This window comes from Ostrinia nubilalis, chromosome 24 (genome assembly GCF_963855985.1).
Source record: "Ostrinia nubilalis chromosome 24, ilOstNubi1.1, whole genome shotgun sequence".
Lineage (NCBI taxonomy): Eukaryota > Metazoa > Arthropoda > Insecta > Lepidoptera > Crambidae > Ostrinia > Ostrinia nubilalis.
Window position 1 is genome coordinate 9092988 of NC_087111.1, and position 52924 is coordinate 9145911.

The following is a 52924-nucleotide window of genomic DNA, read 5'->3' on the forward strand; positions in this document are numbered from 1 at the left end:
AGCTCAGGAGCGATCTTAGAGACAGCTGTACAGTTCTTCAGCTACCTGTCAGCGGTAGTCGGGCCTGTGCCGAGTAGGGCGGAGCAATTACAGCTTGTTTTTGACTGTTGGGGGTGCTGTAAGTTACCTGTTCAGTTGGGCTTTAGAGAGATAGGAGGAGGGGATATACATCCTATAGCGACTGCATAAGCTATCAGCTACCTGTCAGCGGTGGTGTGTAGTAGTCTCGAGCCTTTCGCCTTGGGAGTGCGGCACCTAGAGAAGCTCCTACCTGTCAGCGGTGGTCGGGGCGCTTGGCGGGCGCGGGCGGCGCGTGGTGGCCCAGCGTGACGAGCGCGGAGGCCACGGCCAGCCCGCCCAGCGGCGGCGCGCGCCCGCTGCCGCCCGTCGGCAGGCGCACCAGCAGCGACAGCACCGGCTCGGGGCGGCGCGTGACTATGTGCTTTAAAGTGAGGGACCTAGTGTCTAAAATGGTCTGGCTGCTTGCTACTAGGGCGTGCGCTTACGAGTCACAAAGCCAGGCGAGTTATGGGCTGTAGAGTGAGGTATCCTTAGTGTCTAAAATGCTCCAGCCGCTTGCTACTAGGACGCGATGCTGCGTATAAAAGGCAACAAGGCCAGGCTGTAGAGTGAGGTACTTTTAGTGTCTAAAATGGTCGCTTGCTACTTGGGCGTGTGTTTATGAGTCAGATGGCCAGGCGTCCTTAGAGGTACCTATATGTCAGTGGTGGCCTTCTAGGGGGAGAGCACGCGAGCCACAAGGCTAGGCCGTCTATAATGTCTTCATTAAGGAAGCGCTTGGTATCTTGCTATAGCAAGATACTATTGTGGTCGGTTGTGGGCGGCTCTCGTCAAGGGGCGGGGCTATGTTAGCACACGCTACGTGCGCGCGAGCGCAAGCGAGCCACAGATGTTTTGCTATAGAGTATCAGTGGCGGTATTCGTTTATAGACGCTGTGGGCGGGGTTTGTCAAGGGGGCGGGGCTTTAAGAGCGTGGAACTAATCTTTAAGTTACCTGCGTGGTAGTCTTGAGCCTTTCACCTTGGGAGCGCCGCTTGGAGACTGGGCCGCACCTGGCCAGCCTGATTTAGAGAGATAGGAAGGGGGATATACATCCTATAGCGACTGCATAAGCTATCTAGCTACCTGTCAGCGGTGGTCGGGGCGCTTGGCGGGCGCGGGCGGCGCGTGGTGGCCCAGCGTGACGAGCGCGGAGGCCACGGCCAGCCCGCCCAGCGGCGGCGCGCGCCCGCTGCCGCCCGTCGGCAGGCGCACCAGCAGCGACAGCACCGCCGCGCGCCCGCCGCGGCACGGTTCGAGAGCGACCGGCGCGGGCACGCCTGTGCCTGGTGGAAATAACATTACCGTTTATCAATACGATATGTAAACATAAATTAGCTTTTAGTGCTAAGACAAATTCATATTGATGTGGGCTGTTTGTTACTACACAAACAAAAACTTCCTTTCGCCTGTTCGCGATAAGCAACTGAACAGTTTTCACAAATGAAAAAATGGTTTATGAAAAAGATTTAGATTATTTCATTAAGGGTGGATTTGACCAAACAAAAGTAAATATTAATCGTCAGTTATTCGACATTTTGATATATTTTCCATACTGAAACTGTCAATGTGCCAGTTATACCAGTTTTAGAAAGTGGCACGCTTACGTTGACGTTTATAACGGACCGACAAGCCGTGGACATAAACTGATTGACTTGAAAGACAATATTTATGGAATCATCATACATAACTACATTGCTATCGTATTAGTTGATAACATCATCGACAATACTGAATTTCGATCATTATTTGTCATATTAGCGCTTACAATAACAACTCGGTTTTCTCCACATCTTTAACCGACTAAATATTGTAAGCTTACCTCCTCCAACCCATCCGCGTTCTAACTCGACGCAGACTTGACTGAATGGCCTGGAGGCCATCTGTTCCATTTCCACGAACAACCGCTGTCTTCTTCTGTATAAGTCGTATTTCTGGAAACAAAAGTATACTCTATGATCAATCAGACAAAAATTCAAAGAATTCGTGCCGCAAACGAATGAGCACATTGGAAATAAATCTACGGAATTTGAAAAAATATTGTCGCTGAGCGACGAGAAAATCTGGATAAATTTAACTTTTTAAAAAAAAGTTAAGCTACAAAGCAAACTCTTAACCCGATCGTCTTTGTTTTAGACGGAAATTGTAGCTGATTAAATTGTCCAGGAATTTTTCTCCCTTTTTTTGTATCATACTTCGTTTTCAAAATATCTAACGCAAAAAATTATTTGTTTTTCGCTATTTCAGGCGTAACTTTTTCGTTTTCGACTTTCTCGAATAATTTGAATTGAATCCACAGGCTGGATGCAGGCCGCTACCAACCGTGCGATAAGGAAGTCATTGGGGGAGGCCTATGTTCAGCAGTGGACGTCCTATGGCTGAAATGATGATGATGAATCCACAGGCGTTTAATCCTTAATTAGGTGGAAGATGAGTTACTAAAAAACTTGTAACACCTACTAATTGTAAGCCCATGTTCGCAAATAAAAACGATTTGATTTGAATAACTTAAAACCACTCACTTGCTTAATCTTCCACAGCGCAGCCGCCACAAGCAACAGCAGCAAGAAACACGACGAGAACGTTATGAAGAACTGCTGCAGGTTCAATTTGGGATACTGCGAGAACGAGATTTGTATCCAGAGTGGCGGCCGAAAGTCATACACGTAGACGAAGAACGTGGTCAAAGTGACGTTGTCTTCCACGCCGAAGGAGTGCTCCGACTTGGCGAACCTGTAGTGGAACGTTCTGCGATTCATTACAAAGAAATAGAGAACGTTATTGATGTATAGTCTGGTCTGCGAGCACGTAGAATTTTGTCCAATGACCCCAAGCTACCCATCCTTATCGGTCGCGCATAATTATGTTGCTGTCGCGCTCGCACACTCACTGCTGCCGCCCGTCGCACAGTCGCGACAGCAATATAATTACTCGCGAGCGATAAGGATGGGTAGCTTGGGGTCATTGGACAAAATTCTACGTGCTCACAGACCGGGCTTTAGTAGGATAAAGAAATACAAATTTTCTCAAAAGTGAATTATAAAGCGTTTTTTTTTTTGTCTGATTTCAGCATGGTTTTCTAATAAAGGTAGGGGCAAAGTTATAATTTGTAGTTACTTCGCATCGTGAACAATATACAAAGAACGTGGTCAGAGTGACATTGTCTTCCACGCCGAAGGAGTGCTCCGACTTGGCGAACCTGTAGTGGAACGTTCTGCGATTCATTACAAAGAAATAGAGAATGTTTTTGATGTATAGTCTGGTCTGCGAGCACGTAGAATTTTGTCCAATGACTCCAAGCTACCCATCCTTATCGGTCGCGCATAATTATGTTGCTGTCGCGCTCGCACACTCACTGCTGCTGCCCGTCGCACAGTCGCGACAGCAATATAATTACTCGCGAGCGATAAGGATGGGTAGCTTAGAGTCATTGGACAAAATTCTACGTGCTCACAGACCGGGCTTTAGTAGGATAAATAAATACAAATTTTCTCAAAAGTTAATTAAAAAAAGCGTTTTTTTTTCTGATTTCAGCATGGATTTCCAATGAAGGTAGGGGCAAAGTTATAATTTGTAGTTACTTCGCATCGTGAACAATATACAAAGAATGTGGTCAGAGTGACGTTGTCTTCCACGCAGAAGGAGTGCTCCGACTTGGCAAACCTGTAGTGGGACGTTCTGCGATTCATTACAAAGAAATAGAGAACGTTATTGATGTAAAGTCTGGTCGCAGAACAGATAGAATTTCGTCCAATGACCCCAAGCTACCCATCTTTATCGCTCGTGCGTAATTATATTGCTGTCGCGCCTGTGCGACGGGCGGCCGCGAGTGATAAGGATGGGTAGCTTGGGGTCATTGGACGAAATTCTATGTGCTCGGCGACCGGACTTTAGTAGGATATAGAAATACACAAAATTCCTCTCTCGTAAACTCTCAAAAGGTAAAAAAATGACCGATTTCAGCGTCGATTTCGATGAAGGTAGGGGGATTGGACAAAGAGGCAATGTTATAATTTGTAGTTACTTCGCAGCATCGTGACGGATTCGATTTTCGGAGCTATCAAAAGGTGCCACTTGTCTAGGGGGCTTGTCTATACAGATAGGATTTTCTATCTGATAAAATTCAAGCGAGATCATTAAATTATCGGGAACGAATAGCGTTAGCCTCTCTTTTCAAGGTAATAGTAGTTTTAAAATAATCCGTGCAAAATTATCAAAATTTAGGTTTGGGAGGAGCACTAGAGGGGTGATATGACGTGACTGAGCATACAAGTCTGTATAGTTCCAAAATACTGAACTGTCCTATGCATGACATTGACAGTGGGGCGCCACCGTCAATACCGGATCGCTGGTTCCGATTTTTGCCATGTTGGAAACCATATAGTAGAACGATGGTAGCGCCCCCCTGTCATTGAGTTTGGTGGGACAGTTCAGCGTGGGAAGACACTTCCACTTTTACAATTAATATAATTAGGTTAAATAATAATGCTCACTTGTATCGGAAGTTGGTGCAGTTGACGTCACTGAACAACGTTCGCTCGGCGGGCTCGGCTCGCGTGCGCACTGTGAGATTCATTCGCGCGTGCGCCGAACATGTTATGCTGAAGTCCGCGTCAACGTCCGGTTTGACCGGCGCGTTCCGGAAATTAATGGCAGTCAAATGACGGTCTTCTTTCTTTGACAGGTTGAATGTGAATTGGTAGTCTACTGCTAGGTCATCTGTGAACATAGAAATTAATTTGAACTAAGTTTATGTTGCAAAATAGCTCTTTGATACACCGCAGACTAGACTTTCAGTCGGTTGATAGTTTGGTCGGCTCCAATTTGTATAAGGAATCGGCCGACTAAGTTTGTAGTCTGCGGGGTGTCTTCTTTAACTTCATAAGAAGACAAAATCAATGTCGCTTTCGCCCCAGCAGCCCTTTAGCAGTCATATTGCAAACTAGCACCTATCACAGGAGCATAAGGTACTCACAATAGCAAGCGCCTTTGTTGTAGATACCAACGTGGAAATGATTAAAGTCCGGTCGCCGAGCAGATAGAATTTCTCTCACAGTGAGTGTGCAAGCGCGACAGCAATATAATTACTTGCGAGCGATAAGGATGGGTAGCTTGGGGTCATTGTACGAAATTCTACCTGCTCGGCGACCGGACTGTAGACTATTATCGCAGCAGTCGCCCGCCAGTCCCTTAGTGATGTTATTTTAAACTCACACTTATTAAAAGAGCATAAGGTACTCACAGTAGCAAGCGCCCTTGTTGTAGATATCGGCGTGGTAGTGGTTAGTATTAGCACACTTGTCGCAGCGGTCACTCGCCAGCCCCTTAGTAGTGTTATTGCAAACTAGCTCCTATCCCAAAGTCATAAGGTACTCAGTAGCAAGCGCCCTTGTTGAGATGTCATCCTGGTATTGGTACATGTTTGTCGCAAATTAGCTCCTATCCTAAGGGTTTATGGTAGGTACTCAGTAGCAAGTGCCCTTGTTGTAGATGTCATTCTGGTATTGGTACATGTTTGTCGCAAATTAGCTCCTATCACAGCGGCATAAGGTACTCACAGTAGCAAGCGCCCTTGTTGTAGATATCGGCGTGGTAGTGGTTAGTATTAGCACACTTGTCGCAGCGGTCACTCGCCAGCCCCTTAGTAGTGTTATTGCAAACTAGCTCCTATCCCAAAGTCATAAGGTACTCAGTAGCAAGCGCCCTTGTTGAGATGTCATCCTGGTATTGGTACATGTTTGTCGCAAATTAGCTCCTATCCTAAGGGTTTATGGTAGGTACTCAGTAGCAAGTGCCCTTGTTGTAGATGTCATTCTGGTATTGGTACATGTTTGTCGCAAATTAGCTCCTATCACAGCGGCATAAGGTACTCACAGTAGCAAGCGCCCTTGTTGTAGATATCGGCGTGGTAGTGGTTAGTATTAGCACACTTGTCGCAGCGGTCGCCCGCTAATCCCTTGGTAGTAATATTGTAAACTCGCTCCTATCACGACAGTATAAGGTAGGTACCACAGATCACAGAAACTAAAGGGCGATGTGACAAGGGGGTGGGGCCGGTGTCGCAGCAATATGCCCAAAAACAGAACACATTGCTCGTAACAGCAATGATGACAGCAGCGACGTCATAATACTTGATTAATGAAAACTTGCAGGTCGTATCCGTCCGGAAACACCACAGACGACAGTCCATTCCACAGTTCGGTTGTACGGGGCTTTCTAGAGAAACGTACTGTTGTGGACTGCCAACCATCTACCGTACTCACACTCACTCTAAGGTACTCACAGTAGCAAGCGCCCTTGTTGTAGATATCGGCATGGTAGTGATTAGTGTTATCACACTTGTCGCAGCGATCGCCTGCTAATCCCTTGGTAGTGCAGTAACACCGGCCAGAGTCGGGCGCACACGACACAGCTTGCGAGTTGCAGTCACACGCTGCAAGGAAAAATTACGCATTATGAGGGTAGTAGTGAATTACAAAAGTCATGGTTTAGAGTGGACATTAAATTAATAACCTGCAGATGACGTTTTTTTTATACAAGACAAGGCAGTTATTTGACCGCAATCGCACCTGATGTTAATGCAGTCTAGGATGGTACATATCTGCCCTGTAAGTGCCTATTCACTCTCATTCATTTCAATTTATAAACAGAATCGTTTGTGGCAACCCATACGGGTGTTACAAGTTAAGCTATAGCTACCGGGTGAGATTAGGTTTATTGAATAACTGCCTAGGTTGCAACTCTAAAAAATACTTGCCAAGTTTCTTGCGCCGTTCCCTTTGACCAATGGGAATCAGTGCTAGAGTTACGTAAATAATTATATGACTTTTATTATTCTAAGATAAGTATATCGACAATTTTATAAACTCACGCTGACAAGAACCACCGTTCAATGGGTGGCCCCAATGGCCGGGCGCGCACGTGTCGCAGTGATCACCGATGGCTCGGCCACTGCATGGCTGGATGCATCGCGCTGAGCTATCGCATATCGCATGTCCGTTACACTGGCACGCAGGACAGCGGGTGAAGTGCCATCTGGGGAAGGAATAAGATCGATGAAAAAAGATATTTTTTAATCTGGTAACATCGGTGTGATCGGCAGACATATTGATAATTTATTGATGGCAACTAACAGAAGAGGTTACCAGCTACTCAGCAGAAACAGTATTTTTGTTGCAGCACTGCTGTAGGCTTTTTTGCCCTGGTAAATGGCCTGTCTTAATACCTGCTGCCAGGGGGAAGCAGGTTATGTGAGCTCCTAACAAGCTCGAACCCACTAGAGGTGTCCTTCTGCCGCATAGTGGTCGGCGCTTTGTCAAATAGAAACGAGGAAGTTCAGCTTGATTTCACTAAGTTTTAAATCCAGCTGCATCAGCGTCATCAGCTAACATTTTGATGATTTAATAATTGAAACAAACAGAAGACGATACCAGCTACTCAGCAGAACCTTTATTTTTGTTTCAATCCTGACGCAGCATCTGCTAAGGACTTCATTACGAAGTATGCGGTCGCTCGTTCCTCCCACGTTTTAAATCCAGTTGCATCAGCGTCATCAGCAGACATTTTAACGATTTTGTCATCGAAACTAGCAGAAAAAAAAACCAGCTACTCAGCAGAACCATTATTTTAGTTGTAGCTTTGCTGCAAGTTTGCAAAATACTCACCGATCATCATCATTTCAGCTACAGGACGTCCACTGCTGAACATAGGCCTCCCCCAATGATTTCCACATCGCACGGTTGGTAGCGGCCTGCATCCAGCGCCTTCCTGCTCCCTTTATCAGGTCGTCGGTCCACCTTGTGGGTGGAAAATACTCACCGATGCTGAGCACACACTCTCAGTGCATGCGGCCGCCTCGCTCCTTCCGGCAAGCCGACCCCCCGGCCACCGACAGCGCCATCAATGTAACTTATCACGTGACAGTATGAACCGAAGAAAGTTCGGGTCCATTTCCTGCATCGGCGTCATCCGCAGACATTTTGACAATTTAATCATTGTACCAAACAGAAGACGATACCAGCTACTCAGCAGAACCTTTATTTTTGTTTCAAGCCCGACGCAGCATCTGCTAAGACTTCATTATCAACTCACCGATGCTGAGCTCAGACTCTCGGCGCATGCGGTCACCTCGCTCCTCTCACGTTTTAAATCCAGCTGCATCAGCGTCATCAGCAGACATTTTGATGATTTAATCAATGAAACTAGCTGAAGAAGATACCAGCTACTCAGCAGAACCTTTATTTTTGTTCCAGGCCTGCCTTATCACCAGTAATTTCAACTCACCGATGCTGAGCGCAGACTCTCGGCGCATGAGGCCTCCTCGCTCCTCCCGGCAAGCAGACCCCTCGGCCACCGCCAGCGCCATCGTCGCACCAGCCGCAAGCGGGCTCAAACAGAGTCAAAGTAACTCTCCATTTTACCACGTTTCTAAATCCAGCTGCATCAGCGTCATCAGCAGACATTTTAGCGATTTTGTCATCGAAACTAACTGAAGAAAAAACCAGCTACTCAGCAGAACCTTTATTTTTGTTCCAGGGCTAATCTATCACCAGTAAAATCAACTCACCGATGCTGTGCACAGACTCTCGGTGCATGAGGCCTCCTCGCTCCTCCCGGCAAGCAGACCCCGCGGCCACCGCCAGCGCCATCGTCGCACCAGCCGCAAGCGGGCTCAGCGCGGCACGAGCTGCAGGATACATGGGCGGCGCAGCCGTGGGCGCCGCCGCTGGTCGACCATAGACGACAGCCGCCGAGAGGAAATGAGGCGCCGTATGCGTATGATAGTATGAGCCGAAGGAAGTTCAACTCCAACTCCCCATTATTAAATCCAGCTGCATCAGCGTCATCAGCAGACATTTTGACAATTTAACCACAGCAACTAACAGAAGACACTACCAGCTACTCAGCAGAACCTTAATTTTTGTTCCAGGGCTAATCTATCACTAGTAAAATCAACTCACCGATGCTGTGCGCAAACTCTCGGCGCATGAGGTCTCCTAGCTCCTCCCGGCAAGCAGACCCCGCGGCCACCGCCAGCGCCATCGTCGCACCAGCCGCAAGCGGGCTCAGCGCGGCACGAGCTGCAGGATACATGGGCGGCGCAGCCGTGGGCGTCGCCGCATGTACTGACCATAGACGACAGCCGCCGAGGGGAAATGAGGCGCCGTATGCGTATGATAGTATGAGCCGAAGGAAGTTCAACTCCATCTCCCCATTATTAAATCCAGCTGCATCAGCGTCATCCGCAGACATTTTGACAATTTAATCATTGTACCAAACAGAAGACGATACCAGCTACTCAGCAGAACCTTTATTTTTGTTTCAAGCCCGACGTAGCATCTGCAAAGGACTCCATTACGAACTCACCGATGCTGATCGCAGAATCTCGGCGCATGTGTTCGCCTTGCTCCTCCCACGTTCGTTTTAAATCCAGCTGCATCAGCGTCATCCTCAGACATTTTGATAATTTAACCATAGCAACTAATAGAAGACACTACCAGCTACTCAGCAGAACCATTATTTTCGTTGTAGCTTTGCTGCAAGTTTGCAAAATATTCACCGATCATCATTATCATCATTTCAGCCACTGCTGTACATAGGCCTTCCCCAATGACTTCCACATCGCACGGTTGGCAGCGGCCTGCATCCAGCGCTTTCCTGCTACCTTAATCAGGTCGTCGGTCCACCTTGTGGGTGGAAAATACTCACCGATGCTGAGCGCAGACTCTCGGCGCATGAGGCCTCCTCGCTCCTCCCGGCAAGCAGACCCCCCGGCCACCGCCAGCGCCATCGTCGCACCAGCCGCAAGCGGGCTCAGCGCGGCACGAGCTGCAGGATACATGGGCGGCGCAGCCGTGGGCGTCGCCGCATGTACTGACGCCGCCGCTGGTCGACCATAGGCGGCAGCCGCCGAGGGGAAACGAGGCGCCGTATGCGTTCTGAGGAAAAAAAATTGGTTAGAACTGATTTGAACTGATCGTCATCATCACTAAGTCATTGAGTATGTAGTGGAGGACTAGGTACTAAGTAACCAGAGGCAAAGGAAGGTTTAGTCAAGGTAGCCAGACAGGTACGTTTTTGTTTTGTGGCCGTTATGGCCAATTCCTGCTCCCTGCCAGAAGGGCGGGGCCTTCCCAATAAAACATGACGGTTTCCTCTAAAGCGAAATGAAACGGAGCTGCGAGTTATTGTCTAGACATTAGTCCGCGGCTCCGTCTCAGGCACTCGCACTAGTCGAGTAATTTAGTCCAGTGGCGAGTAGTTTTGGAACTAAACGTGAACAGAACACCAAAAATCGATTATGTTAGCAAATCGTTTAGTCCAGCCAATCCAAATTTTACAGGCGAGTAGCATCCTTCATCACTCACTCACCGGCTATACGAGTCCGAATTGGGCGGGTCAGTCGAGTTCATATAAAACCGAAAGATTTATTAATCAGTAGCGAGTAGTTTAGTTACTTAAAAGGCACACTTCTGGAACTAGTCTCACCTTATCCACGCATCTGCCAGCAGACGCGCACCAGATGCACTCTTCAGCGGTGCAGTTTGCGCAAGTCTGGAAAGTTGAACACGGAGCGCTGCACGGGCCAGCCGATGCTACGCTCCTGGAATATACGATAATATTTAAATACTTCATTAATTGTAGACCTGTATGTATAGGACTCAGTCGCCATGACAAAGGCCACTGAGTCCACCATGGTCCAGTGTACTCGCGACGCCTCACGGTGGTCCCGATTTAATAAAACATGGACATTGATGCTAGAAGCACGAAATTTTTTTTGATGGTTACTGCTATGATAACTAATAAGGCAAAAAAATATTACAATCCTACGACGTCTATTTCGTAGTAAAAAAAAATATATACATATTTTTTGTATGGAAGAAATTACGTTTCTGTCAATTTTTCGAAATTGTTTAACGATGTCAAGATGCCGATCACACATGTTATAAAACAAGTGATTCTGAGTATTTCATGCGAAGATACTTGTCACTTATCTCTGCGTACTTTTGAGTTATCGAGGGTTGAAAAATCGATTTTTTTATATTAAATATTTCCACGAAAAATTGCCAAAATTACAATATGGTGTATAAGGGACACCTTTGATGACACATAACAACGACTCGCACTCGCGCGCGCTCGTATGCATCAGCTTTTAATAAAATAAAATAAAAAATTAAGGGAAATACTTAATACAACGTTGTATGTATAGGTCCGCTGGCCGTCAAAAAGTAGCTTATACGAGAGGTTGCCCAATTTACAATATGTCCATCATTGATAACTCACACAAATATCATCTCTCTCTGAAGGATAACAAGTTTTTTTTGTTTCCAGATGCTTTTGATAGGATGGAAGCTCATAAATACTCTGTGAAGTGAGAATGAATCTCAAATTGCGATATTGCCATTTTGTCAAATTACATGATGTAACTAGCGCTAACGTTTATCTTCAGGTAGACACAGTTTTAAGTTAAAAGATTGTCTACTATTTCACACTGTTTTTTGTTTTGGAACAGTTCTTTGATTATAGGTAGTCGCTAATTTCGTTTTGTAAGACTCTTTCAGTTTAGCACATAAAGCGTAAACTAATTCCTCCTCAGAATGATCTAAAAGTGTTAGAGAGCGCCTCTTCTTCTGCAGAAGAAGAATTTTGCATAAATCTTCAAAAGGTTTTTTATTTATACCAGAAGTCGATGGTTGCAGATCTACTTCCGCAGTCTCATCAACTGGAGCGTCTTCCTCGGTGTTAACGTTGTCTATGCGTTGTGTTAACTCGGTAAAAAACATTTTTTAAATCTATATTTTTACATTTCGGCCAGACCATTTCAGACTAAAATGACGAACGTATTGGCATTGAATTGTCTTCCGAAGATTTGAGTAATTATCAAATCATTAAGTCGTAATTTTACAAAAAATATATCAAAGAAGATATGGTCTGCTTCCAGCAGAGCCCAAAAGACATTTTTGCACCAGAATTCGCATTGGCTAGACTCTGAAATTGTCTGGCCAAATTGTAAAAATATAGATTTAAACAATGTTTTTTACCGAGTTATCACAACGCATAGACAACGTTAACACCGAGGAAGACGCTCCAGTTGATGAGACTGCGGAAGTAGATGTGCAACCATCGACTTCTGGTATAAATAAAAAACCTTTTGAAGATTTATGCAAAATTCTTCTTCTGCAGAAGAAGAGACGCTCTCTAACACTTTTAGATCATTCTGAGGAGGAATTAGTTTACGCTTTATGTGCTAAACTGAAAGAGTCTAACAAAACGAAATTAGCGACTACCTATAATCAAAGAACTGTTCCAAAACGAAAAACAGTGTGAAATAGTAGACAATCTTTTAACTTAAAACTGTGTCTACCTGAAGATAAACGTTAGCGCTAGTTATATCATGTAATTTGTCAAAATGGCAATATCGCAATTTGAGATTCATTCTCACTTCAGAGAGTATTTATGAGCTTCCATCCTATCAAAAGCTTCTGGAAACAAAAAAAACTTGTTATCCTTCAGAGAGAGATGATATTTGTGTGAGTTATCAATGATGGACATATTGTAAATTGGGCAACCTCTCGTATAAGGTACTTTTTGACGGCCAGCGGACCTATACATACAACGTTGTATTAAGTATTTCCCTTATTTTTTTATTTTATTTTATTAAAAGCTGATGCATACGAGCGCGCGCGAGTGCGAGTCGTTGTTATCTGTCATCAAAGGTGTCCCTTATACACCATATTGTAATTTTAGCAATTTTTCGTGGAAATATTTAATATAAAAAAATCGATTTTTCAACCCTCGATAACTCAAAAGTACGCAGAGATAAGTGACAAGTATCTTCGCATGAAATACTCAGAATCACTTGTTTTATAACATGTGTGATCGGCATCTTGACATCGTTAAACAATTTCGAAAAATTGACAGAAACGTAATTTCTTCCATAGAAAAAATATGTATATATTTTTTTTTACTACGAAATAGACGTCGTAGGATTGTAATATTTTTTTGCCTTATTAGTTATCATAGCAGTAACCATCAAAAAAATTTTCGTGCCTCTAGCATCGATGTCCATGTTTTATTAAATCGGGACCACTGTGCGCCTCTAAGGCCTCAGCCTCGAATTTAGCGGGCAGCGGCGCGGGAGCGGGGCGGACAACGCAGACCCGTTCTCGAAACAAGCGGCGAAGTGTTGTGTTCGGGGTTGTGTTGTCGAGATATTTGTTTTTATTCGCAAACGAAATGTCTGAACAACGGCGACAATTTTATTTCGATTCAAATTTATTCCTAACGCTCGATTTATTGTGGGCAAAAGAAGGAGTGCGCTGCCCGCTCGTTGCCCGCTCCCGCGCCGTTGTTTTCGAGAACCGGTCTATTTGATTTTACGCATAAGATCCTGCCGCTGCCGCGCCGCTACCGCCGACGCCCCGCTGCCCGCTAAATTCGAGGCTGAGGCCTAACCGTCAGAAATGGAAGCTCATCGCCAGGAGAGCTACCCTCGGAGATGACATCACCCCACCATTTACCTCGTCAGCGCAACCACGACCACTCTGACAAGAGTGCCCGACTAAGAAGAGAAGAGAAGAGATGTATAGGTTACTACAACCACTTCGGGACAACATAATAGATATGCATTTTATGATGTCGCGGACATAGCAATACCACACAAATCTTTTAACCGTGTGACATTTAAACTGTAAGGGAATGAAATTCAAAATGGCACACGGCAAATAGACATAATATGCGGCATAACTTTAGTTCTGTGTCAAAAACTATCTCTACGGCCATGAGTTCTTTTTATTACTTACCTAATATCATCAGAAGAATTGGCAGGTTTACATTTTATCGTGTCGTAGTCCCAGTAACATAACCGCTGGGTTAATTCTTCAGAACCCTGAAAGAAGAAATCTATATACAGGGTGGAAACGATAAGTGATCTCATTCGATTATTTCTAAACTATACAAGATATCGAAAAACTGATTACTGATCCTGAAAGTGCTTCACGAGCTCTATCCAACGGTACCAATAATAGGTTACAGAATTAACTGGATCTATCCGAAAATTAAATGTTTTCAGCCTCCATATTAAATGTACGCCAGCCAAACAAAATTAGAAGTATTTTTTTTAATTAAACAATAAACTTATAAAATGAACTAGTAAATTGCATTCTTATTTAAAATTATTCATGGAAAACATTGGTTTTAGGCTTTATTTGCTATAATATTATCAAGACATGAGTGCCATGACTGTGGCTGTACTAAATGTATGGAAGCTGGAAACACTGAATTTTAGGATAGATCCAGTTAATTTTGTTACCTATTATTGGTACCGTTGGATAGAGCTCGTAAAGCACTTTCAGGATCAGTCATCAGTTTTTTAATATCTTGTATAGTTTTTAATATTATGTGGTTTTACTAAATGTATGGAAGCTGGAAACACTGAATTTTTGGATAGATCCAGTTTATTATGTAACCTATTATTGGTACCGTTTGAAAGAACTTGTGAAGCACTTTCAGAATCAGTAATCAGTTTTTCGATATCTTGTATAGTTTAGAAGTAATCGAGTGAGATCACTTAACGTTTCCACCCTGTATATAAAAGAAAGTCGTGTTAGTTACACCACTTATAACTCAAGAACGGCTGAACCGATTTAGCTGAAAATTGTCAGGGAGGTAGTTTAGAGCCAGGAGAAGGACATAGGATACTTTTTATCCCGTTCGAAATTTTAAAAAAAGTCTGCTTATTTATTGCCATTAAGGCGGAACAAAGTTCGCCGGGTCAGCTAGTATATTATAATCACAAATATATCTATCTGCCTGGATTAATTAAATTATAGTCTAACAATTTTTTTTTATTTTTGGACTATTTCACACAGTGCCATCTATAATATTTTAAACTATTATGTTGCATTTTTACTATAAAATTATCACTTCACGGGATTTATTGCAACAATATCTATTTTGTACCTATTTCTATCTATTTAGTGCCATCTAGCTCCAAAAAGTAAGCAACTGATATGCTTGTGTAACGGATATACTACTTATTTCCTTTTTTTAATAAAATTTTTGTAACTTAATAGTATTGACTTACGTGTGTATGGTGATGTTGGTGCGCATAGCAAGCTGCGCAAGAGTGGAAGCGTCCGCACGCCTCCCGCGGCGATTCGCTCGTGGCGCCGCACTCTTCTAGCGAGAGCGCCATCTGTGAAAGATTGTTTTAATATAAATAAATAAATATAAAATAATATCCTTGGACATTTTACACTGCGCTTCTAGTCCCAAACTAAGCAAAGCTTGTACTATGGGTACTAGACAACGGATATAAACATAATTAAATACTTTTTTTTTGTAAAAACATACATATTATACATAGAAAACACCCATTCCAATACAAACAAATATGTTCATGCACACAAATGTTTGTACTGTGCGGGAATCGAACTCGCAACCTTCGGAATAGTAGTCCGTTTCGGACCACTACACCAAACGGGCGATGTTTTATTTACATAATATGGTTTTTAGTAACAGTTTTGTAAACGACACACTACGGTATAGTTCGGTTTATCCACGAAGACGCGCCCCACCAATTTTAGGTCTCGGTCGCGCGGGGTGCGGGGAGTTTGATCCGAGCAATCCGAGCGTCATTGTTGTAGTGTGCGTGTGCATTCATGGATATTTAGCGTGTACCGATAACACTCAAACATTAGCGGAAGAATGGTGGGGCGCGTCTTCGTGGATGAAACGAACTATGACAATGTTTGGCTGAAATATAACTTCACTGTAATGAATTGGGTCTACAAGCATAAATTACCAATTTTTTACGCAATAAAGTGCATTTATTTTTCGAATTTAGAGATTTTCTCGCAATAAAATATGTAGTAGCTAAACGATTACCGGTTTTCTATAGTTACAAATATGTGTAAATAACAACAGCTAAACAATCACTAGCCAAGTATGAATGCTTATCTTTATACAGGATGTTTGGTAAATGGGTATATGAGCCGACACTAGCCCATGTTAACATGGGCATATAAATGGTATGGTGAAGTCAGAAATTTGATATCATCATTTTATTTTTTTAATTTTCATACAAAATAAATTTTATAAATTCCGATTTGTATAAAAATTAAAATAATTAAAATGAAGATACCAATTTTTTGACTTCACCATACCATTTATATGCCCATGTTAACATGGGCTAGTCTCGGCTCATATACCCATTTACCAAACACCCTGTATATGTAGATACGATTATTTGTGTCACACTGCTGTTTATACCATGTGATTGTCTTTAAAAATAACTCACGATTATAGGGCTTCTCCGACGGGGAGCGAACCATCTCTGGCAAGAAAACAAGTGCATTCATTTTATCTTCAGTTACGACTAATTTTATTTTCCGATTTTTAGTAGAACCAGGCCTGTTCATCTCCGCGAGTTTGCATCGAAAACAAAACACGCGCGACTACCCCTCCTGAGATACCAAATCGACAGGACAATCACGAGCGAGTATTGACGCACGCACGTATTCTTCACCCATTTGCATTGTAAAGACAATAAACCATATGTAAAAACGGTGGTGCAATTAATACTCTACAGTATTTTTTAACTGCCTGAATAATATTAGAAACACAAAATATAATTCATGCTTATTCATGTATTTCCTCCGCCATTTTTCGCAGTTTGGCACCTCACGTCACACATCATTTTACCGAAGTTAGCCCTATGTCTTCGGCGCAGTACCGATCACTGACGTTTGTCAACAAAATGGTGCTCGACTCTTGAGACAAGCTAAATTACACCATATTGTTAACGACATTGAGCATACATTTTTTTAAATACCTCCGCGAAGAAAATCTTCTGTACGAAGTACTTATTATTATTCTGTGGTAGAACTTTTAGTACCATGGAGGACCAAAATTGAATGAAATATTTTTGATTGGATTTTGATCAGTTTTTTCGACAAGACCACTGTGCGTACTGCGTGTGGCACATTACCTAGCGCATGTAGCGCGTTACCTAGCGCGTGTAGCGTGTTACCTAGCGGGTGTAGTCTGTTACCTAGCGCGTGTAGCGCGTTACCTAGTGGATGTAGCGCGTTACCTAGCGGGTGTAGCGTGTTACCCAGCGGGTGTAGCATGTTACATAGCGGGTGTAGCGTGTTACCTAGTGGGTGTAGCGCGTTACCTAGCGCGTGTAGCGTGTTACCTAGCGGGTGTAGCGCGTTACCTAGCGCGTGTAGCGTGTTACCTAACGGGTGTAGCGCGTTACCTAGCAGGCGTAGCGCGTTACCTAGCGGGTGTAGCGTGTTACCTGGTGCGTGTGCCGCGTGCAGTACAGAGCAGACGCGAGACAGGCGCCGCACCACGCGCAGCCCGCCGCCGTGCAAGCGCCGCAGCTTTCCGCCGACGCGCATAGTCGCTCGTCTGTAGAATACAGCACAAATATTTATGTTACAATATGGTATAAACACCACGTTACTTTTAGAGTAAGCGCACACCGTTGATTTTTCTTTGGCCGATAGTTTAGTCGGGCTGTTGATCAGTATGGGCATGTATGGGAGTGCGCACACTAAGCCGATTCGATTTGGCCGATTCTTCATACAATTTAAAATCGGACACAACTATCGGCCAACTAAAAATCAACGGTGTGCGCCTACTCTTACACTTGACAATTTCGACGGGATCATCCAGTGTCTAAGTAGCTCAGTTGGAAGAGCAGTCGCCCGGCAATCGGAAGGTCGTGGGTTCAATTCCCGCCTTAGGCAGTTCGATTTTTTCAAGTTATTTATAATTTTTAAAGTGGCATGCCCTAATTTAGGTCCCTACTTGAGCCACTGATCTTATCAAGGCAAAACATTGATTGAGTAAGAAGTATTCACACTTTTCCTCTTTGCATAAATTAAACAACGAGATTGTTTCACACAATCACAAACTCGTATGTACAACAACTAAGAAGTAAGTAAATGTATGAACATGCTGAAAGTAACTTTTGTATCTTACCAAAAGTAGGTTCTGTGACGCACGCTTTCACATCACCCTCGAATGATTCTTTCCATCCAACTTCTTCTAACTGAAACAGACAAAAATGTGGATAAATAAGCGTTTTAATTTTCACGATTCTAACGCGATTTTCGTAAGAAAGAAAGACCTTTTAGTCTCAGCTTAGTAGAGACCTACTGAAACCTTCTCTAGAGGTTCCTAGATTTGCCTCACATAAGAAAATCAAGACTGAAAGAGGCGGAGTTTAGTTTTTGTGTGTTTTAATGTCAATCTGAAAATATTTCAGTTCAAGTTTTCAGTGTGCCAATAAGTGCTAACAAACTGTCAAATAGTTGCAAAAACGATTCTGTTTGACGTGACGGCGACGGCATCTCAGCCAAATGACGTCCACTGCAGGACAAACCCTCCCCCAAGGATTTCCATAACGACCGGTCCTGCGCCGCCCGCATCCAGGCTCTTTATGCGACCTTCACCAGATCGTCGGTGCACCTAGTATAGTATATAGTATAGGCTTTTCCACGTCTACAAACTCACCGGCATACATATCCTTTTGTGCACGTGCCACGCGCACGCGCGCGCCGCGTGATTCGCAGCAGCAACACATGCTACTTCGTCATTGTACGAGGAACACTTGTCGCCCGTCTCGAAGAGAAGCGCGTCGGATCGCAGGCGGCCGTCGAAACTGCGAATATACAATTAAAACGTTGCAGTAATTGCTAAAACACTTCATTCTAGCCCTGAAAAACTAATTGATTTTCAATTTGCCGCGCGAGTCTGTGCACCCGGTGTGGACGCACCATAATATAGGATGGACCGAAAATTTTTGAAAATAGCAATGCTCGTATCATGTATCGAAAACTGTTCGAGGAAGGGGCATGTGGGTGGCAGGAAATCATGCATAGTTTCATACAATATTAGTAACGGTGGAGCGTTTCACGAAACTACATTTTTTTACTAAATTATCGATATTTGTGACTGTGGTCTGTACGACGCCTATTTAGAACTGATTACGGATAACGCCGTATACAAATGTTCGAAAAATCGAGCGTTCCAACCTACAAAATTTTTCGCCCAGTAGCGCGTCTCCTCTGCCACTCTAAGGACTGCAGTAATTGCCAGTTTCTATAGGCACGTAAAAATGGAGGTAAATTATTATCCACATACCCTCCATGTATGATAGCAGCGCGCCGGCTCTGTTGCGAAGACTGCAGCTGAGGCAACGACGCCGCCGCGTGCGCCGCTCTCGCTGCCCCGGTAGGACTTGAACTGGTTATCCAGGTTTTACACCTGGAAATAAAGGAAAATATATACAGGGTGTTAGGTAAATGGGTATATGAGCCGACACTAGCCCATGTTAATATGGGCATATAAATGGTATAGTGAAGTCAGAAATTTGATATCATCATTTTAATTATTTTAATTTTCATACAAATCGGATTTTATAAAATTTATTTTGTATGAAAATAAAAAAAATTAAAATGATATTATCAAATTTCTGACTTCACCATACCATTTATATGCCCATGTTAACATGGGCTAGTATCGGCTCATATACCCATTTACCTAACACCCTGTATATTTTTTAGTCCCGTTAGCCTCTCGTGTTAAGCTAAATAAGCTTGTGTTACGAGTGGGCGCACCACAATTTATAGTCAGGCGGCGGTGGGAATCAAACCCGCGTTTCTCGGATCTCGAGTCGGCCAGTTTGACCCCTTCACAGTTGGGCTATCGTGGCTTAATAATGGTCACCAAAGGTTAATATTGTCACTTGGTTTTTTTTATCATCATCATGTCAGCCACATGACGTCCACTGCTGAACATAGGCCTCCCCCAATAAGTTCCACAATGGCCAGTTGGAGGCGGCCTGCATCCAACGCCTTCCTGCTACCTTTATGAGGTGGTACACCTTGTGGGTGGACGCGTAAATATTTCACAATCATATCTCTCACATTACAGGTTATCCCAATGCGATTAATATTAGAGAAATAAACAATTTTGATAGTCCAGTAAAATGAATAGCTGTGTGTGTGCATGCTGTTTGTTTCCTTAATAAAGAAAAATAAAAATAAAACGTAAATGATTCCTCCTTGAATTCCCACTTTCTTCCCTCTGTACATAAAAACAGCATACCAAGCTAAACAATTTGGCATCTTATGCAATCTTATTTTAATAAAAAGAGAAGTGTTGGTTATATTACCTGACGTTGTAGAGTAAAGCGCCGGCGGAGTAGCAACGCGACGCGGCTGCGACTGACAAGCTATCGTTGTGTGCGTTGCCGCCGAACACTAACATTATACCTGGAACGAGAACACAACATGTAGTTGAATTAGTTCATCAATAGAAAGAAAGAATAATGAGGGCTATCGTTTTTATATTTAACAGTTGGCACCCCTGGCGATTGACAGGACCTTACTCTACAGTGGCGCCATCTTGACGAGTGCAAATGCGATAGTCCTCCTACCACTTTAGCGCTCACCAGTTGGTGCCACTGTCTTCGCTACTAGCAATTGACAGGACCTTACTCTACAGTGGCGCTAACTGGTGAGCGCTAAAACGATAGCCCTCATTGCAGTGGGATATCACACAAATATAGATTGTTTCATCAACGAAGACGCGCCCCACCTTTATGGTCGAGGAAAGCGCGTGCGGGGAGTTTGATCCGAGCGATCCGAGCGGCATTATTGTAGTGTGCTTGTGCACTCGTGGATCATTTAGCGTGTACCGATAACACTCAAACATTAGCGGAAGAATGGTGGGGCGCGTCTTCGTGGATGAAACGATCTATAGCTTGGTGGTTTCATTTCGCGAGCGAGTAAGCCCCAGAACAGACGGTGAAACGCAACTGCAACGAAACTGCAACTGCTAGTTACTTTTGAGTTGCATCTAAGTTTCTGCCATAGCGTCCGTTGAGAGACCGCACATGACGCGACCAGTTTGAAACTTTCAGTTTCAGTTTCATTCACCAGAATCATCAGAAAGTTGCAATTTCGTTGCAGTTGCGTTTCACCGTCTGTTCTGGGCCTAAGAGACAGAAATAGGATTCTCTCTGTCGCAGTGCAAACCAGGGTTCGAAATTATCAAGATAATTACGCTTCGTGATAATTATTAGATAATTATCGGATAATTATCAGATAATTATCGGATAATTATCAACAGTGTAAGATACATTTGTCATATTGTTTCATAAGAAATTCTGATGTTACATTGAGAATGTTGCTTTATGTTATTGGTTACTGATTGTTGTCAAGTTATCCATCGCTAGTCGCATAAAGCGTTGTGGAAAATAGATAAATATTTTGACGCTAGTTAACGAGTGATCCTTATGGAGCTAAATAGATAGGTTTTAGAACTATCTATGTTAAATAACGTCCACCACAGTCACACGAGTTTGAAAACTTCGAATACAGTTCACTTTTCCGAGCGCATTTTTTTTGTTATTATCAACTGATAATTATCAATCTGTTATTATCAAGATAATTATCATGATAATAACAGACCTTTCGAACCCTGGTGCAAACTTTATGATGAATGTTTAGATAAATGTCGTTACCTGGCGATACAAAAGTAGCGGTGTGCAGGTATCTGGGCGACGGCGCGGAAGGAAGCGGCTTCCATATCTTCTTGTTCACATCGTACTCGTACAGCGCCGCTGACGGACCCTGAAAGCAACGATTAATATTTGTAACTTAAGTATAATGGTCACAGTGCGTTAAATTGTAAGTAGTATCAGGCCTGTTCATCTCGACAAGGCCTCACATACGAGCGAACATTGACTCACACACACGTATTCTTGTGTATGATGGAAGAAAATAAAGAAAATGGTGTACTAAATACTGTGCAGTATTTAACTGCCTAAATAATAATAAAAACACAGAATGTACTTTTTTAAGTTGCCTCAAGACACTGAGAGGTAAATAAGTAGTTAATATTATTCATGATAATTCATGCTAAATCATGTATTTCCTCCGGCATTTTCCGCAGTTTGGCACCTCACGTCACATCATTTTACCGAAGTCAGCCCTATAGCTTCGGCGCAGTGCCGATCACTGACGTTTGTCAACAAAATGGTGCTTGACTCTTGAGACAGGCTAAATTACACCATATTGTTAATGACATTGAGCATACATTTTTTTAAATACCTTCGCGAAGTAAAACTTCTGAAAGAAAGAAAGAAAGAAAGAAACATTTATTGCCATGGACATCACAAAAGACAAAAGAGGTAAAATGAAAAAAAAAAAAGCAAATAAGACAGAGGTGACATAAAAAATACAATGAATGAATGAATAAACTAAGCAGTGCCACCCTGTCGCACAGCGATGCCCATCGCAATGGGACCCCACTCAGTATATGCCGTGGCCCCCGGTGAGGGAAGCCACGACGCTGGTTTTCAGTGTGCCCCATGCCGAGTGAGAGTCACGGACACTAACCTATACTGCATAAAATATACATACATAAATAATAATAATAGTGCGCGTATAAATTATTCTTCTGTACGTAGTACTTATTATTATTCTGTGGTAGTATGTTCTTGTCCAAAATCTTTTGATAGTTTACAATCTCGCGAGTTAAGGAATCAAAATGTGTGCTCATTATCCACTGCGGTATCAGTACTCAACGTTCGAACAATCTTTAGTACTACGCAAGCAATGTAAACTGTTTACATTATGACGTCGCTGCTGTCTTCATTGCTGTCACGAGCAATGTGTTCTGTTTTTGGGCATATTGCTGCGACACCGGCCCCGCCCCCTTGTCACATCTCCCTTTAGTTTCTGTGATCTGTGATATATCTTTCTCTCTCTTACCTGTGTTGCTTCGGACTCAGACACGAGCCTATGAGTGGCATGATCCTATGAATAAAGTGTTTCTCTCTCTCTCGCACGTACCTGCATGGCCTCAGACTAGGTGTATATCTCTCTCTTTCTCATGTGTACCTTTTATTATTCTTACCTGTGTAGCTTCGGACTCGGACACAAGCCCGCCGTGTACATAAACTCGCTCCGAGCGCGGGTCCCACGCCGCCGAGTGACATGATCCTATGAATAAAGTGTTTCTCTCTCTCTCACCCCTACCTGCGTGGCCTCAGACTAAAGCCTGGTCCGTGAGCACGTAGAATTTTGTCCAATGACCCCAAGCTACCCATCCTTATCGCTCGCGCGTAATTATGTTGCTGTCGCGCTCGCACACTCACTGCGGGCGCCCGTCGCACAGTCGCGACAGCAATATAATTACGCGCGAGCGATAAGGATGGGTAGCTTGGGGTCATTGGACAAAATTCTATGTGCTCACGGACCAGGCTTTAGGTGTATACAGTATATCTCTCTCTCTTACCTGTGTAGCTTCGGACTCGGACACAAGCCCGCCGTGCACGTAGACTCGTCCCGAGAGCGGGTCCCACGCCGCCGAGTGGCCGAAGCCGGCGCGCGCCGCCCAGCCGTGGGTCTCTACTGCCCACGCCTTCTTCAAACATGGATCAAACAATATGGACAGATTCTACGGCTCAATGAGATTTTCGCGAATGAAATCCGCCAGATGGCAATACGTAGACGCGAGGTCCAAATGCTGCATGATTGGTTATTTTTGACATGACATTGACAGATATGTCAAAACCCACCAATCACGCAGCAGTCAGACCCCACATCCACGTCCCGCCATCTAGCGGATCTTTTATTCGCGAAAACCCTCATTGCAACAACTTTCCTCAAGAGAAGGAAGTTAAAATCTTCCAAAAAAAAAAGGTCTCTGCATTGTGATTAATAAATCAGCCAGTTAGTGCGTTTTTTGGACATTGTTTCGGTATGAAAGTTGAATTTGAGCAAAGCAATCAATCTTTTTGTTTGATCCATGTTTAGAACGCCAAAAATTTCATACTATGTGACAGCGGATGCATGCCTTCACATTATAAAAACGCCGCATTCGCGCTGCAGTCGCGCTACTAACGCCCTAATGTGAAAGCGCTCTTAAAGGGACACAGTATATCTTCATCTCTCTCTCTCTCTCTTACCTGGATGGCCTCGGACTCGCACACGCGGCCCGAGAGCGGGTCCCACGCCGCCGAGTGACATGATCCTATGAATAAAGTGTTTCTCTCTCTCTCGCCCCTACCTGCATGGCCTCAGACTAGGTGTATCTCTCTCTTTCTCGTTCGTTCGTTCGTTTCAGCCGAAAGACGTCCACTGCTGGACAAACTCTCTTTCTCATGTGTACCTTATTATTATTATTATTCTTACCTGTGTAGCTTCGGATTCGGACACAAGCCCGCCGTGCACGTAGACTCGTCCCGAGAGCGGGTCCCACGCCGCCGAGTGACCGAAGCCGGCGCGCGCCGCCCAGCCGTGGGTCTCGGCTGCTGCCCACACTCCTTCTTCTATGTAGTACTCCTGGGGAATAAAAGGGATGGTAGCTCAGTGATTGAATGTTGGTAGCTTAGTGCAGCGGTTCCCGAATGGTGGTCCGCGGAACCCTGGGGTTTCGTGGAAAGGCCGCAAGGGTTCCGTAAAAAATATTATCCCACGTTTCGTGACCGACGTTGTTCGCTCGCACCGACTTGTTTACGCACAAGGGAGGGGCAGGGCGTGCGGGCGGAGTAGTACGGGGGTTCCGCTAGGAAAAGTATAATCAATTAGGGTTCCTTGGCAAAAAAAAATTGGGAAACCCTGGCTTAGTGGTTAAGATGTTAGTAAATCAGTAGTTATATGTGGATAGCTCAGTGGTTAACACGTTAATAGCTCATTGGTTATGACGTGGTTGACCAGTGGTTAAACCGACGACACACCAGTGGCATATTACGGAACTAACATTGTTGGTAGATCATTAGTTAGCACGTTGGTAGCTCAGAGGTTAATACGACGACACCAAACACCGCCAATTTATTGGCTTAAGATGGCATGATGGCTACGATACTAACTGTCACATTTTCTATTTATTTTGTAAAGATTTATTAGTTCTCTCGTTAGCCCCTCGTACTAAGCTAAATATGGAAAGCATTTGAAATCTTTCGAGCTTCACTCCACGGCACATTTTAGGCGTTAGGTATTGAATTACTATTTTATATTTTTAATGGGATGCAACATACTGAGTATTGCCTTTTCAATTTTGCAAAGAACATACCTGTACTGTGTGCAAGTATCCGTAGTGCGGCGAGTGTCCGAAGAACACCAACATGACTGGTTTCCTCGTAGGGCCTAATCTCACCACTACAGCCGAATGGCCAGATACGTGTAGACCGCCTGAAAATGAAAAGTTTGTTTATAGATTTGTGTTAAAACTTTCGATGAATATACCCAAGATAAGTCCAGGATCGCCTGAAATTCCCCGCAGACTGCAGACTTTTTGTCGGCCAATATTTCAGTTAGCTTCTAATTTGTATGAGAAATCGACCGACACTACATTGGTGAATAGGGATGATGACTGGGTAATGAAATCGAAATTCTATTGAGTCCGTCAGACAGATAATAAAAAAAATTGGACACATATTTTTTAATTTTTTTCATAATCGAATAATTACAGTATTACATTGAGTTTAAATGTCGCGTCACGTCACTTTTGAGTAAAAAATCTACTCAAGCGTGACGTAACGCGCCATTTCAACTCGATGTAGCACTGTTATTATTTAATTATCGGCCGTTTGGTGTAGTGGTTCGGAACGGACTACTATTCCGGAGGTAGCGGGTTCGATTCCCGCACAGTACAAACATTTTTGTCATGAACATATTTGTTTGTATTGGACTGGGGTTTTCTATGTATAATAAGTAAGTATTTACAAAAAATTCTTATGTCTCGACATAACAATGAAATTACTCTAACTCACCACAATGCTTTAAAGGCGCCGGCCTATGCGGCGAACAGTTAACCGGAGTAGCGTTCCTCCACTGTGGTCGAGGCGTATTTAAAGCTATACGCCATAGTTCATTCGTGACTTCGCCCGCTCTGCCTTCTAAGCCTGCTAGGCCTCCACTGAAAAATAAACATGGCGTGATTTAGTCATCATCAAAATCAAAGATTTTCTTCAGTACTTAGGTGCTTTCCAAGGCGTTTATACACGTCCCAAACATAGCTTCCATTTCGGGACATCATATGGGCTGGTGCTGGGAAGAAGTGGCGGAAGAAACTCAGTTTCCTTTGTCAGCTTCTTTTTCAATCAGATACACAATATCATCATTTCAGCCACAGGACGTCCACTACTGAACATAGGCACTTCGGGACAACATATGTGCTAGTGCTGGGAAGAAGTGGCGGAAGAAACTCAAGTCACCTTTGTCCGCCTCTTTTGCAATAAGATACACATCATCATTTTAGCCACAGGTGTCCACTACTGAACATAGGCACTTCGAGACAACATATGGGCTGGTGCTGGGAAGAAGTGGCGGAAGAAACTCAGTCACCTTTGTCAGCTTCTTTTTCAATCAGATACACAATATCATTTCAGCCACAGGACGTCCACTACTGAACATAGGCACTTCGAGACAACATATGGGCTGGTTCTGGGAAGAAGTGGCGGAAGAAACTCAGTCTCCTTTGTCAGCTTCTTTTTCAATCAGATACACAATATCATCATTTCAGCCACAGGACGTCCACTACTGAACATAGGCACTTCGGGACAACATATGGGCTGATGCTGGGAAGAAGTGGCGGAAGAAACTCAGTCACCTTTGTTAGCTTATTTTTCAATCAGATACACAATATCATCATTTCAGCCACAGGACAACCACTTAACATAGGCCTCCACCAAGTATATCCACAACGACTGGCCTTGCACTGCCTTTATCCAGGTGCTTTCCGCGACCATCACCATATTCTTCTTCTTGTCGTGGCGACAACAAACCATACAATGCCAGCCCAAAATTCCGCTACAAAAGTGGCGTTGTCAGTAGCATTCATCAAATCTTCCAGATTGTCAGTCCACCTGGTGGGGGCCTTACTCACACTACGACTTCCGGCCCGTGTGGTCGAAAATAATACCTAACCTGTGATAAGGTGGTTTCTAAAATTACAAAAACAAAATCTTGAAATTATTACTAAAGTCAATCAGGGAGATCATGAGAAGACCTATCGATACTAGCAAAGTTATCTTTTTTTTTTGGACACCCTGTATAATGTAACTAATTTCGTCCTTACCCTCTCTCTGGTTCATCAGACGCGACCACTCCTCCATAGACAATCAGCTCGTGGTCATACATGACAGCCGCGTGCGCGAAACGCGGCGCCGGCGCCACGCCTCGCGTCTCTATGGTCTCCCACGCGTTGTCGGCTACTTTGTATCTGGAAAAGTATAATTTGAAACTATAATTATAATAATATGAGTACTTACAAAATTTCACAGACAAGGATTTTATCAATTGAATTATCGAACACACATAACATTAGTTTGATTAAGTTCATTCATTTACTCTTTACACATCGATAAAAAAAACTGTCATTATTTGACAACTGTATTGCCCTCTCACTTTAAAATTGGTTGACCCTGTTTCCATATCCTTCTTGGGTTTCGTGTCCAGTGGTTTATTCGTCCAAGCATAGCGTTCACCTTGATGTACCGCCGTCTGTGCGCATCTCTATTCATTTAACAACTAACCTGTACAAAAATGGCGCCTGCGCAAACGTCTCCCCTCCCACTCTCAACAAATCTTCCCCATAATTCAACAACACATGTCCGGCGGCAGCGACCGGCGTGTTTTCCGGCGGCCGCTGCTCCCGCCACGTCCAGCCCCATCCGGCGAACTCAGTGACCTCAGTTTTATTCCCAAGACACAACATGTAGTCGACAGAATTCAGCTCACTTTATTTTTGCAAAATAACCCTTATTACAAACTCCAGAAGATGGCACAGTGTGTACCATCTTCGTCCAACTAACGCAGTGTGTACTGTCTTTTGTATATTTAATTACTAACCTGTACAAAAATGGTGCCGGCGCAAAAGTCTCGCCACCAACCCTCAGTAAATCTTCCCCATAATTCAGCAAAACATGTCCGGCGGCAGCAACCGGCGTATTTTCCGGCGGCGGCTGATCCGGCGGCGAGTCGCCCGCCTCCCGCCACGCCCAGCCCCAGCCGACGAACTCAGTGACCTCAGTTTTATTCCCAAGACGCAATGTATAGTCGACACCACTCAGCACACTTTATTGTTCCAAAACAGGCCCTAATAAAACTGCAAAAGACGTCACAGTGTCTCACACGCTGTGACGTCATTTGTAGTAAAACAGTGTGGAGACGTGACACTACCACTAACCTGTATAAAAACGGCGCCGGCGCAAACGTTTCCCCTCCCACTCTTAACAAATCCTCTCCATAATTCAACAACACATGTCCGGCGGCAGCAACCGGCGTGTTTTCCGGCGGCGGCTGGTCCGGCGGCGCGTCGCCCGCCTCCCGCCACGCCCAGCCCCAGCCGGCGGCGGCGGCGTCGCGGCTGCAGTCGGACCCGGCGCGGGACGGCGTGCAAGCGCAGCCGGCGGCGGTGCACGATCCGGCGCCGTAGGCTGCGTTGCAATCGTCTGGGATGCAGAAGAAATTTTAATGTAGTAGGCCCAGAACACACGGTTTCTGCCATAGATTCCGTTGAGAGACCACACATGACGCGACCAGTTTGAAACCGGTTTGGACCGGTTGAACTGGAACTGGAATTCGTTGCCTGCTGCTGTCTTTCCCGATCACTATAATCCGGGCATTTTCAAGGCGAGAGTGAATAGGCACTTACAGGGCAGATATGTACCATCCTAGACTGCATCCCACTTAACATCAGGTGCGATTGTGGTCAAATAACTGCCTTGTTATGCATAAAAATAAATAAAAATAAAATTCGGGCGCTTGGTGTAGTGGTTTGGAACGGACTACTATGTCCCGGGTTCGATTCCCGGCCAGGCCGAAATTGAAATGATGAATTCTGTGATGGGTCTGGGTGTTAATACAGATTATGACCTAAATAGTGAAATAAAATGTATCTGTATTTCCCGCGTATACTGTACTAGCTTTCCGCCCGCGGCTTCGCACGCGTGAAATTTCGTTTGTCACAGATCGTCATAAATTATAGACTATATGTTATTCTGGATTATGAACAATAATACTGTAAAGTTTCATCAAAATCCGTTCAGTGGTTTTTGAGCCTATTCATTACAAACATACAAAAATAGGTACAAATCTTTCCTCTTTATAATATTAGTACTGTATATTGCTAGTTCACGTCATCATGCTCAACGCAGCGACCGGTTTCTCGGCCGAGTCAACACGCACGCTCGCAAATATAGTCCTTATCTGTATGTTCAGCAGTGGACGTCCTATGGCTGAGATGATGATGATGACACGCGCGTGAAATTCATTCTGTCACATTAAATACCAACTTACTGACATGTATCATTGTAATTTGATTAATTAACTCAATATCCATACTACTATTATAATTGCGAAATAATGTGCTTAAATCACTGAAGTGATTTAGATGAAATGTGAAAGTATTAGGAAAAGGAAAGGAAATGACATAAATCATCCTTTTTGTTCGATTAGTTGGAAGAAGGATGCGCACGCGATAAACTTTCTAGACGAAAATTCACGTGGGCGAAGTCGCTGGAAAAAGTTAGTATAGTTATAAATTAAAGGTTTTATGTTATTCTGATGGATAAAAATATATTGTAAAGTTTAATCAAAAACTAAACGTTTTTGCTTATCCATTTCACTTATCTATGTTCTTCTGATTAATTTCGTTGCGGGTCCAATGACAGTTTAACTTTCCCCCGGGACAAACTTGACCTTCATTAGTTGGGTTTTTATGGCGGTCAAGCTGTAGATCCTGGCTACGCAGGAGTTGCAGTGGTGGGAACGAGAGGTGGGAAGGTCCCGTTTATCCATTTCACATTTATGGTATTAGTAGGATAACAAAACATTACCTGGACACACAGGTTGATCGCAGGCCACTCCGTACCAATCGGATTCACACCTGCACGTCCCATCTTCGCATTCACCGTGATCTGAAAAATGCAATGTTTATTGTTAGCAAACGTTTATATTATGACACTATTGAAGTGCATGTTCAATATTTGAAAACACTAGATGAAAACCCGGCTTCGCTCGGGTGCAATTTGACTCATAATACACAATTATAGGTGCAACATGTAGATAGATGTTTCTGTAGTCATCGGTTCTCAAAGAATATTAAATATAGATTCATATAGCTTCGTTAGTTGTGTTTAATAAATATGGTAAATAAAAACTGCAAATGTTTTTACACAAATTATTTTTATTTTAAATCAACATTCAAAATAAACTAAGACAAATTAACAAAACAATCAAATTCAATCGTTAATATAGGTTATGTAAATAACTCTTATTAATAGTCAGAAACGGGATCAGATAAGAAAATACTATTTTCATATCAATATCTGGCTCCGGAAGTCCGAAATCTGTTAGTCTCTTTCCGTGGAGTTTTAATGTTTCATCAATTTCTTGTAAAGCCAACTGTTTGGATAATATTTCAGGGCGGGATCTTGTAAAGTTTTCGATAAAATGTGATGCAAATTTTTCCCAAAGAGCATTAGGATCAGTTACTTCACAAAACACGCAAATTAACGCAAACAGCTGTCGTAATTGCCGAGGAAGTTTGAAACCAATTGCTTCATCCAAACATCTTTCCCATTCTTGATCGTCAAAAAGTAGCCCCTTTGCTTGAGCAGCTTCTCGAAATGATGTGTAAATAATATTTTCATATTAATAAGTTCTAACATCTCTGAAGCAAGTCGGCCCTTTGACGTGAAGAAGTAATAGCCGGAGATAATATCGTTCCCGATCAGAAAAGGAATTATAATTATACATTCTTGCAATTACTTTATCAGCCGCTGACTGAGATATTCGTGGTTGCCACTGTCCATGGATAAATCTGAAATGTGTCGAAATTTCAGTGTAAAGATATTGTCGAACACTTTCATCTGTTCTGTTTGGTTCAAAAAATGCTAATAATATTTCTGGAATTGGCTTTAAGACAATCTGGGTCTATGTATACCTTCCCATTATGACAACAATTTTTAAAATGATTTTTAATTTTTTCACCTAAAAAATGAAGTGCTTGACATTGAACACATTCATAAATCATAAAACCAACTGAATGTACTGATACTTGAATGGTGTTATTTGAAAGTGCTAAATATAAATAGTTAGTCCTGGGGGGCTGATATTCTGTTATAAACCTGCTTGAATATTTACGTTTTTTCGGGGGTCTGCCCGCCATTTGATATGTTTTCTTTCTCTTCTTCTTCTAAAGAAATAAAATCACTGCTGACTGACAGCAGCTGTTTTTCCTTGTTGTCTGAAGAAGCATCATCACTGCTGACTGACAGTAGCTGTTTTTTCTTGTTGTCCGAAGAAGCATCATCAATCATCAATGAATCCTCGATTAGCGCCAACTCTTCGTTATCAACCTTAAAAGAGAAATATATTGAGTTACTCTTATTAAACAAATTTAATAAGATGTGATAAAAAATACACCACATGCAGGAATTGAACCTACATCCTCGACTTCTCCGTTGTCGCGCTCCATCTGAGCTGAGTTCTATTTTTAGACAAATATTAGACAAATATTCAAATAATAATAAGTATTGTGAATGTATGTAGGTGTAGGTATATCCTCCCACCTCTATATTTATTTATACCTCTGTGAAAGATAAATAAAGTTTATTTATTATTATTATTATTTTACTTTACTCAGTGACCTACACTATTAACTTACCTGAAAGACATCAAATAAATCTTGTGAAGCAGCAGAAGCAGCTTTTTGCTTTTTAGGAAAAAGGTTTGATAGTGCCCGAGCCTTGTTTATTCTTAACTGCCTAATTGTTTCTAAGCCACAACACTCGCAATAATTGAAATTATCTGCAAAAATATATTACACAATTATTTATAATAAGAACCAGCCGAGCTCAAGTGGAACTTGCGCATGAAGGAGTCTATTCGGTTATCAGAAAAAACGGGGCAAAAATCGTGTCTGTTTCTGTATTTATGTTGTTAACAACTCAACACAGGCTATGCATGTGGTCATTTATTATTATTTTTCGGGTTAAATAAAAAAAAAATATTAAGCCGCTTACCGAGTATAATGTTGTCGCATTCCACACATCGACTGCATATTTGCATTTGTTTGCAGTTTCTTACAAATATTTTACCATTACAAAAATTGCATGTCACTGGAATTTATCACTATGCGAAACTAAATGACATTGACATTTGAACTTCAACTTATAAGGTTGTGGCTAATATTCTTTTTTTGTGGTTGAATCGGCCAATACCAGGTTTAAAGAAAAAACACATAACAAAGAGTATATTATCATAAAAATCGCGAAACGCACTGATTACCATTTATTTATGGATCGATGACAACCCAGCTTTTGGCGTTGATCGCATAGTGAGTGGATGGTGAACTACTAAAGATGGCGACAGCGGTTTGTTTGTCAATGCCATCGGAATTTAACAAAATTCTCCATTATCCGAATTTTGCGGATATATGTTGTCGACTCAAAATCGTTATTTTTTTATGCTTTGTTATTCATATAAGGTTTCGATCCAGTCTACCGTACCCCTTGACGAAATTATTAATATAGATATTTCTTATCGAAATGGAGTGACCTTGGTGGTAGGAACTTTTTGTACTGGGTTAACGTAATTGCATAAATAAATTATTTTTTGTACTGCACATATTGCAGTGCAGTGCCATTCACAAACATTACTATGAGGTCTCACAGTGCGCGTAGACGCACAGGGTTACAAAACCTATTCAAAAACAATACTTGAGTGGCGGATTGACACACATGAACCAATCACAGAGCTCTATTCAACGCTGTGTGTTCGACTTCGCATGAGTTGCTGCTTCACTTAAGTAAGCATCGTTTGTGAATACGGGTGTAAGAGTACCATCATGTGTGATAATGCTATAGGCTAGGTACCATGCATATTACATATTAAAAAATTCAAATAAAACATTACAGTCCACTTTTATTCGTACAGTGCACCCATAAAGCTAGATTATACTTTTTTATGCGACCATTCACTTATTTTTTTTTATACACAACCTATATTAAAGTTTTATGAGCAAGATATTATTGATAATAGCAATACCATCGACCGTTTTACGCTCAATAATTTATCTACCAATAGCTATTGAATATTAGTATGCTATTTACGTTTCGTAATTAACTTATACTTGTCAAAAAAACCAAGTCTCGCAACTTAGTTGTTCTACGGTAAAAAGTTGTGAGATCCATGTAATACCAAGTCCAGGCCAGGAAATCTTTAACGTTTTACATAAATTATTGACTTGGCCATCGCACTAAATAATTTAATTTACACGTGTTTTCATGCGATGGCCAAGTCAATATATTTATGTAAAACGTTAAAGATTTCCTGGCCTGGACTTGGTATTACATGGATCTCACAACTTTTTACCGTAGAACAACTGAGTTGCGAGACTTGTTTTTTTTGACAAGTATTGTTTTTGATGGGATCTCATTTCTTTTTGTATTTTGTAGACAGCAGTTATGTATCTAGAAAACTGGACCGAAATTGAAAAATTTTACTCGACTTGGCGGTTGCACTACCGTGCCCCCAAATATCATTTCTTTTTGTATTTTGTAGACAGCAGTTATGTATCTAGAAAACTGGACCGAAATTGAAAAATTTTACTCGACTTGGCGGTTGCACTACCGTGCCCCCAAATATTTTAGTTTTTCCTTGATTCATACACCAAACACTACTTATATTCCAAATTTGAAGCTTCTAGGTCTGCTAGAAGTGCCTTAGAGTTTTGATGATCGGTGAGTCAGTGAGTCAGTGAGTCAGTGAGTGACAAATTAAGTAACTTTGACCCGTTATAATTCTTAAACTACTGGTTCAAATTGAATGAAATTTTAAATATACCGTGTCTTTACAATGCCTGCATAGCTAATGAAAATTCAGCCTTCTAGTTTTATCCACAACGAAGTTACAGGCGGTCGAAAATGGCCTGAATTGCTTCGAGAAAAGGATGGTACGGCCGTGCCGCTTTTTTGCTCGACTTGGTGGGGGCACTGCCGTGCCCCCAGATTTAACAAATTTCCATTGATCAGATTCTGAAAGCAATGATTTAATTAGAGCCATATTTGCGATCACCATTTGGCGCCTGTAAGGTCCTGTCATTCTCCAGTAGCGTCTACTAATGAGCGCTTTATATGGTAAAGTAGGTCCTACATTTTTCGAAGATTGTACCTACTTTCCAACAGGTAGACTCCATGAATGTAGAATATAGTTTCTAATCTATTCAGATAGCAAATTAGAATAAGATAATTATACAGGGTGTCCCAAAAACAATGGATAACCCTGTAACCATCGATAGGCCTCGCCATGATCTCCCTAACGTCCATTTTTGACCCCAGTAAAAATATCACCGTTTTCAAGATTTTTAAGTTTTTGTGCATTTTTAGAAAATTGCCACCTGCGATTACTTTTTCTCATGCCATTTCTACAAATGAGGATACTTTTCAATTTAGTTTTTTTCCTTATCACAAGGGATAGTTGGGCTATCAAAAGAAAAGATCAAAGTTCAACAAACTAGTTTGAAAGTATGAAAATTTTAAGAAATTGCAGAGAAGAAGGAAAAATTAATTCATTGTCTTGCACTTTTGATCAGCCATCGTGTAAAAAAAATGTAGGAAGACCATCGTACCCATTACCTTAAAAACTTCCTTGGTTAATTGAGATTCTAAAAAGGTATCACAAGCCTATGTATTCTGTATTGTTTTTCTCTTATGGCTACTCGAATAGCAACTAGTATGACAACTGCAAAAATGAGTTTTTCTCGTAATAGTTAAACTAGGACTGCATAGTCGCATTAAATACAAATGGATAATTTTTAGCGTAGGAATTTAAATAAAGCAACATTTTATCATCATCATCATCATTTCAGCCGTAGGACGTCCACTGTTGAACATAGGCCTGTACCCTAATGATTTTCATAATGACCGCTTGGTAGCGGCCTACATACAGCACCTTCCTGCTTATCTTTATGAGGTCGTCGGTCCATTTTGTAGGTGGACGTCCTACGATGCGCTCTCCGGTACGTAGCCTCCACTTGAACCCTGCTGCCTCAGTTCTGCGAACTACTGTGCCTTGCCCTTTGCCACTTCAGCTTGCTGATCCGTCGGGCTATATCAGCGACTTTAGTTCGTTTACAGGTCTCCTAATTTCTGATACGGTTTCGTAAAGAAACCCGAGCATAGCCCCTTCCATAGCACGCTGTGCAAAAAAATCCACGTTTCCGAGCCGTGTATCATCAGGGGCATCTGTCTATAGGCACATTTATAAGGTGTACAACAAAAATTAAGTAATCACAAAAACGCAGAACGGACAGCCAATGGGGCAACAGGGTTCAAGTGGAGGCTACGTATCGGAAAGTGCATCGTAGGACGTCCACCTACAAAGTGGACCGACGACCTCATAAAGATAAGCAGGAAGGTGCTGTATGCAGGCCGCTACTAAGCGGTCATTATGAAAATCATTAGGGTACAGGCCTATGTTCAGCAGTGGACGTCCTACGGCTAAAATGATGATGATGATGATAAAATGTTGCTTTATTTAAATTCCTAAGCTAAAAATTATCCATTTGTATTTAATGCGACTATGCAGTCCTAGTTTAACTATTACGAGAAAAACTCATTTTTGCAGTTGTCATACTAGTTGCTATTCGAGTAGCCATAAGAGAAAAACAATACAGAATACATAGGCTTGTGATACCTTTTTAGAATCTCAATTAACCAAGGAAGTTTTTAAGGTAATGGGCACGATGGTCTTCCTACATTTTTTTTACACGATGGCTGATCAAAAGTGCAAGACAATGAATTAATTTTTCCTTCTCTGCAATTTCTTAAAATTTTCATACTTTTAAACTAGTTTGTTGAATTTTAATCTTTTCTTTTGATAGCCCAACTATCCCTTGTGATAAGGAAAAAAACTAGATTGAAAAATATCCTCATTTGTAGAAATGGCATGAGAAAAAGTAATCGCAGGTGGCAATTTTCTAAAAATGCACAAAAACTTTAAAATCTTGAAAACGGTGATATTTTTACTGGGGTCAAAATTGGACGTTAGGGAGACCATGGCGAGGCCTATCGATGGTTACAGGGTTATCCATTGTTTTTGGGACACCCTGTATTATAAAGTCCGGTCGCCGATGACGTAGAATTTCGTCCAATGACCCCAAGCAACCCATCCTTATCGCTCGCGCGTAACTATATTGCTCTCGCGACTGTACGACGGGCGGCCGCAATGAATGTGCGTGTGTATTCTCGGCGACCGGACTATAGTATATTTCCATAACGACCGGTCCTGCCTGCGCTACCCGCATCCAGGTACTTACCGCGACCTTCACCAGATCGTCGGTCCTGCCTACACTACGTTTTCTAGCCCGTGGGCCGATCGTTATGGAAATCCTTGGGGAGGCCTTTATCTAGCATAGCAGTGGACGTCATCTGTCTGAAACGAAACGAAATTATAACCAGAGTAAATACAAATAAGTAGGTCATCTTCATAGAAACGCACCGAGCGCGGTTTGTATGTGAGCGCGCGCCAATATGTATGCGGCTCGCACGCACACACTGACAAAATTCGGCGCCCGCTAATCAACGCTAAATTTTGTCAGTGTGTGCGTGCGCGCCGCATACGTATTGGCGCGCTCACATACAAACAGCGCTCGGGCGTTTCTATGAAGATGACCTACTTATTTGTATTTACTCTGTTATAACATTAACTTACTGGAACAATTAGTCCGATGGTCGTCCGAAGGGCAGGAGTACGCAGCATACGTCACGTTAAAGCCCTCCATCGCATATGCGTCATCGGAGAAGAAGTGTAAAAGTGCGCTGCCAGAACGCGCTATGACTTGTCTCGTCCAACCCGACTCGCCTGGTTCCAGGACTCCGCTGGAATTGGAAAAGAGGTTTGAGAATTATTGGAAATAGAAGAACAGGGCATCAGTCTTCTTCTGCCTTGCGGCTGTCATTGTAATCGATGCAATGATGTTTAAACAATACATCTGATAAAGATAATAATCTAGATCGTTTCTATTGGTATTGAATCAAATTATAATGTTACATTGTCTAGTGGGACAACGTAAGAGTAAGCGCACACCGTTGATTTAGTTGGCCGATAGTTGTGCCCGATTTTAATTTGTATGAAGAATCGGCCAAATCCGTCGGCGTAGTGTGCGGACTCCCATACATGCCCATACTGATCAACTGCCCGACTAAACTATCGGCCGACGAAAAATCAACGGTGTGCGCCTACTCTAACAGTTGTAGAGGAGCTTCTTCTCCCACACACTGTCCTATGTCTTATGACCTATCATACTTGGAGTCAAAGCGTTGGTCTATATGTTGGAGGGACTATCGCCCGTAACACAGTCCACAAAAGAACCATAATCACCTGAACACAGCGAGCAATCGCTCCGCTCGCACGCTGTCCCCGTCATACACATACAGGTGGTCCCACCCGCACTCCGTAGCGAAGCTCTCTAACCGCACCCGCAGCGCCGGTGGCCAAGAGTAAGAGACCTATGTTGGAGGGACTATAGCCCGTAACACAGTTCACAGAAGAAACACTATCACCTGAACCTACCAGCCATGGCACCGCTAGCAGCTAGGACTCAGAGCGACCCTGTTTAATGGGACTATAGCTCATACTACAGTCTATTTAAGAAACATAATTACCTGAACACAGCGAGCAATCGCTCTGCTCGCACGCTGTCCCCGTCATACACATACAGGTGGTCCCACCCGCACTCGGTAGCGAAGTTCTCTAACCACACCCGCAGCGCCGGTAACCCGGGACCGAGCCACGGCGGCGCTAGCAGCCACGAGCATTGGGTGCTAACACTAGGAGTCAAAGACCTGTGTTGAAGGGACTATCGCCCGTACTACAGTCCCTTTAAGAAAGATTATCACCTGAACACAGCGAGCAATCGCTCCGCTCGCACGCTGTCCCCGTCATACACATACAGGTGGTCCCACCCGCACTCCGTAGCGAAGCTCTCTAACCGCACCCGCAGCGCCGGTGGCCAAGAGTAAGAGACCTATGTTGGAGGGACTATAGCCCGTAATACAGTGCACTGAAGGAGCACTATCACCTGAACCTACCAGCCATGGCACCGCCAGCAGCTAGGACTCATGAGCGACCCTGTTTAGTGGGACTATCGCCCGTAACACAGTCCACAAAAGAACCATAATCACCTGGACACAGCGAGTAGACGCTCCGCTCGCACGCTGTCCCCATCATACACATACAGGTGGTCCCACCCGCACTCGGTGGCGAAGCTCTCTAACCGCACCCGTAGCGCCGGTGGCCAGGAATAAGAGACCTATGTTGGGAGGGACTATAGCCTGTAATACAGTGCACAGAAGAAACACTATCACCTGAACCTACCAGCCATGGCACCGCCAGCAGCTAGAACTCACGAGCGACCTTGTTTTATAGTACAATCGCCCGTATTACAGTTCGTTTAAGAAAGATTATTACCTGAACACAGCGAGCAATCGCTCTGCTCGCACGCTGTCCCCGTCATACACATATAGGTGGTCCCACCCGCACTCCGTAGCGAAGCTCTCTAACCGCACCCGCAGCGCCGGTGGCCAGGAGTAAGAGACCTATGTTGGAGGGACTATAGCCCGTAACACAGTGCACTGAAGGAGCACAATCATTTGAACCTGCCAGCCATGGCACCGCCAGCAGCTAGGACTCAGAGTGACCCTGTTTAATGGGACTATAGCCCGTATTACAGTCCATTTAAGAAAGATTATTACCTGAACACAGCGAGCAATCGCTCCGCTCGCACGCTGTCCCCATCATACACATATAGGTGGTCCCACCCGCACTCCGTTTCGAAGCTTTCTAACCGCACCCGCAGCGCCGGCGGCCAAGAGTAAGAGACCTATGTTGGAGGGACTATCGCCCGTATTAAAGTCCATTTAAGAAAGATTATCACCTGAACACAGCGAGCAATCGCTCCGCTCGCACGCTGTCCCCATCATACACATACAGGTGGTCCCACCCGCACTCCGTAGCGAAGCTTTTTAACAGCACCCGCAGCGCCGGTGGCCAGGAGTAAGAGACCTATGTTGGAGGGACTATAGCCCGTAACACAGTCCACAGAAGAAACACTATGACCTGAACCTAACAGCCATGGCACCGCTAGCAGCTAGGACTCAGAGCGACCCTGTTTAGTGGGACTATCGCTCATACTACAGTCCATTTAAGAACCATAATCACCTGAAAACAGCAAGCAATCGCTCCGCTCGCACGCTGTCTCCATCATACACATACAGGTGGTCCCACCCGCACTCCGTAGCGAAGCTCTCTAACCGCACCCGCAGCGCCGGCGGCCCTGGACCAAGCCACGGCGGCGCTAGCAGCCACGAGCATTGGGTGCTGATACCAGGAGTCAAAGAGACCTATGTTGGAGGGACTATCGCCCGTATTACAGTCCACAAAAGAAACATAATTACCTGAACACAGCGAGCAATCGCTCAGCTCGCACGCTGTCCCCATCATACACATACAGGTGGTCCCACCCGCACTCCGTAGCGAAGCTCTCTAACCGCACCCGCAGCGCCGGCGGCCCTGGACCAAGCCACGGCGGCGCTAGCAGCCACGAGCATTGGGTGCTGATACCAGGAGTCAAAGAGACCTATGTTGGAGGGACTATCGCCCGTATTACAGTCCACAAAAGAAACATAATTACCTGAACACAGCGAGCAATCGCTCAGCTCGCACGCTGTCCCCATCATACACATACAGGTGGTCCCACCCGCACTCCGTAGCGAAGCTCTCTAACCGCACCCGCAGCGCCGGTGGCCAGGAGTAAGAGACCTATGTTGGAGGGACTATAGCCCGTAATACAGTGCACTGAAGGAGCACAATCACTTGAACCTGTCAGCCACGGCACCGCTAGCAGCTAGGACTCAGAGCGACCCTGTTTAATGGGACTATAGCTCATACTACAGTCCATTTAAGAACGATTATCACCTGAACACAGCGAGCAGTCGCTCCGCTCGCACGCTGTCCCCATCATACACATACAGGTGGTCCCACCCGCACTCCGTAGCGAAGCTTTCTAACCGCACCCGCAGCGCCGGTGGCTCGGAGTAAGAGACCTATGTTGGACGGACTATAGCCCGTAATATAGTGCATTGAAGGAGCACTATCACCTGAACCTACCAGCCACGGCACCGCTAGCAGCTAGGACTCAGAGCGACCCTGTTTAATGGGACTATAGCTCATACTACAGTCTATTTAAGAAAGTATATTACCTGAACACAGCGAGCAATCGCTCCGCTCGCACGCTGTCCCCATCATACACACACATACAGGTGGTCCCACCCGCACTCCGTAGCGAAGCTCTCTAACCGCACCCGCAGCGCCGGTGGCCAAGAGTAAGAGACCTATTTTGGAGGGACTATAATAGCCCGTATTACAGTCCATTTAAGAAAGATTATTACCTGAACACAGCGAGCAATCGCTCCGCTCGCACGCTGTCCCCGTCATACACATACAGGTGGTCCCACCCGCACTCCGTAGCGAAGCTCTCTAACCGCACCCGCAGCGCCGGCGTCCAGGAGTAAGAGACCTATGTTGGAGGGACTATCGCCCGTAACACAGTGCACAGAAGAAACACTATGATCTGAACCTACCAGCCATGGCACCGCCAGCAGCTAGGACTCAGAGAGACCCTGTTTTGTTGGACTATCGCCTGTAACACAGTCCCTTTAAGAAAGATTATCACCTGAACACAGCGAGCAATCGCTCCGCTCGCACGCTGTCCCCGTCATACACATACAGGTGGTCCCACCCGCACTCCGTAGCGAAGCTTTCTAACCGCACCCGCAGCGCCGGTGGCCCAGGACCCAGCCACGGCGGCGCTAGCAGCCACGAGCATTGGGTGCTCACGCTATAGTTACCGGGGCCGTCGGTTATGACCCCAGTGGGGGATGTCAGCCTGGAATGATACAGTTTAAGATAAGTAAAATAAATAAAGGTAAACAATAGATTTGATATCTGTCTAGAACAGCTGCTCAACAAAAACACTAACCTGGGGTTGTATCATCTTACTTTAAGTTATAACAAGCCTATGTCAAAAGTTATAGTTACGGTTAAAGTTAAGGTGATACAACTCAGCCTATGAAATAGGTCCATATTACAGTACAAAAACTCAAAAAACACTAAGGCCCAGAACAGACGGTGAAACGGCCCTGGACGGAACGGAATCTATGGCAGAAACTTAGATGCAACACAAAAGTAACTAGAAGTTGCAGTTTCGTTGCAGTTGCGTTTCACCGTCTGTTATGGGCCTAACTAGATTCCATTTCAAACATGGAAGGCTTTTATTGGTTGAATTTCAATATTTAAACCAATCACTCAAGTGGACTCAAAATTGGATGACAAAAAGGGATTGGATATGAGATTTAGGACAAGCAGAAAATCAAAGAAGCCAGTAATAGCTTATATACAAAAATGCATTTGTCCATTTATTATTTCTTAAACCAAACTGCATAAAGTTTTATCAACATTTTCTACACAAAAATGATTGGGTAAACACATTAATTCATTACATAAATAAAATTCATTACAGCATAATAACATCATCAAAAGTATTAAAATGCTAACTTGTAAACAAATATGAAAGCAAGGTCAATGTTGGTAATTAATAAGGTATTATTAATAGGTAGTAAATTTTCCCTTAGTAGTCAGTCTCATAATCAGTAAAACCTAAAAAATATAATTTGAGCATCACATTGTCTAGACCAGTGTTTCCCAAACTATGAGTCGCGACCCAGTGGTGGGTCGCGAGCGAACATTGAGTGGGCCCTGCCTGTAGAACGACACACCACCTTACCGATCCAAGTCCTTTATTTAGGTATAATTGGTAACGGTTAAATTTCCTATAGGTGGGTCTCGAGTTTGGGAACTTGTATTAGATGAGTCATAGCTATTGATGTGCCGTTCCCGAGAACGCTCTCCTCACTGAGAATATTCTCGGGAGCGCTCCCGGGAGCGTTCTCCTAAGTGAGAAAGGTTGAGAATCATGTTTATCAAATGGAAATAAACAAACTTTCTTAAGTAAAATAGTTTTAAATTAAGTCTACAGATAAGTGTATATTAAACAATACACTCTATTTGCAGAGAAAGGCTATATTCTCAGTGTTCCCGAGAATATTCTCGGGAACTTTCTCGGCAATATTCTCGGCAACTGTTCCTTTATTATATTTTATTTTTTTCGTCGTGAAATGTTGTTTTAATGATATGTAAGATGACAGAAATTACTTTTTACATGCAATTAAATAATATAACTGTCAATTTTTTCGTTTTTAACACGCTTTTATTAGGTCGTCGTGTATGTAACTAACTATGTAATGGAATCTTAGAATCTGAATTACATGCATTTCTAAGTCTTGTATCATCATGAAACTTTATGCAGATTAGATGACAATACAATATTGTGGTACCAGCTGGTCTGATGATGGGACTGGAAGGTGGCCAAAGGAACTCCTAAACGAAACGGTGGAATCACATCGAGATTGGGTTCATTGGATTTGTCTTTTCGATATCTTTAAGTGCTAGATAATGTCCAGGGTCCTAATGATGGAGTCAGGAGGTGGCCATAGGAACTCCTACTCATCGAGTTTGGGTTCGTTGGATTTGTCTTTTCGAGCACTTTAATGCTAGATGATGTCCAGGGTCCTGATGATTCCTGTTAGTAATTAAAAGCGTGTTTTTAGTTTTTTAAAGTATTCTTTACATTTGACATTAAGGGCATATTTCACAATCGCTTAGTAAGGGCCTGTTTCGCCACTTCTGGATAAGTTATGGATAGCCTGTCTGACGGATCATTTGACACATTTTTATATAAAATACGTGCTAGCTAGATTGATCTTAGTCTGTACGAGATTAGAATGGTTCTCAAACAGCTGAAAAACAACAAGGCACCGTAATCACGGCTGAGCTTCTGAAAGCAGGTGGAACGCCGGTACTAAAGGCTTTTCAGAAGCTGTTCGATTCCGTCATCCTCAAGGGAATTACGCCTACGGCATGGCAAAGAAGTATGGTTATACTCCTCGTCAAAAAAGGCGACAAAAACCTTGTTGAAGAATTATAGACCCATTTCGCTTCTGAGCCATATCTATAAGCTGTTTTTGATAGTCATTACGAATTGTCACGCTAGCAGGCTTGACAACTTTCAGCCCCCCGAACAAGCCGGTTTCTGAAAAGGCTTTAGTACCATAGACCATAATAATATGTATACGCTACGGCAGATTATACGGAAGATCAAGGAGTATAATCAGCCACTTTGCGTTTGTGAACTATGAGAAAGCCTTCAATTCGATTGAGACATGGGCACTATGGGCAGTGCTGCAGTCTCTCCAACTGTGCCAAATTGACTATCGATACATTGAAGTATTGAAAGGCTTGTACAAACACGCCATAGTAACAGTCCGTTTCAAGATCAGGACCCGAAACCTATCCAGTTGCAGCGAGGGGTGAAACAGGGAGATGTCATCACCACCGCCCTAGAAGATGTTTTCAAGCTTCTGGGCTGGAGCGGATTTAGCAGGAAGATCTAGGCACAATGCTCGATGGCCTCAATAGAGTCTCTCAACAAGTAGGTCTCAAAATGACCATGGACAAGATTTAAAAATCATGTCTAAAAACCGTGTTGCACCCACTCCTCTAAAAGTTGGAGACTCTACACTCGAAGTTGTTGACAACAATGTATACCTGGGACAAACAGTCCAGTTAGGTAGGTCCAACTTCGAAAAAAAGGTCAATCATCGAATCCAGCTCGGTTGGACAGCCTTCGGGAAGCTTCACGATATTTTCACGCAACGTCTCCGTCGCGTCGCCGCTCCGCTTTAAATCCGCTTTGAATCCGCTTTGAATCCGCTTGAAATCCGCCAGAGTGGCAAGGGCCTTAAAACTCAGAGGCACACTCATGTTCAAATACCGTAGCCGAGTCCTAAAGCCGCGGTACGCGTTCGCCACGAAAAGAGTGAGCAAGACAGCAATTTTTCACTCACACGTTTCATGCCTTGTTTATAACAACTAGTCTTAACGCCCAGTTAATAAAACATCGAAGCATTACAAATAATACCACATATAAACAACAAAATGAAAATTAAAACTAAATGTATTCTGTCGAGAACACTGAGAATATTCCCGGGAGCGTTCTCGGTTCTCGAGAATATTCTCACTGGGAATATTGCCGGGAACGAGAACTTTCTCAGCGGCACATCTCTAGTCATAGCCGAGACAACTTTGGGAACCACTGGTCTAGACCAGTTATTTTAGGTTTATTCACGTTCTATCAAAAAACAATACAAAGGATTTCAACGTCAGTGCCAGTAGAACAATAAATGCAATGATCATACACACAAAACAGATGTAGATAACGTTTGCCATTGCTGTTCATTTGCATAAATATAAATAACTTCCACATTATCAGGAAAGCGACCAGTTTATATCTGATTGCATTGGAAAATCACCAAAAACATTATTAAACAATTAGCAGGAAATTTTTACACACAAAAACATTTAAAAAATTGGTCATTTATACGAATACTTTTTTGGTATAAAATACATGAACCTTGGACCATTAAAAATTAAACGTTGATGGTTACTAAAGTCCACCTTGCTGCTTTGCTGGAAAAATATCCTAAATAGTTGCTTACTGTCCCATTAATTAAGTTTTTAAGCTAATTAAAAACACAAGGAAAGACATTGCACTAACTAGATAGGTAACATGCTAAAAAGACTAATAGAGAGACCAATATTTCAGTTTTATTGCAGATATTTTACTCGATAACAAATAGGTAGTTTTACAAATAACACAGCAATAACTTGCGTTAATGCATTGAGGAAAAAGGTAACAGCAACATCTATTAAGATTATGGTGGTAAATTATTATGAAGGTAAAACTGATGTAGGTAAATGAGTATGAAATGATTCTCTAATCGTAAAACTTGTTATTTTTTTGTGTTACGTATGTCATTATAATGGTGTATAATGAATGGAAATTTTTGATGGATTTGAATTTTGTTTACCTCAGTTAATAAATATGAACATCATACATTCAACCATTAAGCCCCAATGAACAAAGCTCTTCTATGGGTACCAGATAATTTTATAACAAAAAAAATACATTTAAAATCTTTGTGACCAGTTTATGTAATTTTAAGAGTGCGATTTTTTCTAAACATAATAATAGGGAATTATGGTTCTCAACCATGATATTGATTATGTCGTACAGTAGTACAATAAAGCTTGATGTCTCGGCTGTGGTTCTACAGCCGTGGTCACTATTAAAAAGCCATGTACGTACGCTTTTCATTTCGATATAGCTGCTGGCAGCAAATCATATTGTTTAGAATGATCGATAGAATAGGTAAGTCATCATCATCAATTATTATAATAATAGACCAGGTCAAGCAGTTTTCTTTCACATTAAAATTTTACTAACTTCTGTTCTACCAGTCCCACATGTTTGATATCAATTGTGAGCTTAGTGGATGAGCAATCCACTTGTATCTGCAATTGACTTGCTAAGGCATAAACCTGTAAGTAACCTACAAAGTCATCTTCTAAACCAGGTATAGAGACATAAATAATAATAATTGAAGGCTCCTAATTTACCAAAACAGAAATCATACGGGTCTTAGCCAAGACATTCGCGACAACTTAGTCACTCGACAAATTACAGACTTTAAATTAGTCGCAGACGGCCACGGCCTTCGTAATAGCTCAGGAAGAAGTGAAGAAGCCAAATAAGATAATTGGATAATCCTACGCTGGCTTTCTCTTGCAAAATCACACTTGTTTTCAACATGTCACGAAGGCGCGTCTGTCAAATAGGTCACTGACACTAAACTGGCAATTTCGCATACAATTTTTGAGAAAACCACACAACAAATTGCACTCACTTGACTTTCCCGCCGCAGTATTGACACTCAGGACCCTGCCAACCCTCGTAGCACACGCATGTATCATTTTTACACACACCATTTATACAGTTATGGTCACTACACCTAGAAAGTACACCATCACAAAACAATAACACTATGAGGACTGAACATAGGAATGGTGAAAACCATGAGAATTTTCGTCTGTATTTTGATTTGAACAGAAATAAGAACATTTGTAGCGATTCTACCATTTTGCTGTGTGCATTTTCAACGAGTTTTGTTAGCGCGGACGTGAAGCGGTTCAACGTCGCGTAGTTTTCGTACGGTACTAAATTTTGGGGCTGCCACATTTGAAAAAAATATTCCCTTATTATTCCGACAAAATTAAATGATGAAAATCATCTCAAAAGTCTAATTTATAAAGAAAGAAACAAAATTTTTGATTCTTAGTTATTTATTATTAATAAAATAACATAATTAATAAGTCTACGTAAATAAACGATACCAAACTCCAAATTGCACGTATTAAACGTATTGAAGTAACAAAATCAGCACAAATTAATGTGGGTAGGTCCCCATAAGATTTCGTATGTTACAACTCACCACGTGGATGTGCTTATTAAACACATTGTTAAACTTTCGAAAAAATGTTCCTGGTATTTAAGTTTAACTAATGTTTCAACATAAAAAGAAATATTGGATGGGAATCAACTTTTAATCTAATGTCTAGTCTGTTTAAAAAAAAAAAGTATTATGTGAAAAATATTTATAAAAAAAAAACAAATTTTTCTAACGGAAAATACGAACATTAAATTATTTAATCCTGTAATGAGGATCATTTCGATTTTTAACTGTGAATGCAGATTTATAGGTCTAAGAAATCCTTAATATACAGGCCAAAAATTTTTGTTCTACGACAAAAATTGACGAAGTTATGGCCAAATTACTAAAAAAATTCACTGACCGCCCGGCGCGGGACCGATGACGTCACTATATCCGATCCGAACGCTGCCGGCGTACTGCGTGGATAGAAATTATTTTTTTCTAGCCAAACTATCAGTTTTAGAGAAAAACTTGTTATGACATTTATTCATCAGAATAAAGTAAGCTATCGATAGGTAATTTTTTAAAATAGAAATTGTGAAAAATATCGCAAAAAATCCATACGCTCATACGATTCAATGGAACGCGGAGACGCGATTAGGGTCTCCGCGGTGGTATATTTGGCGATTTATTCAAATAAAGTATTCATAAGTGTTGTTAGAGTCATATCTTCGTCCAAGTAAAATATAAAAATGTATAAATATTAATTTATTTACTTCTAACAATAAGTAGGTATAGCTGAGGCAGATACACTCTGCCTAGGCTACAAGACATTGCTATGAAGATCATTTCGATGTACACGCAATACCTACCTGTTATTTAGTTTTTCTGAGTTAAACCTACGTACCTACCTATCTATTCGCCGTTCCCATAGGCGGGCCAGCTGGCTCCCTCCTGGAAATCTATTTAATCTTAGCCTAGAAGCTGGGTATGACTCCCCCGCCCCTCTCCTCTCCCCAGGTCATAAGCTGGGCATGACTTCCCCCCTTCAGAAGTCGGGTATGATTTACCCCCCCCCCCCCCCTCCCCCAGGCCAGAAACTGGGTATGACTTGATCCCTCCCCCTCCCCCCAGGCCAGAAGCTGGGTAAGGCTTGCCCCTCCCCCCAGGCCATAAGCATAAGCTGGGTATGACTCCCCCTAGGCCAGAAGCTGGGTATGACTAACCAAACAATCATAAAGTTACACTCGCCCCAACCGCATCTCCGCATTCCATCGAATCCTATAAAAATGTGGTTTTTGGACATAGCGATACTTATTTTTAACAATTTTTATTTTTAAAAATTACTGGTCGATAGGTTACTTTATTTTGATGAATAAATGTTATTAAAAGTTTTTTTCTAAAACTGATAGTTTAGCTGGAAAAAAATATTTTCCATCCCAATAGTACGCCGGCTGCGCTCAATTCGGATATAGTGACGTCACGCGGCCCTGCGTACGTTGACTTTTAGCGGCAAAAACGGCCTATGTTTATCACTTAATATCTTCGTAAGTAATGGTCCGATTTGGATAATTCAAAAAGATATATCTTTCTTATGTCTTAAAGATTAACGTAGATACTAGTTTTATTGAATTTTCTACAACAGTACTGATCCTCATTGATGGTAGTATTTAAAAACTTGCAACCCTTAGATGACATTAATGCTGAAGATGCTGAAGGTGCGTTCCAGCAATATTTTTTTAACTAGTTAACTATTCAAAAACTAGTTGTTTAATATAAACTGAGATCAATAAATTAAGTAATTAAAAACATTTATAAATAAAAAAATAAATGATTTTAAGTAATCTTTTATAAATTTTCAGGCTCAACTTAACCATTTTAGCGACATCTAGTGTAAAATTTAGAAGTTGCGTTGTGTACCGTTAGTACAAATATGATACACTAGGTGGCGTTAGTTATACACAGAAATCTTATCCGACTACAGAAATGGAGGATAACGATGTCACACAGGGCTGATGGATTAGGACTTTATGGTTATCATAAAATGTTTTGGAAATTAGTGAAAAAATAGCTAATTGAGGTTTTTGTTGCAACAATTTTTAAGTTCGGTGGGGTTAACTTACCTGCCATCCAAACTTTCATTACTATCAGTAAATATCAGTTAAGTCAGGAAATCTCCCCAAGTCCATAGCATTCAAAAGCATTATAATTATAAAACATCTCTTATCTTTTAAGTGGTTTACGAGTTTATTAAACGATTTCATTACAGAAGAAATATCATTACCTCCCTACTTTTTGATAGCAATCTCTCTGTGCTTCCACGCAGCACAGATTCAAAAACAATCGGCCATTGCAGCTACGCAGGCCGCAAAGAGACATTGTTCTGAGAAAAGGTCTGAAACGCAGTTTTCTTTTGTTAGGAAAAAGATCATTTTTCACTATGATTGCGGCACTGAATAATGCTCTCATTATTTTAATAAGTAAATCATTTTAATGTGAAAATCTCTTTCTACTTTGTTTTTATCTGAAAACCTGAACATGTGAATCACACTTCCTATTTTATTTTATGTTGTGTGGAAGAGATTGTTTTGCAGCGAAAAGACCGCCTAAAATCCGTTTCGTTTCTTTTATTTTTCAGTTTTTTGTAGCTCTTTAATTTACCAGAGGCAAATTATTGAGGATTTGGCTTACACTCTTCCTACACTCTCCATGCTCTGGTTAGATACATTATAGAGGCCTGATGTTCGCATAATTTGTTCCTAAGTCGCCTCTTACGATATCCATGGGTCGGAACCACATAATATTCATCATCATCATTATCATCATTTCAGCCACAGGACGTCCACTGAGGAACATAGGCCCAATGATTTCCATAAGGAAATGCCGGACAGTCAGGCTGCCCCATCGGCCGTCAGTGCTGCGTGTAAGTAGGTACTAGGCATAGCTGGGCACCGTTAATCAAATAGTTAACTTCGTTAATCGTTAAACCGTTAATAAAAAAATTAACTTCGTTAAACGTTAAAACGTTACATTCAGCAAGATTTAACGCAAGTTAACGTTAATCGTTAATCCGTTAACACATGTAAGGTTCAAATAATTTCGAAAGCAAAACAGTTTTTATGGTATAACGTAAGCCTAACTTTTACGGTGGCTTTTTCTGTATATTCAATAGACTGTAATTCTACTTACGTTATACCATAAAATCTGATTTTTATGTATAATATTTGGACAATGATTAGAAATTGTTTCGACATCAGCCACACAGTTTTGACAGTTCCAACTCCTTGCCAGACATTTTTTTAGGATAGCTGCCAAAGCAACGATGACCCAAAATTCATAATCCACCAACATTCTAACCTATATTGGGAGCATACGCTGACAAACTTTCAGCTTTTATAAAATGACGTAGGTCTGGCGTTCACCAGCTCTTAGTCTATAGTATCTCAATCTCAGAGCCTTGGTTCAATTACAATACAATTTAGCACCGAAGTGCTCGAAAAAACAAATCCAACAAACCCAAACTCGATATTTCCACGGTTTCGGTAGGAATTCCTATGGCCACCTCCTGAGTCCATCATCAGGACCCTGGACATCATCTAGTACTAAAGTGCTCGAAAAGACAAATCCAACGAACCCAAATTCGGTGCGATATGCCGCCATTTCATTTAGGAGTTCCTATGGCCACCTCCTGACTCCATCATCAGACCAGCCCCCCCCCCCCCCTCTTAAAACTAAACTGTTGGCTTTAAAAATCTAGAAAAATTCGTAACGATACTGCTTTTCATGAACTTTCAAGGAAAACTGTAGCGGTTAAAGTACATCAGTTAGATTAAGAGTAATAGTCATTTAACTAATGTTTTATAAAATTCCTTAACTAGTGAAAATTCCTTAGAAGAAAATATTAAAAGTGACTTTAGATGAAATAATTGCTTGCTTCTGAAATATATTGTGTTAATGACGGACAACTACGGAACCCTACACTGCGCGTGGCACGACACGCACTTGGCTAATTTTTATTCTAGTGTTTGTCAGCGTGCCTGCTGTATCTTTTTAGTAAATAGTAGGTACTGGATTAACGATTAACGGACTTAGGATAATTTAACGGAAGTTAACGAGTCCGTTAACATTTTTTAAAGTTAACTTAAAAGTTAATCCGTTAATAGAAATGTTAACTTCGTTAATTAACGATTAACGGATTAACGAGTTAATGCCCAGCTATGGTACTAGGTGCCCTTCCTATTGCCATTTTAGCTTGCTAATCCGTGGTGTATGTCGGCGACTTTAGTTCGTTTACGGATCTCCTCATTTCTGATTCTGAGTATAATGTTACTGTTACATAAAAGGGGATTTATTTTAAATCTAACAGAAGTTTAAAGAACTGAAGTAACTGGCTATCATTATAGTTTCGTGTGGCGGGGCTTAACGCGCGACTCGCGTGCTATATTCGGCTAAAGACTAACAAATGCTGGACTAAATACAATACCACGAATTTGGAGTGCCTTGAAGTTTCATTTTCGACTAGATTCTATCTCGTGGCAGTTTGTGAGATTCAGAATGAGTTTCTTAATGAAGTAGTTAGTGGATATCGATGGGTAGGTACTTCATTCAGCAGCCAATTTTGACTTTTTGATGTCATCTTACCAGAGCATCTTGAGTCTATCGAAGGCTTCTTACTTAAGTAGGTTCTTATGACGGGAAATATTTCTGAAAAATTCTTGCTCAGTACCCATTTTTTCCGCCCTGCCCCGAAATCCGTTACTTAACTCGTAGTTAAATAAAAGCTTAAATAAGATTTGATAATTAATTCACAGACGGAGGTAGGTACACACTTAATAGGTACTTTCCACAATAACAATGCACTAATACATTTTAAATTAAACGGATTAACTCAACGGAGAATAACAATTTTGCTTCTATAACATTGTTAAAACAACTTACTTCAGCTTAATTTTGCTCCCAATTATAACTATGATCGATTTTCACATGAATTTGAGCTCGTAAACAACGATTGTTAAGGGCATTAATTTAATTATCCTCCAAAGAAACAAAGTTACAACATTCGTATCACGTTAATTTACTAGGCATTTTTGTCCGGCAAAAAAGAGGAGACTCTATTAGGTAGCGCCAGTTGTTATCAATTCCATTGTAAACTCTATCAAAACTTTATTGATTACAATACACGGGAAGAAGTTTAATTTACATACTAAAACTTTATTGCACACACAAAAAAAAGCGGTAGGTACATAATGGCGAACTTAATGCCATGTGGATTGTGGCATTCTCTACCAGCTGAGTTTCGGTTCTTAAATAATATTGTGCTCAGTCAGGAAGTGTTATGTATAATAAGTATTAAGAAAGTATTTTTTTATTGTCTGCTCTGAAGTTCTATTTAAGTAATAGAACTTCAATGCAAGATTTCCCATAATGCAAGATTTGCTTAGTTTGGGATTCGTCGTTCGTTCGTTCGTTTCAGCCAAATGCCGTCCACTGCTGGACAAAGGCCTCCCCCAAGGTTTTCCACATCCAGCATCCCGTATCTAGCCTCTTCCCACTCGGGAATTTGGGAGCTCAAACTAACAGGTGTAAACTGCATTGGACCGACTATTAATTTACATTTCCTTTTTTTATATGAAATGCCCTTTGTTATGCTCAGGGCCCCGATAGGTTAAAAGACGGTCCTATCATTCAGGTCCTAACAGCCATGGTCATGGATGAATGACAGACTTTTAAAACTGAAAGAAAAGGGTCTCAAAATATTATGTAGTCATGTACCTACCTATCTACTATAGAGGTATTTTGAGACTATGTACTTACGGTAGACTCTTCGGTTGTTTCTTAGCCGTGATCATAAGCAGACTAACGCCCGTATTCACAAACATTACTATGAGGTCTCACAGTGCAGGTGGACGCACAGGGTGACACACGAACCAATCACAGAGCAAAATAAAAAAAAAAACATCAAAATTCGATTTGCTGCTTCGCTTAAGCAAGCATCGTTTGTGAATACGGGCGTTAGTACATCCACAAGAAAAGGGCTGGTCTCTATCAGCTTATCCCTTTTCGTAACAGACCCCTTTTAAGCTTTTCGTCGAAAATGCTCAGCGGTACTAATGCTCGGCGCACATGCGATGATATTTCGAGGCACGTTAATTTTTGAGAGCCGTTTGTGATAAACTCAATGCTTTAGTACAGTTTACAGTACTACAAGAATACCGTTTTGTTGAAAAATAGTTCCTATTGCAGCTAGATAGTACTGATTACGTGCTTACTGGCGTTACTGGCGTCTGTACCTACTTTAGTAAGAAGGTATACGAAAAGTACCTAATGAACAGGGATGCATTTTTCACCTTTCCAAGTTTTGACTAAGGTGTAATAGGGTT

At 42.3% G+C, this 52924-nt stretch overlaps 1 protein-coding gene and 1 long non-coding RNA gene across 2 annotated transcripts; both read right to left on the reverse strand.

The window, feature by feature from the left end:
* Positions 1 to 274: 274 nt before the first annotated feature.
* Positions 275 to 46315, reverse strand: LOC135083617 (attractin-like protein 1). Its single transcript, XM_063978316.1, has 30 exons — positions 46020 to 46315; positions 40832 to 41044; positions 36811 to 36977; positions 29931 to 30011; positions 28280 to 28544; positions 27977 to 28167; positions 25163 to 25281; positions 24283 to 24432; positions 23384 to 23509; positions 21606 to 21714; positions 20253 to 20352; positions 19220 to 19342; positions 18590 to 18737; positions 18056 to 18125; positions 17367 to 17479; positions 15147 to 15257; positions 13864 to 13949; positions 10550 to 10664; positions 9770 to 9999; positions 9428 to 9510; positions 9022 to 9288; positions 8628 to 8892; positions 6933 to 7096; positions 6345 to 6494; positions 4555 to 4780; positions 2584 to 2794; positions 1839 to 1995; positions 1170 to 1341; positions 1017 to 1083; positions 275 to 442 (listed from the first exon to the last, which is right to left on the reverse strand). The coding sequence occupies exons 1-30, from the start codon at positions 46250 to 46252 to the stop codon at positions 275 to 277; spliced, it is 4680 nt and encodes a 1559-aa protein (XP_063834386.1). The 5' UTR covers positions 46253 to 46315.
* On the reverse strand, positions 30097 to 32241 carry LOC135083957 (uncharacterized). Its single transcript, XR_010259736.1, has 4 exons — positions 32121 to 32241; positions 31763 to 31905; positions 31240 to 31454; positions 30097 to 30916 (listed from the first exon to the last, which is right to left on the reverse strand). It is a non-coding gene; the product is annotated as an uncharacterized LOC135083957 (long non-coding RNA).
* Positions 46316 to 52924: the final 6609 nt, after the last annotated feature.

Coding starts and splice junctions, on each gene's coding strand:
- LOC135083617 (XM_063978316.1), bottom strand. CDS start 46,252: ATGGTAGAATCGCTACAAATGTTCTTATTTCTGTTCAAATCAAAATAC. Junction 41,045..46,019: donor TACTGCGGCGGGAAAGTCAA/GTGAGTGCAATT, acceptor GTATCATTCCAG/GCTGACATCCCCCACTGGGG. Junction 21,715..23,383: donor CCGAGTCCGAAGCTACACAG/GTAAGAGAGAGA, acceptor CGTTGCTTTCAG/GGTCCGTCAGCGGCGCTGTA.